This window comes from Mercenaria mercenaria, chromosome 8 (genome assembly GCF_021730395.1).
Source record: "Mercenaria mercenaria strain notata chromosome 8, MADL_Memer_1, whole genome shotgun sequence".
NCBI lineage: Eukaryota > Metazoa > Mollusca > Bivalvia > Venerida > Veneridae > Mercenaria > Mercenaria mercenaria.
Window position 1 is genome coordinate 67,106,545 of NC_069368.1, and position 62,694 is coordinate 67,169,238.

Here is a 62,694-nt window from a genome sequence, read left to right on the forward strand (position 1 = left end):
GGCAGTTGACAAAACCAGTCTTCATGGATTCTGTACCAGTACAAACATGTTCTCCGCTTAGTAACTGGCAATTTCCCCTCATGAATCGAAGGTGGGGGACGAATGATATCAGACACTGTCTTTTATCATATCGTCACGGAGAACGTACGCTTCGCTCAGGGCTCGAACTCAGGAACCCGCGATCCGCAGATCTGCGCTCTCACTACTGAGCCAAGCGGGCGGGCTCGAGATCCTTCTTTAACGTTCTTCAGCTTTTACATTCTTCAGCTATTAAAATTTTCAAACAATTTTTCTTTCATAAAAAAATGAAAAATTGGTATATTTTTGAATGACTTTGATTGCCTACATGACGGCACATTTTTGCAAGATTAAACAAGATCTGGAAACAGAATTGTTATAAAATTCATTCATGACATATTTTTTATTATAAAACAATTAAGAATTGAGAAAAATGAAGTACATTAATTAAACTTTACAGGGGAATATTCAGTGCAAACATGCCTTTTTAAGTATATAGAATATTCCTACGAAACCATATTCGCTTTGTATGAAAGAACGCACTTTGACGTCACTTTTTGTTCGTCGGATAGGGAACAAAATCAGTGATTAAAAAGAATACTAGATGGTAAAAGTTCTCAGTTTTTGACATTTTATTTAACATAATTTTATCTTGAATATATAAAATTTTGGCAAAAATATTTCGAGCCGTTTTCCCGTTAATTAAACGAGTGTGCGATTTTTTCAATAAAACTAAAATTTTGAGAATGTCGTTTTTCTTCATTGTATCCATCGTTTTGAAAACAAAAGTGACAAATTCTATCCAGCGCCGTAGACCTTTGTATAACACACATAAAGATGTAAATTTCATTGCCGTAAATTGAAAAATAAACAAATGAGAGAAAATAAACCGATTTTTTATCGCTTTTTAACGTGGCGCCAAAACAGACGTTCATGGTAATGTTTGCGACGTCATAGCTAAAAAGTTTCACTAATAACCAAGAAAACAGTTACACATTCATGCCGGGGATAACATCTACTTTAATATGATATCAAAATTATATGCGGATTGTAAAAAAATTACAAAGTGCTATTCCACCTTAAGTATTTCATAAGAGTCTTTTATAGTTAAATATAATTGATTTTTTGGATCTTGTCTATATTCAATTTTAATTTCAAATTTCTTATAATATTGCTTTGTAGATCTCTCAATTTCCATCTATATATTATATTTAGAAAAAGAATTCGTTAAGCAAAAAAGGATTAAAAAAATAATAAAATAAATAATGTTTAAGAAGAAATAAAATATTTAAATTTATATCTTTTTCCATTAGTTTTTTATATTCTTCTTTTTTCTCTGTTTTTCCCTTCACAGTACATTTTTATTAACCCTGAATTAATATCAAGTTCTTTAAATGTTGCGTAAATGCTTTTATATATTATTTCTTCATTATTGTCACAATCGGTTGCAATAACTCTTTTAGGGTTGTTTCGATGACTATTTGGTCTGGGACAATCACATAACCTTTCGACATTTTCTTCTTCAGTTAATAGACAACCACAGTCCCATTCAAATAAATTCCTTTCTAATAGATAAGGATCTATAACATTTTGTAATTTATCAATGACATGATTTTTATATTCATCGCTAACTATTTGATTAAGTTTTGATTTTATAACGTTTCTTCTTTCGAGTACATTTTTATATGAATTATTGTCTGGATTCATTATTTCTCCTAAAGTGCTAGATTATTTTGACATAATCATTCTATCTACCTTTCTATTAACCATCTATATATAATATACTTATAGAAAAAAATCTATTAAAACGCACGTAAAGAAATTATATTGATTTGAGAAATTTGTTAATATTATCTATATCTTTTGAATAAGATTTCAAAGTTATTTTTTCTAGATTGTTATCAACTGTTAAAATTTTAATTCCTTTTTGAGACATTCTATTTAACCATTCTTCATGTAATTTGTGTAGTTTTTCTAAATAATCTAAACCAACTCTGTTTTCTTCAGTTCTGTTTCTTTTTTGAAGTCTTTGGAAACATAATTTAGGATCGGTTTTAACATAAATAAAAGCATCAATTGGGGTTTTCCCATGTATTTTAATAACATGATCAATTAAGAAAAAATTGTATACTGCCCACTCGGGGTCATTTATAACATTGTTGTCATGATATTGTTTTGTAAAAACATTGCTGTTAGTTAAATAACATCGTTCAAGAAAAGAAACACCATCAAAGTTTTTTAGCAGAATTTAACATTTTTATGTGACTGTTTAAAGTTGCAAATTGAAAAGAAAATTAATATTTTAGAAGTTCTTGAGCAGCAAGTTCAAAAAGGTTATATGAATTTCCGCTTGGGTCCATAACATTTTGCCATTCATGAATTGGTTCTGGAATTATATTAAAATTAGGATTATATTCATTAATAATATCTGAAAACGTACTTTTTTCTGATGCAATATTACCTTCAACTGATATAATTTTTCTCATTTATATAAAATACTTATAGAAAAAAATCTTTTATCTCTTCTTCTTTATTTACTTTTCCAGGATCATTAGGGTCATGAACAGTTAAAACTGCAATCCGTGCTTTTGTTATAAGTTGTTTTATTTTGTGGTGATGCAATTTTAAAATAAATTTCTTGTCTTTAACTTTTAGTCTATTAATAAGCATAGTAATTATTGGTGGAACAGCACCAGCCACTGCTACAAATATACGAATAGCTGGAACAAGTGCTAGTGCAGCCGAACAACCAAAGATACCTGCTGTAATTTGCAATCCTGTGTTTACTCTTCCACAAAATTTATAGCTTTTTCTGTAAGCAGCTAGTTTAGTTAAGTGAATAATTAATTGGTCTATTGTTTCTATTCCATAATTAGAAATTAGATTTTTATTACTCATTTATATAATATATTTTCAATTTGAATTTCTTCCAATTCATTAAACGGAACCCAACTATTAAATTTTTCATTGTAACCTTTCCATTTTACTAAAGCTTGTTTTTTTCTTATAGTCTCGTCTAATAGCTTTTTCTATTCTAAAAACTTCTTGTGTAGTAGGTTAAGTTCTTGCTCATAAAATGAACCCTGAATTATTTCATCATTTAAATCTTTTATAGTGTATGTTCTGGGATTTTGATTATTAATTTTATAAATTATAAATATTTCCTCTGTCCAGTTTGGTGTATATCCTTTTTCAAAATGTCTTTTCAGTTTGCTTATGCGAACACGATCACCAATTTTAAATTTTGGTTTACTCTTTGGTATCTTTAAATTACCGTATAAATTAAAGTAAACAGTACCTTTATTTAAGTTTTCACTGGCTTCGGTTTGTGTCATTTTTATACTAGAATGTTTTGTTTTGTTATATTTATCAACCATTTCCTGCAAATTATCTAAATAAGTATAAGTATTATTTGCTGTAAAATATTTCCACATTATTCTTTTTAAACTTCTATTAAATCTTTCGATTACGACAGCTTTTCCTTCATTAAATGTATGATACATATTAATCTTTTTATTCAAAAATGATTCAAACTTTTTATTATAAAATTCTTTTTCTTTCTTCATCTACCCATAAATTTGTTGGTGTTCTACCTTCTGAAACTATTTTATTAAATGCTTCAGTAACAGATTCTCCAGTTTTATTCTTTAATGGAATAACCCAAGCATATTTACTGAATATATCAATAACGGTTAACAAGTACTTTACACCTTTATTATATTTTGAAAAGGCTTGCATATCAACTAAATCAGCAGACCAAGTATCATCAATATCATTAACAATCACCCGTCGTTTCCTAAATTTTCTTGTGTAAGTCTTCTGCTAATTCATCACTCCACGTTATTTCGGGGGTCTTTTTGAGTAAGCTCTTAGCTTCCAAGGACTTACGTCCAAGTAAATACTCTACCCCCTTTTCCCGTTTTTTTACTTTCTTTTTTGTTCGAGACCAAGTTTATATTTCGTTTTAATTGCAGGTTTTACAACTAAATGTTTTGCAATCTTTTCTCCAAATGTTTTTGATTTAGTGTTATTTAAGTTGGAAAGCATTTGTTTGTCGCATATACCCTTTTTTACACCGCTGTCGTAACAAAAGTCGTGGGTCTTACATACAGCGTCCAGTTCGTTGACAGGAGGTTTATTATCTAAAGGATTTCCTGGTCCACAATAGTTATATCCTGGAAGTGTTAACCCTTTTTTTAGGTAATAAAGGTAACACTGCTTTATGGATATCTAAATTGCCTGCTTTGATAGTACTTTTAACAAACTTTGATTTCATTCTTCCGCAAGATGAACAGGTGGCCATTATCATTCTTTTCCCGTTTTTTGGTTGTAACATAATGGGGGTTTATATTATCAGTAAATCTTCTTTCTTTCAAACAATATATTTTATTCTGTAAACTCATCTATATCATATGTATTTAAAACTTTTAATTGGGTTTAAAACCTGTGTTTTTTTAATTGTCCGGTATTTGTCTGGACTGGTCAAGGGTTATAGGTTAAATAAGGTCAGATTGACCCTTCAACCTTACGTTCATCAAAGATAGAAACTCAGTTTCTCTTAAAGATTTTCAGGGTACAAATGCATTGAGTTAGTATTTTAAGATTGGTTGGCTTTGGATTTTTTAAATTTGAATTGGTCGGCTTTGGATTTTTTAGAAGAGGCCAAGGGTGTCAAGTGAGGTCAGATTGGCTCAAAAACGCTATATATATTACTACTAAAGTTTTCTTTACTGACACTGATTCATTATGTTATGAAATAAATACTGAAGATGCATATGAGGATTTTTATAAGGACACAGATTCATTTGATAATAGTGATTACAACCCAAAATCAGAGTTTTATTTTGATTACAACAAACAAGTAATTGTAAAGTTCAAAGATGAAGCTGCCGGCATTCCCATTGTTGAATTTGTCGGATTAAGAAGCAAAAGGTATTCATATTTATTAGAAAATGAAGTTAATGTTAAAACATGTAAAGGAATTAAAAAACATGTTGTTAAGAAAACAATAGTTCATAAAAATTACAAAGATACTTTCATTAATTCAACCCAAAGTAATCACACCTTTAAAGTTATTCGTTCTGATAAGCATAATCGTTCCAGTTATGTTATTAATAAAACGTCTTTATCATGTTATGACGATAAAAGATATATTCTTGATAATCGTACTGAGTATCTTACGGTTACACAGAACCATATGTTGTTAGCTAGAACCATAAATTGTTAATTGGATATTCATAACGTTTAAAGAATTAATATAAATTACATCATTCATTTTAAATTCATTAGCATAATTAATAGAAATAGATTCATTTTTTTTTCTGTCATTTTTTTTTTGCATTGTAACTTTGAAGAATTTTATTTTCTTTGTTTTTTAATTCCAATTTAGCTTCTCCTTTATCTGATTTAATTGCATCTATAAGAATAATTAAAATGCAATTTTGTTTGATTGTTACATTATTACCATTTTGAACTAAACCAGGAGTCGCATTTACAACTTTCCATTGAAATAATCCACTATCGGTACCTTCTGTTGCAGATGTTAAAAACAATGGAGGTTTTCTTATTATTTGTTTTTCTATTTTACTTACTTTTCCATTTATATTATTGAATATTCCCATTTATAGTATATGATATAAAAAACACAGTATTTAATTAAAGTTTAAAAACTTTAGTTTCAATTAACTAATTAGAATATGACATAACTTTTTGGTTCTATAGTAAATCTATTAATTTTAAAATCTAAATGAAAATAAAACGTCGCTTTTTTTAATTAATTTCAAATTTTTCCTTGAAAAACATTGTTGAATTTTTAACCTCAGGTGATAAATGCTCTCTTCCATTTGTGTGACCATCCCACCATTCAAAAATAAAACGATCCTCTATATCAGAGTGATCAGAGCCAATTATAATATTTATTTCAATTATATAATCCCCATATTCACGAATTGCATGTAAAAAATTAGTTTTATTAATGAAACTTTTATAATCTGTAATCTTATTAACTCGTATTCCAAATAATGCAAACAAATCTTCCGTTTTCACTTTTTGTTGTAACTGTTTATCTTCAATATCATATATTATACTATAAATCGTTACATGTAGTTGTCTGCTATTGTAATGTTCAAAAAGAAACACTTCACGTCTTACTTTTTCTATTTCTTTTTCTATTGCTTTATAATTTTCATTAAGTTTAAGAATTACTTCAGCTAAATCATCAACTCGTTTTGTTTTAGCTACATCAGAAGCAGATAAATTGTCAACAACATTCTTTGTTCTAGCTAATTGTGTTTCTTGTTTATAAAAAACAACATGTTTTACTTCTGTAATTTTTTCAGCATTAGTGGTTATTGCTTGAGTATTAGTAGAAATTGCTTGAGTATTAGCAGTAATTGATTCTCCTTGTTTAACTGATTTTTCAACTACAAAGTTCAGTTCATTTTTATTTTCTTCAACTTTAGCATTAAATTCGTTCATATCTTTTTGTAACAGATTTGTAAGTGTACTTAAGTCTGCGTAATGTAAATTGTGACGTACATCGATAGTACTTATCCAGCCTGGAATTTGTTTTTTAAAGTCATCTAATGCTGTGTCATGGTCATCACCTCTATATGAAGCTGTTTTTTTTTCAAGTTCAGATTTATATTCTGCAAGTTTATTTGAAAATGTGTCGAGTAAATGTTGATGCTTTTTTTGTAAAGTCAGTGTTAAGTTTATTTCCTTCTGTTCTGATTTCTAACTGATACATATTTTGTAACTTTTTCTCGACTTCAATAACCGTGTCTTAGTTCTTCATGTTTAATCATACTATCTTTTAATTTCATATGTTGCTTGTGTAAGATTTCTATATTGGTTCTAAATACTTTTTATGTTGTCATCTGTCAAATCAGATTTCTCTTCAAGTTCTTTAACAGAATCAGCTTTCATTTCTTCTTCAATTTTATCTCGTAATTGAATTATTAATGTTTCATTGTTTTTAAAATATTTTTTTTAATTCTTCAATATTCTTTACTTCTGCTTCTAGTGTCTTTTTAATACTTTTATTATCTTCAAGATTATAGTCTTCTATTACACTTTGAATTTTTTTAAACACAAACCGTTTTGAAACTGCATCAGCGGGTTTATCTTGATTTCCTAGATTGATTATTTCATTACCTCCCATATATAATGGTCTGTTCATTGTGTTATCAAGTTCCTTATTTTTATGAAGATATGAGTCCATGTCCTTTCTAAGCTTTTAAAAGTGTTTTCTATTAACATAATCACTTAAATCAGTATCAAATTTAACTTTACTTATACTTTCAGGTTCACTTATTTGTTCTATATTATTAAAAACTCCCATTATATTATACCAGTAAAGTTTTGTCTTTAAAACTTCCCTGGTTTGTCAACATATAAAAAATCATATTTTTGTTTTGTTGCATTAGCAAAAGAGTTGTAATCTATATTTTGTTCATTACAAATCATATCATTTTCTCTTTTACCTGGACTTTCAAACAAAATATAATATGAACAGTTAATTCGAATATCTTTTGGTGTTTTATAGTCAGATTGACTTAAATAAATAACAGAACAGTTTTTGTGACGTCCTTGAATAAAGTAGTTTGTTATTTCATTCTGAACTTTTTTCCTTCACATATAAAATCATCAAATATTACTACTTTTTGTTTATCTGATTCAAGGTCATTAACATCAATTATTTCATTATTAGAATATTCAAGTAATTCATTTGGATCTACTTTAATTCGTTTTGCAATTTTATCTAAAAAAATAATTAAATCCTGATATTTAGATTGTTCTAGGTTTTTAGGCTACAGGTATAATTTATCATAATATATAAGAGGTTTTCGAAGGATTTGCATTAGTGTATTTGATTTTCCTGATCCGGAAGATCCACATATTAACATTCTAAAACATGAATCTGGCATAAAAGGATAAAATTGCTTAAAGTTATTATTTATCACTTTTTGTATCATAATTTGGAATTTCCATTATATATAATATTACATTATCTTACATTATTTTACATTATCTTACAATATCTTACATTATCTTACATTATTATATTAATACAATCAAGACTTAATGAAATAAGAATAAGAAAAAACTTAGTCGGGCAAAAGGTAAGAGCTCTTAGAGATGAAATAATGAGAGAAAAATATCAGAAATGCTAAAGGTCGAGAAATGTATAGTGAAATTTATAAACCATTTACGGAAGGAATAGAAAGTCAAAAAGAACAATTATCAAGTCAATTAAAAGCATTACCTGGAATAAAACAACAATTAGAGTCACTAGGTTGTGAAATAAAAGATATACAAACATATCAAGGTTTACCACAGCTATTTCAAGAACCGCTACCATCATTACCAGACTCCTCTGAACGTGTTAAAAATCTTGAAAAGATATTGAAAGATTATGAAAATAAAATAAGAGAAGAACAAGCTTTAAAACCGGCTCCCTATACACCAATAGATCGGGGAGATGAAACTGTTCAACGGATTCCTGAATATGAACTTAAGAAATTAAAAGAACAAAAAAAAAAAGAAGAAATATTTAAAAAAAATGAAAAATTAGAAGAAGCATATCGTAGAGAACAAGATGAAGAAAAAAAAAAAACAATTTTTCAATGCATGAAATAGATGAATTAGAATATGAGCAAAAAACTTTGGAGGATAAAGAAGTTGAAGAATTTCCTGACGAACTGGGTGCAATGTCGTTCGGAGCGACCCCTTAGGGTTCTTTTGTATGTATTTAAATCTTTTTCGCAGTTACGATGTAATTTACGGTTTATTTGTACATTTAAAATTTTTTTGAGTCAATTTTAATACCGAAAAAACGTTTTTAATTTTACGGTATAATTTTTAAAAAACAGTAATGATGTAATGTTTTTCATAATCCGAAAAACCCGATGGATCCCCCTTTTTTAAACATTCTTTTTTGTTGTTTTTTTTATTTCTGTAAAATTTAGCTTCCTATATTTTGGTTTGGAGAAAAATTTTAATACTGAAAAACCCTCTCATAGACCAAATTTTTTTGGGCAGGAAGCCTTGTTTTCTTGGTAAAGGGTTGTATTTATTTACAAAAAAATCTACCCCCCCGCATCCATTTTTGTTTAAAACTTATAAAAAGTTTTAGGGGAAAATTTAATTTTTTTATGTTCAGGTAAAAAAATTTTTCCCCAAATCAAAAATTGCCAAAAAATTTGGGAAGCATAAAAAAAATTAAAATATTTTGGGTGTTTTTTGAATGATGTTGACAGTTTTAAATCACTTTTCATTTTTTTTACTTTTATCCATAAAAAATTTGATTGGGCCGAACTACTTTTTAAAATAAAAAAATTTGGGGGGGAGGGCCCTTTAGAAATACACGGATTATTTCCTTTTGATTTCTGCCGAATAAAACCCGGGTTTAAATTTACACAGTTTGACATGCCTAGAGGGTACATTTTTTGTCTTTTGAACCTGTTTGGGCCCTAAATAGAAAAATTTATAAGCAGGGGAGGTGGCATGATATATCAGGTAAAATATAATAAGCTATTGGGGTTTAAGTTTTTCCCTCGCAGTCATTGACTTGGGCCATTATTTTTCCGGCTTTCGTTAGTTTGGGCCAATTTTTGTACCGGTATTACTAAAATAAAGGGGGGGTTGGGGGTTGGGGGGGGGGGGGGGGGGAAAACTTGGGGGGGGTGGGGGGGGGGGGGGGGGGGGGGGGGTTTTTTTGGGTTGGGGTTTTTTGGTTTTTGGGGTTGGTTTTTAAAAAATTTGGTTTTAAAAAAGGGGTAAGGTTGTTTGGATTTTAGGGGTTTTATTTTTTGTTTGGGGGGTAAATATTTTTAAATTTAAAAATTTTTTGGGTAGATTATTTTGGGAAGTGGTGACAAGAAATTTTTTTCTTTTTTTAAGACTTTAAAAAATTTTTTGGGGGGGGGGAACCTTTACTACAAGGGTTTTAACTTGATTACAAGCGTTTTTTCACCAAAAAATTTAATAAAATTTAAGTTACAGAAAAGATTTGATCTTGATTAAATGTTGCAATTAGGATATGTACATTTTTAGAATTTAAATAGCCCGAGATCAGTTTTTTTGCTAATGTGTTTATATGTGTTACTTGAAATATTCAATATCGTTGAAAAAAGTACTTTATATGTGTAATCTTTATAATATATTTGGGGGATATTTTTAAAATAATACGGTTTAAGGGCGTAAGTCCGAATCCATAATCAAGGCGGTAAAGAGTTTTTACCCCCACAGCTACCTGCAGCAATAAAGATGTAATTCTTCGCTGTATTACGGAATTTGGGTTAAGGCCCCAAAAAAATAGGCGACACAAACAATCAACGCGACACACGAAACGACCCACGAAAATTTCAACGGACGGGCAACAAAGTCAACGACAACACGACGTTTTAAATTGAATTTTTCATTGGGGCCTAGGGTTTTTTTAAAAAAAGGGGTTTAGTAGAATTGGGGCGCCGACACACGACAAAGCTTGCCAAATTTTTGTAAAATCTCTAAAACCAAAAAAGCGGGTTTTACTTTTTAAAGAATTAATAAATTAAAATGGGAAAAACGGAACAAAATCCCCAAAATTTTTATAATACCCCTTTTTTAATTGTCCAAAAAAAAAAGTAAAAAAAATTTAAAATATGAAAAATTTTATTTTAAAATATTTTTGAAAACTTACAATTTTTTACCTCGAAAAATAGATTTAATTTTTTTTTAATACATGAAAAATTTAATAAACCCCATATCTGGTACAAAAAAAAAGAAATATTTACGGGAAAAGGGAAAAGTTTTAAAAGAAATAAAAAATTCAGAATAATAAGATGGGTTTTCAAATATTTAGGGAAAAAGTATTACTTTCCCCCTATACGCGCTTTCCCTTTTTTAAAATTTCGAACCTTTAAAATTAAAACTTTTTTTTTTAAAAAAATTTTCAAAAACTTAAAAGGGACTAACGGTTTTTGATTTTCGGCCGTAAAAGGGATAAAAAAAAGCCCAAAATTTTGAAGGGTTTTTTCCCTAACATAAAGTTTGTCAGTTAAATTTAAATTTTTTTAAACCTTCATAAAAAAATAAGCCTTTTTTCAAGATATCTAGAAGGTTTTTTGTTTTCGAACAATCTGGAGGGGCCCGTCGCTTTTTAAAAAAAAGAAGGTTTTTTTAGAAATTAGACTTATATTTTAAAAGGAAATAATTTTAAACCCCTTTTTGCTGGGCCCCCCTTTGGGTTTTTCCTTTGCATCAAATGTAAAATCATGATCAGCCTGCACATCCGTCAGACTGAACACGATCTGCACTGTCCTGCCATTCAGCCAGTAACGTTTTGGTATGTACCCTTTTCATAATTAATAGCACTGTCCAAATTGAAAGACAGACAAGTTCATTATTGTAATTTAGCATGGTAAGGATAAATTTCTTATATCGTGCCAAATTTGCGTGACTTGAATAAGTACTGCTGAAAAATACTACTACCATAGTATACTTTAACTTTAGATATATTGTTGCAGGAAAAAAAATCAACATTAAATGACAATAACTTCATCAATATCTCAATTTTAGAATAGCAGACTTAACTGAGTAATAACTTAAGTTTTTCCGTGAAATTTGGGCCAGGATCTTTACTCAGTAAATATTTACCTATTAACGATGTGAATTCTAAATTTGTGCTGATTCTTCCTACTGTCAAGGGTAAAAATCGTAAAAACAAAATTCTGAAAGAAAGGGAAAAGACAATATAAAGACAGAAGAAAGTGAAATACATATATTACAACGCAAAACCATAAATCCATAAAAAATACCTATCATTTATAGTAAGTAGGGTAACATATCTTTTATGACCCGGCTTGAAACAACACTGACCGGATATTGTTTACCCCTAGGCAATATTGTAATACACAATAAAAGTCAAAGGGTATTTTTAAGATATTTATTACAATTAAATCATTTAATGCTTAATGTGATAGTGGCAATCTTGGGACTAAAACAAATAATAGATATCGCAATTGTTTTAAACGAATGATTAAAGAATGTACCAAAAACATGCATTAATTTAAGAATACAGAATAATAATTATATACAAAGGAGGTTCGGAAAGAAGCAGAATTATCAATCATCAAGGCTATCTTTTAGATTAAAGTTTGGTCATATTATGAATAATAGAAAATGATATTTGTTTCAAAATTATTAAAAAAAAAATATCCATACGAAGAAAAAAAGATGACCGCGTCGGAGCTCGGACCCGAACTGCTGCGGCAATAAAAAAAGTCTCCAGATCGTTCGGCAAAAATTAATATAGGTATCTGGAAATTATCATCGGTATATTTAAGAATGCTTTGAAACTAAATTACTAACAGATTATATTTTACGAAAACACACGAGAATTAGTTGCTTTAAGTATTTTTTGCGATGAAAATTAAAAGCATTTGTACATTTAATGCGAACTGAAACACTAAATCCTCCATAGGGTTATTTTGAACGACAGCGGTTTCGGCGTTTCTGAGTTCAACAATTAATTTGTCTAATTACAGTCTCAGTTGTTTATTTTTTCTTTCCCTTTTTGTTAATGTGAAGTTGCCTAATATTCATCGGCTTTGAGCAATTTGTACCGACAAAGTAAGGCTAGCCTACGACAATATTTTCCGTAACAGCTTCCGAGTACTTACGGATAACGGCGGAAAAAGCCGGATTTTTTTATAAAATGTTCACTGTACACACTAAAGTGCAAAAAGGACCAAACAAACAATTATTAAATTTAAAACAAATTTCACATAACGAAAATTGAATAATTTTTCTACATTTTTAGGGGTATCGATTTTTGATTATTTGCGGAAAATATCTCATTTTATCTGTTATATTTGAAAAAGTCAGTTTTTTTTACCCGTTCCTACAGAGTCTATATGAACTGAGGTGGGTCTATTTAAAGCCAAAAAGGACAAACCAAATATTACTTTTTTTTTAAATATTCATAATATCTGGAAGAAAATAAAGTTTAATTTGTGGGGTATCGAATTTTTGATTTCCAAATAGAACTTTTTCTATTTAAGTTTAAGTAATTTTTTCCTTCTTTGTTTATATAGGCAAATTTATCGATTTTCCGATAGATCGATGTTACTAAAAGTTGGTAATGGAACAACGACACTCAACATGATATAGCGCAAATGTAGCGGAATTGTCGCATGTCGAAGTAATTTTATGGAGGGCGGCACACGACAATCAACGCGCCACATGACACGACGCATGACATTCAACGTGACGGTCGGCAATGTACAAGAACACACGACATTTTAACATTTGAGTGTGTGTTGTCCTGAAAACGCGACACACGACATTAACCGCGACACACGACAATGTACAACGACACACAACATTAACCACGACACACGACATTCAATGCGACACACGACAACGGGATTCAAGATTGAAGATTCAAAGTTTAACGGGCAATGACACTCGACAGGAATTGTCACATGTCCAGGTAATTTAGGTTAAATGTTGTTAATATATTCCTTTTTTCAAAAATCGGTCATTTCACGTATTTTAAGGTATCTTAATAAAAGTTACATGCATTTGTGGAACTACTATTGAACTATTTCAAAAAGGTATAGTGCAATGCTCCAACGCAACCCTAAGGGTCGTTCGGGCTCGAACATGGGTGTCATGATTAAAAAAAGACAAATGCATGAAAATACATGTACACCTTATTTTTCCCTACAAAAAAGGATTTTACATCAACTTGGGCTCTAAACAACACACTTTGGTGAATATCAATTTTTTTCTATGGAAATAAATAGCTTGGGTAAGTTTTGTCCGTCTGTACGATCTGCAGACTTGCTATGGGATTGTATAATGCTAATCTGTTTTCAAAAAAAAAATATTAATTTCATTTTATTGTAAAAAGCTTTAAAAAGTAAGGTATCAAACTGACAATTATTTTGATAAGTAGTTGAAAATATTGTCTAATCGAATATGAAAACAATTTTCTTCTCCGACGGACACGCTGTCGGGAACATTTGGAACTTTGCCATTTTTGGCTTAAATATTAGCCGTAAAATGAGGAAAAGAGCTTATAAAATATTTATTTAGGGGTAAATTACTGCAAATAAAAACTTTTTTTGGTAGAAAGTGCCCAAAATTTCTGAAAATTCATGACAAAAAGCAACATCTGTCCATCGGTCTGTATGTAATTTAGGATAAAAGTTGTATTTCCGTACTTTTCGCACGGAAAAGTCCGTTTTTTCACTAACTTCAAAAATTTGTAGAATGTTCCAAACACAAGTTAATAAAATAATTTTTCTAAATTTAAAAACCTTAACATGATCTAAACAGATAAGAAATTTTCATATCTCTTTTTTACCGCCAACGGTTTTGTTGGAAGACAGTCTCAAAATGTATCATTTGTTGTAAAAATATCCATACTTCTTCATATTTTTAAATAGAGAGATGGGCCTTGTCAGTGAATCATAATCTTTATACTTTGATGTCCATTTTAATGAATGAAAACTTTTGTGAAAAAGGCAAGCCAGTACCTCGAGAAAACAGGCCACGTCAGGTTCGAATCTGGGGGGCTGGGGTCAAGGCCATAGTTAAAATTTCCCGGTAATTTTCTCAAAATATGAACTTTTTCAGAGCAGTCAAGGCACTCCTCTTTTCTCTAGGTACTGGCTTGCCCTTTGCAACAAGTTATCATTTATTTAAATCGGACTCCTCTGACAAGGCATGAAGAAGTATGTTTATATATATTAAGTTAATAACATATTACAATATTACATGAGGAAGTGTGCATATTGTAACGAAAAGGGGCACATTTTGAGATGGTCCCCCGACGAAACCGTCAGCGGTCATAGTATTCAAATCACATATCTGTTTAGACAATGTTTATATATAATTGATAAAAGTTATTTCATTACGGTACTTCCGAAAATTGAAATTAGAAATTCATGTGAAAAAAAACAGAACTCTCAAAATAGCTTTCAAAATGCAAGGACAAAAAAAATATATGATAAAAGTTGAAATGATATATCTGTAGGTAAACTTGCGAGCATAAAAGCTACGCTGAACACTACCTCCACAGTGATTTGAAAGAAAATGAATAAACATTTCTGGATAATAATTTTGGTATCGTTTGCAACCTAAATTGCTATGTAATATTTATTTTAAAATCATAGAAATGCCAAATAGTGCATAGGAGCGCTACTGTTTAAAGAAAAGGTCTTTAAAACATTCTAAGCGAAAAAAAAGTGCAAAGTTTTTCTAAAATATTTATTTCAAGGAATTAAACATATGTATGTCTCCTTATTCATAGTTAGAGTACAGAATTTATTTCAGGTCGATTGTGAAGGAAGTTTTACAACTGATATTAAACCTTCTCGACACCTCATTCCTGATGGAATCCATCGCAACGAGGGTATGAGAAAAGAGGCCAGTTTCCCTTTTAATGCAGAGCCCCAAAGCAAGTGAGGTACGGGTACCATTTTTTACGTCTTTGGTATATCCCTCGATAGCCTAGTGGTAGAACGTCCGCTTCGAATACGGAGGTTTTTGGGATCGACCCGGTCGCGTTATACCAATTTTTAGGATGATGCAAGACTTCCAGTTGTGAAACATAAGTGATCGATCTAGGCTATTATAACTCCCTAGTTTAAAGGAAAACGTGTCTCATGCGTTGTACATCTCCAGCACATGATATCTGAAATCGAGGGCACGACATCTTATCACGAGAGCATGACATTTTACCTCGAGCGCAAGGCATTTTACTTCGATGAAATGGCATCTTTTGTCTCATTTCGAGATGTGAATATCTTTTATTATACCTATTTTTTTGTCTAGAATGATAAAATCCCATTACCCGAGAAAGAGTTTATTTTGACTATCGAAAACTTTTTTAAACCTTTATAACACGTAAACAAAGCGAAAGTGACCGTTAGTCATGTGACCGCGCTGGTATTTAGAATCTCATATAGGGCAATTAACTGCTTCAGGGCTATATACCAATAAAAGAAATTATTCTTTTTTTACATATAAAATTCAGTACTTCAGAACAATTTTGTTACAGTTCTAGATTTTCACCCTGTCGGAGACCTATTTTCCACAAGATATCCATAAAATTTGCTTCGAGAAAACAAAAATAAAAAGGGATGTTGAATACCTGTAGTATGCGTGAAATGCAAGTCAACTGAAGTCAGGTACCTCATTTCGCCGCATTTTAGTAAGCAGTCCTCAGAATAAACACTCTACTTTCCTTTTCCAAGTAAAAACTCGATATCAGGGCAAATACTAGCATTGAAAAGTGAAACTATTTTATGTAAAATCATTTCACAAGGGGAATGCCAATTTGGCCCCTGATTTACGCGCAAATGCGCGAAAAACGGAAAAACGAGGATCTTTTTATCAGGGATTTTTCTTTCGACAAACATCATGGAAGCACATTATTGTCCGAATAACTGCTATAAACCTCATCTTTTAGCCATAGATTGCCTCCCTGTACACATAATTATATTAGTAACGTCACTCTTAAGTGTGTACACAGGCAATAATCGCGCTAAAGATAAAACTGTTAAATTAAATTAATTAAAAACATTTTAATACAAAAGTTTGTTCGGTATATTTAAACAAATACTATATGGAAGCTTATGTGACACTGGTATTGTCAAACTCGAAACAGAATGTCATTATATTTTGAGCGCAAGACATCTTGTTTCAATCGCACAACATCCCATTATGAGAGCATGACATTTTATCTCCAGCACTCGACATGTTAAATCGAACGCACGAAATCACGTCTCGATCGCTTCACTCTTATATCTACTGAAAAATGTATGATATATGCTTCATAGAAAGACCTTGCCACCGAGGGATCACACTCTAATATGTTGTTAGACAACCAATGGCAAACTGAGTGTAAACTGCACCGATTTTGAAAACGCCTGTGCCTTTTCACAAATGAGACTTAAGTCTGTCCATGAAGTATTCCTGTGTACCAGTGAAGCTGTGGAAAACAAAGGGATGTCCTGCCAAATGATCATGGGTTCAAATTTTCTTGTTGAAATTTTAGTAAATGTCAAAAGGCGACTATCCAGCTGAAGATCATGTGTTGTCCTCATTGCACTATTTCAAAACCGAGCGGTGTACCTTGATATTTGCATATCTTTATTTTTCTTGGCATTGCCTCCTAATACACATATCTTTCTACCTTTCCAAACTGATCCCTTAGTCATCTACCCTCACCCCACAAATCAATTTCTGTTTCCCTTAAAAATACTTCTTTACCATTTTTTATATTCATGAAATCATTATTAATAAAAACAATATTATCATTATTCATTCATTCCCTTCCCCACCTTACCCATTCCTACCACACGCCTCAAATACACGACATTACCATCCCGTATCATTTAAGTGGAAATTTTTAACATCCCCCTGTCAAAAAAACTGTCCCTATTTCAAAAAAATTTCACTTTTTCTTGCGTGACCCTCTTCAAAACAGCCAACTATAAAGGCAAGATGACCCAAGGTCCTCGTCTTGCAAAAATGTCCCAAGAAGTAGAATATAGATAATTATACATGTTAAGACTGCTGCCTTCAGAAAGTATACATGTAATAGAATGTATAACTTCCGTTGGGCTTAAAGCTAATACCGCATTATTTTACTATTATTATATTATTGAAGATCCAAGCCTATTACATAATTGATTATAAATATATGTCTTTTAGTTTTCAATAGGCATTGTCGACATTAAAAGTTCATGTTACGATATATATCTGTGTACAAATTCTTGCGAAATTTAATGTCAAAAGTGCAACTTATAGTGGCAGATGATTTAGTGGCAACACGTTTGCTAACGGTGGATGCAAAATTTAATTTCATTCTTGCGACGTTTAACGGTACCTGTGACATTTAACGCTAGTGCGACAGTAAATGGTGCTTAAGTAAGTTAGCGTATGTTTTGGGCCGTATGTTAAATCTAGGATACGTCAGCTCCTCAGTGAAAACTCATATATATGTGGGACCGCTGCTTTGTGGAAAATACATATTTCTATCTTATTAATTGACGTAAATACACATGTTTTGATACTTGTAGAAATAAATATGGTCATTATATTACCTTCACATTCGTTATATAGCACATTCTAACACGACCCGATTTATTTCCATACTAAAATAAAGAAGACTGAAACTGTATATTATTGTTCGCTACATACACCGATAGTACGTCAAAATCATTACGCCAAGCGCAACGTCATAACGATGCTATGTTAAAGAAATTCACATGGAGCATGCATATATTTAGAAAATATCGTGAAAAATGTAGACAGAAATCTTTAATAACTTGTTAAACTCGAAAGTATATTGTCTCATATTTCTCGCCCTGTGTGGCTGCGTTTCTTTAGTAAAGCGCCGTTGAAAGTGTTTATCATGATAATAATGATAAAAAATAAAAAAAATAATATAAAGATGATGATGATAATAATAATAATAACTTGGTCATGCCTAAAAACCAACTTTTAAACACTAATGGGTTCCCAGCCGAACGTGTAGGACATAGCTCGATTTGTCAAATCAAGTTTTCCCTTGCCATTCGAAACAACAATTTATGAGCTCTATCTCTCCGCAAAATAGTCTCTGTCTTTAAGTATTGTCATTTAATAATAATTTCATATAAATACAACTAAAATTGCACCGATGCACTTAAAATTCGCTTACCTGACACGTTAAACTTCCCCAAAAAATGCTAGCTATCTGCCTTTGATACGTATCCCTGAATTAAATGTACGACAGTGACGTAATAATAATGCAGAGTCACTGACGGCGACAAGAACGACATTATAATCCAGTGGGTGACTTTCTACGGGTAGATTATCATTTTCATTTTTCACTGTTTTTGACGAATTAACTCCGGTCCTCCGTTGCGATTGAAGTCAAATTGTATACCAAGCGTTATGAATACAGGAGACCATAATGACGATGACGTCGTTTTAAAAAGAAAGTCATTTGGGTTATGTTTTCTGCTGACCTTTCCCGCGATTTTGGGACATTTTATAAATTACCCAACAAAAATAGAGTTTTACACATGAAATAAAAAGAAAATTTGTTTGTGTCAGTGAAATATCAAGTAATTTAGCATATGTTGCATAAAACTATCTGATACATACTTTTTTTCGTTATTATAAATTGATTTATTATATACCTATATAAATTCTTTAAAAAATCTGCTTGTATTTCACAATTAAATATGAACAGTCAGACAAAAATTCCGTATTGTACCTTTTGAATTCCGTATTGTACCTTCCGTATTGTATGCTGCCGGACTATTTTCATTAATATGCATTACCCGACATATTTCTATAAAAAGCGCACATAAAAACTTCACTATGTTCCATTTAATATTGATAAACATTGCAGATTTCGTTCAAGAACAAAACAAGAATCAAATGGTAAAGGTATATAATAAAAGGGTCATTATAACAGTACCTAGATCTGGGACTTTGTATTCGGCTCTCGTAGATTTTGCAAGATCGGATCACACTCGGCGCTTGCGCGCCTCGTGAGATCCGATCTGGCAAAATCCACTCGAGCCTCATACTGCATTCAAGATCAAGCTACTGTTATAATAACCCTATTGTATTCACAATCATTTCCAGAAAGCTTACGTACCTCAATGTTCGCAATTAAATCTAGATAAAGATTGAAAGAAAACTTTAAAGCGCTAAACCTTTTTATTCGGATTTCTTTTCTTTTCTTGCGCGGCTTAGATTATCCAGCCTGAAAAAATCTCGAGTCATTTTATAAAATCAAAGATTTAAAATACTGTGAAAAATAACTAATATCGTATTTCATATTACACGAACGAAAATTACTTTTTATACATGTAATTCGAGAAATAAAATGTATTGTTCTAAACAGAAAACATATATGTCATATGATCACCGTTATATAATATTAAAATTACATTTCATCAATTTTTCTTCATTAAAACAAGGAAGTAAAAAACTACTCCTTGCCACTGAAAATCAATTAGCATTTATCCCAACAATGGTGAGATAATCTTTGTAGCAAGATTCTGTGCTTGTCGATTTAAATGGGCCAACATAGGAAATCTAAAATTTTATCTGTTTCTCTTGTATTGTATTTCATAATTACTAAAATTAAACGAACTTCCTTTAAAAAATAACTTTAATTGCCATGGCAAAATAAAAACAAAAGAAACTGAGTTATCGATATGAAACAACATATTTCTACCAATACATTCGTTTGGAGATAGGTAAAATCACTTTTTAGGAAAATTTAAAAAAAATGTAGCAGTGAGCACAACGCCCAACTTTATAGTGCTGCCTCACTAGCATATCATCCGTATAAAAAAACGTGTCTGATACCCCACCCAGTAACATTATACTGACACCGTGCTGAAAGTCCTAGGACTACCGTCTTGGGTGCCAAGTGAGGAAGCTTCTAGTACCATTGTTTTCGTCTTTGGTATGACGCGACCGGGTATCGAACCTATAACCGGTTCCGGTGGTGTGTGACTTTCTACGGGTTTTGCAAAATGCTCATTTTTTTAACATAGCATATGTTGCACAACCTTATGTGCAAGGGAAAATCTGATACACACTTTTCCTATTCGCATTAAAAAACGCTGTATTCACAATCATGTATTGAATGCTTAAGTACCTCAATGCAGAACAGGAATATAAAATCATTAAAGCGCTTAAAAATTTTTGTTCGGATATTTTTTCTAATTTTGCGCGGGTTACAAGTCCTACGACTACCGTCTTGAGGGGCCGAGTGAGGAAATTTTTTAGTACCATTTTTACGTCTTTGGTATGCGCGAAACCCGGGCTCGAACTTATAACCGGTTCCGCTGGTGTGTGATTTCTACGGGTTTTGTAACATAGCATATGTTGCAAAAACCTATGTGCAAGGGAAAATCTGATACACATTTTTCATATTCGTCATTAAAATCGCTGTATGATGTCTTAAATGCTTAAGTACCTGAATGCAGATCAAGAATATAAAAAAAAACTTTAAAGCGCTAAACAGTTTTGTTCGGATATTTTTTTTTCTATTTTTGCGCGGCTTAGATTATCCAAGCCTGCTAAAATTCTCGAGTCATATATAACATCAAAGATCAAGATACTATGATAATAACTAATATCGTTTTTCATAAACGAAAGAAACTTACTTATTTGATGAATAGATATGTTCTGTAATTTAAGTAATATTTGTATTGTTCTAAATAGAAAAATATATGGCACACGATGACTGTTATGTAATACTACAAATACATTTCACACATTTTCATTCATTAAAACAAGGATGTAAAAACTACTGCTTGCTACTGAAAATCAATCAGCATTTATCACAGTAATGGTGAAACAATCTATGTAGGAAGATTCTGTGCTTGCTGATATAAATGTGCCAACACAAGAAATCTAAAATCTTCTCTTTTACTGCCAGTATTGTATTTCATAATCACTAAAATTATCAAACTTCCTTTAAAATATTTGAAAAAATAAATTAACTGCCATGGCAAAATCTTGCCATGGCAAACTTACCATGGTAAAATCATGCCATGGCAAAGTTGCCATGGCAGAATCTTGCCATGGCAAAGTTGCCATGGCAAAATTGCCTTGGCAGAACCTTGCCACGGCAAAGTTGCCATGGCCAGTTTTTGCCATGGCAAAACAAAAAAGAACTGAGTTATCGATATGAAACAACATATTTCTACCAATAAATTCGTTTGGAAATAGTTAAAATCACTTTGTAAGAAAAATGAAAAAAATTGCCATGGCAAAATCACGAATTTTCTTGCCATTGCAAAATTATTTTGCCATGGCAACAGATTTTGCCATGGCAAAAGACCGATTTGCCATGGCAAAACCGCTTTTGCCATGGCAAATGTAATTTTCTCGTACTGATTTACAAAAAACTAGTAATGATATCATATCAAAACATACTAACTTTAAAATAGATGGGTTAATGTAACAATTTAAGGCAATTTTCATTTTTGTAAAGCGCGTATAAATATGGGCTGAATTTGCCAAATACCGGCGTGGCAAAAAGAAACCGGCGACTATTTTTACATCTATTTCCATAATTACAGGTTATCATTGGCAAGAAGACAACAAGGGTGGCTACAGGCCCAATACAGGAAGGGAGCTTGGTCCTGATAGATAGCCTCAGATTCACTGAGCAGCGGCCTCAAGTAGGGAAAGTGGTTCATTTGGAGGAGAATGATGTCACTGTTCCGTGGTTCTGGGGCAGCAAAACATCACAGTTGACCCCAGCTACCAGGAAAGTAAAAGGGGAGAGAAATACACGAAAACCATTCCTTTTGACATTTAAAAAGGACGTAATCTGGCTGACAGGATTTACACTGGCACCTTCTGGCCAAAGGTAGTTAAAGACAAACTTGAAAAATATTTTGATTGAATTGTGGATAAAAATGTTTTCAGATTACACACCGTTCAACTGGACCTAGTTACATATTCTTGCACATATTAGTGAAACCACTGGTTACTTAAGAAATAATATACCTCATCCAGTGATTTGTCGTTGAATGAATCATCGTTTGGAGTTCAGATGCGAAGGAATTTTATCACGAGGGCGCAACCCGAGTGATATAACGATACGCATCTGAAAGACAAACAATGATTTATTCATGAGCAAATCACTAATGGAGATATATTATTTCGGTTCTAACACGTTACCAAGGATTTTTAAGTACATCATTGATGACATTCATTAAATATTTTAGTTTTCAATCCAGGGATGGGATTTAACTTTATTTCCCACTAGCAAATATTTGCTAGTGCCATTTTTTTCCACTAGCAAAATGTTGGGTTCCACTAGCAATTAATTAAAAGCTGTTTACGTGCTAAATTTATTAAGTTGTTTTGTTGTTGTTTGGTTTCATATAAAAGTTCACAGTCCGGACAGGCCGGGGACTTTCTGGTTTTGAAAGTATGGTACGGACCAAAGTACTCAATGATTCTTTGGACTTTCGGCTGGAAGTTGAAGTTTAAAGTTTTTCTCAGGTCACTGCCCCTAGTGTTGCTAGCATTTTCGGTCTTCGCATGCCTTTTTGCACCAAGAAACATGCAATTTTACTCTCCATTTCTGCAGAACTTTGCAAATTACAGACCAAAATAAAAGCAAATATTGCCTATACGCTTACTTAGATATCCGATAATTAAGTTTTGTATAAAGCGACAAGCGTCTACAAGCAGTCACATGATTATCGGTAAATTAACTGCCCCAAAGGAGTTTATAAAGAGAAAATTCCCCAATTTTCGAACTTGATCGCGAAAATATTCGAGCGCCATGATTTTCTACTTGCATTTTATTATTCTTACTCGAATTTCGCGAGTTAGCGACTGCTAAATTCGATCCCTGCTATCGGTTTCTTTTCCAGCGCGCCGCTGTGCCGATTGACGCCCTGAAGTAATAATTGTGACGTCAGAACAGTGATTTGTTGTGTAATAATTAACTGTTTTCTCCCATGTTTGTTTAATAGGAAAATGAATCGGATCGTGTTAGAAACTATGATAAACTATCTTTGGGAACTTATTATTTCTTAAATATTGATCAGATTTAACAAATATATGTTTCGTGTAGCATTTAGGGCAGCAACAGATAGGTCGTCATGCTTCTTTGATAATAAAAACCAGAACAAGATATGGTAATACCTATAGCTGACAAACAATATCCTTGACATTATCTATCAATATTTGCCAGAAAATTCACCTGTTTGATAAAAAGAACATTTTTCATTGTTTCCTTAATAGTTCAACACTAAAAACAAAGGGTATGCATAACTTATCTGACAATTGAAATAATTCGAAAACCCCAAATTGCTAAATATTTTTCAAAACCTACCCATATCAATATCAAAAGGTTATAGGCTGAACTTCTTTTAACAGTTAACACATTTCCTCAAAAACATTTCCTTAATGGACAACCCTGATTTATATCTGAGAAAATAAATATGTGTTTCAGTTCTTTCACGTAACGCCTACTGCTACTTTACGCAGTCACCATCTCTTACAGTTGAAATCGGGCAGATTGATGTCATCACGGTTTACTTCGATTGACTTCCGATGTAGACATTTTGATAGTATAGTTGTAATGTTGCTTGATGGAAGATATATGGATATATACCAATTTTTAAACCATGTTAAAACTTACATTAAGATTTTCTAAATTACATAATTTGAAATCAGACTGACACAGTCTTGCTTTGACTCGAGGTAAACCGTTTATTTTTTCATTTTTAAAACAGCAGACACAATGTATAAACTCACGTGTATTTAATTGTGAGGATTATGTTGCATGCAAAAATATACGGGCCATTTCCATAATAGCTCGATAATACATGTATGTCGAGAACACATGACGTCGGGATATACATTTACATGAAGCTATGTTTTACGGATCATTTTTGATGTTTTAAAAATGCCTATAGTGTTTGTTTACTTCTACATAATTAGAAAAGACATTCTTTGGTGTTAACTCCACACCTAAAGCTGGTATTTAAAATCAACACCGCTTTAAAACTCTACGGTACCATCAAAATTATTTTACACAATTTCTTTAATGAAGAACATCAAACCTCTTTTTGAAGAGTATTCAATTCCTATCATAAACAAACTTTGACGGAAATTCTTCATGGTTAGGGGTATGTTTAAGCTCTAACAGGACCATAACTTTAACTTTCATTCTGTTTAAGACATTTTCCCTTAACACATTATTCAAAAATGATTTAGGTACATCTTCAAATTCTGTCCTAAAAATTGATGAAGTGAGCAAATTTGAAAACATTCCCAACATTAACCCTTAACATGCTAATTCTTTTTATTAAACTTGTACATCTTTCAATTTGGAAAATAAAATCAGAGCTTGCCAAAAAGTTACTGACTGAATGTCCAACAGTGTAGATCATGATCATACTGTAAGGAAGGATGTCGCAATGTCAGAATAAATTGTGTCTGGCATGATAAGAGTTAATTTCTGATTGTTGCCTTCACTTAAAATTAAGTCCCATAAAATCTGTTTACTTGAACCAACCATAGAAAAATTTATACTGATTCATTTTGTATATTATTTTTGTTAACCATGATGTTTTTTTTGGTACTCGGTGTACGGAATTTTCTGCAAACGTATTCAAAGGAAACCTAAAATCCAAAGCTGTAAAAGTGCAATAACAAATCAAGTTTCCATCAAATGTGAGCGGGAACACTGGTTGGTTAGGAAAAGGCTGACCGCAGCTTAAACGGCCCTAAGGTGATATTAATTATTGATATCCTAGTGAAACTTTTCCAGTAAATTTTTGTTTAAAAAATAATTGTTCATCGCAACACTTGTCATGAAAAGCACATTGTCAAGTACTTTGGTTTTTTTCTATTTAAATGTAAATATGCTAAATATTACATTATTTTGCTTCAGTAATATGTGTTCAAATAGTAGAGATCACCGTGACGTCACACATTTAGATCTGTTTCTTTGGTGGTGGACAAAACAAATTTTTAATGTTTTTACTTCTTTGTGCATGGGACCTGAACTATTAATTTTTAATAACTTTTTTGTTTAATTATGGATTTTCAAATTTTAAAAACTATCGAGTACTTACTAATTTCTTATTTTCGAATTAAAAAAAATGAAAAAAAATTGTTTTAAATGACAAAGCATTTCCGGTTAAATGTTCATAATTAATGCATTTAATTTTATTTGAAAGTATTAATTAAAAGCAATTAATAAACTTTCTAATAACATTTCCATTGGAGTAAAAAAAATGATATAATTAATTTTGTGATTTTATAAAGTTCAGGTTGTTAAAAAATATCACTGTTTACAAAAAAAAAAATGGACATTTGGCTTCTGCCCATTCCATCAATGTCTTACCAGTTCTTACAAAAGAAAATACATCTGATGTGTATACAAACAGGATCTCTCCTATTCTTTAAGTCCAAATAAAATTAAAAAATAATCAAGGCCTTTGAGCGCTTTATCTTCCGGTTTACCACTGTTCAGAGATCAGATGCATAGGGATCGAAGCACAAGTGGTTAAAGACTGATGCATCTAAACGATGAACTGTTGTGAATTAGATGATAAATCACAGCAAGACATTGATTGTTTTTCCTTGTCCAAGGCTTTTACTGATAATTTATTTATTGTCATTATAATGATTAGGTTATCATGTTAGGAACACTATTTTGAATATCTACTCCATTAAGGTAGTGGACCCATAATAGAGTACCTCCTTTTTGATGAGTATTCAATTCCTTACCACTTTCAAGTCTTATTATGGATTTATAGTACAAAAGTGGAAAATTTTCATTTTATAAGCGATTTCTTGCTATTCTAAGTGAATTTACCTCTCAATCATGAGGGGCAGAGTTATACATCTTTAAAAGTACTGAGTTACATGTGGTAAAAGTTCTCCATTATGCCTTCTTTCTTTAAATTAGATATTGTGGAAGAAATGAAGGTAGGCTTCACTTCTGCCCCAAGGTTATTTTTGAATAAAGTGAGCAAAATTCAAAACAGACCCACATGATTCAACCTTAATTTTTCAATGTTGGAGTTAGAATTCTGTCACATTAAATCTGTTCACTTGAGGCAGCCTAGAAAAATGCTATTTACATATTTATTTTGTGTTTTATAATTATCAATGATGTAATGAATTCTCTGCAAACGTTTTAAATAATGGCCATCACACTGAAATTTGTCTCTACTTGAGCTTAAATAAATACCATAAATTATACAAAATTCACAAAAAACAGCACGCTAAAAGTTGTTCAAAATTTGCAACACAGTGCGAACCATGGTCAACTATTAAGAATATACCAAGCAAGTGCCATTTTTTAAACATTACCATTAGGGGTCCAATACCTTAATTTATAAGCGGACTGAATGCTGTCAAAAATTCTTGTTCTGTTACTTAATTTAATGCATTTGAATTATAGTTTTGTCTGGTAATGTTTTATTACACATATCACAGAAAATTATAGCTTGCAAATCTTGACAGTATTTTATATTTTACAATATATTACATACATCGGTAACATTATCATTTATCTAGTATTTATAACACTTTTTGAAGCTCGTAAAAATACTCTGGAATTATAACAGTTTCGAAATTAAATGGAACAATTCATGTAATTTTTTTAAGTGTATTAATGTGCTATATTTCTTACTAATACAAGTTGTAAATGACAAAAAGCAAAATATTTTTGATAATAAACTTGAAATTATATATATTCATAGACATTTATAATTAATAGTCAAAAATGATTTTCATAAATTTGGTAAGAATATGCTGAAAATAAGGTAATACAGGGTAGTATTCCATTTATCCTGCAGGCAACAAAATCTGTGTATAATATGCACTTTCTTATAAAATGTTTTTCTATACAAATATAATCCAGATATTGACTAACTTGTAAATTTCTACGCCCTTGACTGCTTGATACAGTTACTCATGACTCTTTACAATAAAACATTATTTCGTACTACATACTTCGCCTTCAGTAGTTCTTGCGTCTTATAAATCATCGGTGCTAACAGGGCATTTGTGTACGAAACAAGCATTCATATAATGGTTTTGACTCTGATAAAATTCAGCTGAAAACCACACTTGAGATGAATTCAAATGCCCCCAGTCATTCACTGTTTCCGTACAAGACAATGCAAGAAAAATTAAAATTCCTTCCACCATGAAAAGTTTAGATCCAGTAATTACAATAAACCACTGCTTAACTCTGGATATTTGTGATTTTTTTTTTAACTAAAACGAGTGAACACCAAAATACACTAAGTCAAGGTCGATTCCCCCAAACTGTAAAAACCGTCACCGTACCATTCCGTATTGAGATTTCCTTGGATAAAGACAACCACTTTTTTCTCTCTCTTTTACCATGGCTATCGAAAAATAATATAATGTTTCAGCTTCGAACTCTTGGCCCAGTTTACACTGGTATACATTATTTCTATTCTAATATGCCCTTAACTTCTGCATCACTCACAGTGCCGAAGTTCTTATTATTTTCATATTTTCTCAGTGTGCGACATTAACTTTTTAACACCGTAGACAATGGGGCTACGGAGTTCCAGTTTTTTGTAGCCCAACAGAATTTTTCGTAGCCCAACCAATTCTCGCACAACAATGAACAGGAAATTAATTCTAATAATGTTTTGATTTAATTTCTTTCAATATACTGCTGTAGGTTGGTGAATATATTTCGAATATTGGACATATTGCAAGAGCTTTTCAGAATTGATTTAGAAATCTGAAACAGTGTTCACAAAATTGTGCAGAAAGTCAAAGACACAGAGTCAAAACAGCATTGCAGACAAGAAATAGCTTGGCAAAAATATAAAATGGATTTAATTTTTTTATACAGTTGACTGACCAGGGGTCTCGCTAGGCCCATTTTTTTTTTCTTTTATTATTTTTTTTTTTGAAAAGTCATTTCTTCCTCAAACTGATTTAGGGAGATGAGGGGAGACTTTAGGGAGAAGTGTTAAGACTCCATCGATTTTATATATTGCTACCTCGGCACTGTGTAGTGATTCGATGACCATTCATTTTCTTAGTTACATCATTTTTCATACAGTGATCATTGTTTCATTACAAAATTCTGAAAAAAGAATTGTATTCAGTTCAAGACAGTGCTGAATCTAACCTGCTGAATTTTTAAATTATCGTGTAATATATCAAAGCACGAAGAAAAGGGGTTAATTATCAATACCTAGTCACCACATGTGTGAACAGTTTCTCATTCGAATAAAACTAGAAATACATACACAAATCAACTCAACCATCAAAGTCAGTATTACGAAGTCAATACTTTACATGTCGTTCTTTTACGATGGATACCAAATAATTGTGTATATAATTCCAATTTATCGCGAAGCTATTCGTCAATTTTTCTTTTGAAAATGACTCCCATGTGTTGACAATTAAACGCTATTTATGCTATGCTTAAATTATCTTATCAACCATGTGTATACATTTCCGGTGATTGTTAAATTTAATAAACCATATTATAGATTAAATCCATACAGTAATTACAAGAATTTAATTGTGTAGAAAATACAAAAAAAAATACACACACAAAGATATCAATAATATCTATCTGGTGTTTATGAATGTATGGACATATCCGTCCAGAGGACACCTGCGAAATGGGTGGTAATGAGGCTTGCCAATTTACCGCCCATGCGCAGGTGGCTGAGGGTCGGATATCATTATCAGATTCGTAAACACATGACTGATATTTTTTCTTGTATAACGTTTACATGTTAGCATTTCATTCTGGCATATTAATTTTCTTACATACCGTATTTTACCAAAGGTAGAAAAACTTTCTTTTTAGCACTCATTCTTACGGTAGAGAATGAACACAAAGCGCGGGAAATAAATGTCAAAAAGCAGAAGTGACATCAGGATGTTTTGAGAAAAGCACAATAACAAAGTTTCACTTTAGTTTTTTCGCTTGTAGCGTAAACTTATGTTCTTGTGGTAAGCTAACACGTTTTGATTTGAGAAATATACTATAAGGAACAAAGCGAATCTATCAAAGCACCTGCTTTTTTAAATTTTACATAAACAATATATTATCAATGCAGGTCATTAACAGCACGAGTCATCCGTCGGGTGCCATATGGATTTTGAGGGCATGAGTAAAAAAAGCGGAAATGCCAGTCCAATGTGCAAGAATATTTCTTACATCATTTTAAATACAGACAGGTATTAAATAATTAATACTACAGGTTAAAATCTGCAACATTTCATAAATAAAGATGTCATTAATTGATCAGTCTAACTTACTTGATGCGATCCTGGAAAATACCAAGATATCTCTTTTTTTCTTACATTTTATGCATATGCCGTTATGTGCAATATCCCCACTCGCGTCAAACAATTGAAAGACCAAAATAGTGGAAGCAACTTACGACGAAATTTTCATTGCTGCCGACACTTTACATGCAATACATTTAAATGCCGATTATTTCACGAAATAGCCATCAATCAAAATAAAACTTACATATATCGAAAGGGATTCAAATCCTCATTAATTTATGTAAAAATTATTAAATAAATACTGCATGCCTATATTTTCGCGGCAATTAAAAATTTTCAGTGATGAATCCCGAAATCAGTCTATTTCGTTGAATAGGGAATAAAATTTTCTGTTTCAAACCTTGCAAATATTTCGTGGGCAAGTCGAACTAAGTCGGAACTTCTAAGCAAAATAATGTGCAAAGGCTTCACAATTTAACTTCAACACCGCGAGAGTAGTGATATAAAGTATCCAAAATTACGAATTTTCTGGTGATTAAAACCTCTGTATGTACTGTACACGATCAGGGTTTACCCGTGTTTACATGCCATATAAAACAAATAACTTTACATGACTGTGATTAGCTTCATTATTTAGGTCCTTCAAAGTTTTGATGTTTAGATTGCAAATATAAAACAATCTGAACCTCAGAATTTTAATGACTAATTACGTTATCAGAAAATTCCCCCTAAATTGTGTTTTAAAGTCATAATTGTCCTCAGAAATTAAGTCAATGTAACACTGGATCAAAACATAAACTATTACTGAGAGGTGGAATTAACTTTGGTCGAAATGTCTAAGGAAATACTTTATGGTCGAAATGCCTTGTGGTCGAAATGTCTAACATTTAAAGGCACATCCTTGCACACACATAATTATGTTCGCATAGGTATGTAGACAATAATTTTGGCCGAATTGTTGACTTTATTGATACCGCTCTGTCAAATTTGCACATAAATTCTTTTAGTAAAAACTAAAATGGTGGCCACTTTGCGATGACTAATTGACTCTGATTGACATGTTTTATCGAGCAAACGTACTAACACAAAACAGTTATAGATCTCGCGGGCCTTAAAAATAGCAAACAAAAACTGTAAATAAATCGTGCACAGACATACTCACCGATATGATTCATAAAGGAGCTTGTAGCTTTGTCCTTAGACGTTGGACTTTAGAACAGCCTGCGAGCGGCTTGCACGTGGAAACACTATTACGTCAGCGGAAACAGGTGGTTGTTATGGGATACTGAAGGTTGCAGAATTCAAAAAAAAAGTTAAAAAGATAATACTAATCTAATGCAATCAATTGAATTATTGGGTTAAGAATATGGGTAGGTCTATTTCAATTGACGGAAAGTCCGCTGATGCTTAACAATTAAATACATACGGAATAACGTGAAGGGGGAACATGTATAAGACTACATTAGTTGTCTACACCTTGCTATAACTGTCGTATCCTATCCCTTATAAAAGGTTGAGTCAAGCATATCTACCACAACTGAGTGTGCCAATTTGCTAAATAGTGGGTCATGCAGGCATGGCTCACTAGCTTAGAGGTGAGTCATGCAGGCATGGCTCAGTTTTCGATAGCTTTGTCAAGCACAACTGCTAAAAGATGAGTCATGCATGCATGGCTCAGATGTTAAAATGTGAGTCACGAAAGCACTTCTCAATAGTCATGTCTCATCCCTTTCAGGAACGTATGAAAATGAAATAAAAACAGTGAGTATTTTTCCTTTTATTAAATATTAAACCAGAAAAGTAGGTCATAATGTTTAAAAAAATATATAAATACAAACGGTTGTTTTCCTTTTTAAAAAGCATATTCCGAGTTCACATAATTCACTGTTCTAAAATTAGTTGCATTCATATTTTAGTGACCTAGGTCAAAAACTCGTAAGTTCCGGTTAAAAACATCGTATTTAGATAAAATAAAATCCTTTTGATATAGTTGTACAATCAAGCATTCCTTCAGTCATATGATAATAAGTATCCAATGAAGGACTGGCCTAAAGTCACAAGTTAAAACATACTGTTTAGTAATGAGAACAGTCTGAGAGAATGGATATAATACGTCTCGTCTCGAATTACTTATTCAGAAAATTAGAAAAAATATTCTTTACACATTTGAAACTTCAGAACTTAAATAATATAGATAAAGACTTGTCATTGAATTGTATTTCTACGATGGCTGCGCAATCATTTAAAAAAACTTTCATGTATATCTTTACTCCCCAACTGGGGCTTGCACCGGTTAAAATATTCCATTTGTGCAGGACATGATATTAACAGAGAAAACAAGATTTAGCTTACCAAAAGGTTCCTTCTAACGGATATTAGATGTTCTTTTTAAAGGATCTTATCTATTTAAAAACATTTAAGTTATTTCACACAAACATTTATTTAACTTATAATAATAATCAAACACCTTCTATCTAAATATTATAGCTCTGTCAGCGGATAATAAACAATAAAGACCACCATTCTATCAAAATTTCGGGAATCCTCTGTCGAAACCTTCCCTTGTGGCACAGATCGGAATTCGGCCATATGTTAGCCACTTTGTAAATTGAAAGTTTTTTTACATAGCAGTACATGGACAGAAAAGTGCTGTCAAACTCCCTTAACTGCATCGCATGATTGATACTTCCAGCTCCAAAACGAAATATGACCGCCTGGGTCCGTAAAAGTTAAGCTACAAGAAAATGAAACCAAGCAGAATAATAGCAGACGATATTTTGGGCGGGAGTCTATTTTAAGATGATGCAATATTCATTTAAATAATCTCGATTCTTCGTTATGACAAGTTAGATTTAGGAGTTATATGATTTAAACTATGTTATATTGTTTCTTGAAGGTCTGTTATAAAGTAGTTGTATTTCACTAAACTTTAGTCTTAAGATTGACTTAAAGATACGTACACACACACTGGCAAAGAGGCTATTTATAATGAATATGCATGAGTCCAAGATGGCGGCGCCCTACTGGCATTCGGACGCCTTTGATGATACCCTTGTATCCATTACCTGCTCAGTCAAGTGTGACATGTTCACCATAAGTGTTCCTTCTCTTGAGAAGGAACAATAACAGTAACATTAGTATAACAAAATAAGTGTGCATACTGTTATGTATATGTCATTTCCCTTTTAGTCTTTACTTTATTGATGAGTCATTGTTTATTTGCCTAGTTTTGAGACATCATGTAAATATGTAATTTTTATTCTATGGTGTTCCAGAATGTTCTACAACAATACTGATTAACAGGTTGTAACAATTATTTTTAACGTCAGGGTTATTCTTGATTTTTCTAGAATGTTCTTTTTATTCTTAGTGTTACATGGAAGTTCTGAAACCTTCCATGATACAATAAATAGGAAGCTGTCTTAGGACAGGACAGAATTTACAGTTATAGATCTTATTGAAATATTTCATGTATTTCTTAATAACAAGATATTACCAATTTGGATATTTAACAGTTGAAGGAATTACATTAACATTGTGGACTTAACAAGTTGTCTTTGATGAGAGGATTTATAATATTTGGACATATTTAAATACAGTTTTGATTTGTTAATAATCTGGAATTATTACTCTTTGGAATTATATTTGACCAGGGCAGGGTTTGGACTATTTTTACACATTTTATTGGATTTTACGGCTATTTGACATTTTTTTGACTTACTGTAACAAGCAATTGTTACCCTTTGACATAACAATACTAAATATTAAGTATTGTGTTCTACTTTCAAAACAAAGAAGGAAACATTAAACAATTTAAGTCTTGTATATGATATGCATTTTCTTTAACTTCTAAACCTTGTCAGTATCAAAACCTTAACCTTCATTCTGTAATATGTGAACAGTAGCAGGATGCATCACTAATGCAGTGATGAAAATCTCCTTTACACTATCAGAGACAGTACTTCAATAGGTGAGGTTTGTGTTCGACTAAATAACCGAAAGTCGTCCCTTTTCACAATTTTGGCTAAGGCAGTCAGTAGGGGTTTAGTTGATTTTCAAATTGTAATTTGCCCAAACTCGAATATATAAAATTTAAAATATTCCAGTCTCAATAAAATGGTTGGTCTAATGTATATTTTATGGTTAAGATAGCCCAATCCAGTTAGGGGGATAATAATCCTCACGTGAAAACGACTTATCTAGCAGAGATCCGGGGCGTGGATACCCATTGAAATAAACAGCCGTTCTATTCGAAAGCCAAGCACCCCACCAACCAAACGTACCTGAAGTTACAACCACGTGATCACATAAAGTCATAAGAGCCAAATCATACCCAGGGTCTTCAAAACTGCTAAATTTGACGTCACGTTTTATATTTTTCCTGCACCACTTAATATCATCACTTAATACAAAGAAAACAGCTTTCTTAAAATTGGTTTCACAAAAGTTTATAGCTTTGTAAATGAAACTGATAGGAGCCACTGCATAACCTGTATTTTTATTTGAATTGGTAGTCATATCTGTCCTTCTTACATGTATACATATATTTTTTAAACCAACCTTATTGTGAATCTTTAAAAAGTGTCTAGCAGTTTGCAAGTATGTTGTTCTTATTTTCAAAACTGCTCTTATTATGCTCGCACTGTTTTTAAAATATTTCCATGACTGGAAAAATCCGTGAATTGTCATATTAAAAGCTTTATCATTTTTACTGCTGTCAGAACATTCGTAATATATCCCGAAAGGCTGTGATGAACATACGCTCACATTGTTCAAAATCATTCTAAATACATTTGGCAAATCAAAATACTTCAGTAAGGGGAACGAGGGCTCAATAATTGGAATATAGTCATACTCAAAAGAGATTCCTAACAATGCAGCAATTTGAAACAGTTGATTGCCTGTTCTTCCACCTGATGAGGTTAATTCCATGAAATGATGACATGAACTTTCTCTAAAGGTCGAAATATTCCTGCCATTTTCGATACTTTTCCCCCTGATAAAATCACTAAACGCACTTTTATCCCAGATAATCGTAAAGCAGCTCTGAGAGTTTAACAGTTCGTGTCTTCTATCAGTGTCGTCTGAATATTCCGCCGCATCATTTTTCCATGTCTGAGTTAACATGATGTACAGAACAATCAGAATTGAAATAAGTATGGCAAAGAACTTCCATCTAATTGCTCCCGTTAATGACATTATTATGTTGTTTTTTTAACGTGCAATTGTAAAAGATCCTTTGAATTAGAGTTCTTTTTAAATATATTTTTATCTGCTTTTGATCCCGAGTTCAAAATAAATCTCTTTTTTTCTCTCTCACAGCATTATTCTGAAAATAAAAACCCAGCAAATATTACTAATCCGAAACATTTGTGAATACGGCAATAAAATAATACAATATTATCTTAATACACCATCAATATAATCGCTCTGTAATCCTTTTGATGAACATTTAATTATTTATAGGTTTAACCTCTAGAATGATACACTATTGCTGTAATTACTGTTTTTATATTAAAATTTCAAATGCTTTGTTCTACAAGATAAAGGCACGCTTTTTCTATTTCTATTTTTAATTTTCTGAATGGAAACCGACCGAGCAACAGACGGGTAGACGTTACTCAAATCAAACTGTACACTATTACAACCTGTATCTCAACGATGAAAACCGGGATGCTATAGCTAATTATCTCTAACTGTCAAATTTAGGTCCGTCTGACTCGAAAGGTACTACATTCCAAAATTTATTCCGCCCGGACCATGAAGCAGTCGTTTATTTATTACTTTTAGCTTTAGCGACAATTTAAAGAGGACAATTGCCCCTGAAAGTTTCATATAGTTTTTCATACGTTTGCTGAATGTCTTAGAACTTGATTTTACGAACGTTTACAATATACATGTAACGTTTATAACAATATGAGAACACATGTAAGACTATGTGTAATCGTTTTGTTAACTTTAAATTGTCATGATAAAAGTCTTTGGTTGCATGTTACTGTCACACAGGAACGACATAGTATAATGGTAGGTGACACTGTCCTCCAAATACAGCTCATTTAGACATCTAATTTATTTTCAAAGAGATACGAGTAATTTCAAAATAAATAGTGTATAGAATAAATGTTTATTAACTATATTTTCTAACTTGTTATGCCTAAAAAAAAAAAAAAAAAAACAAAAAAAAAAAAAAACAATTGCTGAACTATCAGAATTATTTTAGTTTTATTTTGAATAGGAGTAAGAAAAAAGACCATTTAGGTCATTTTGTTAAAAAAAATGACTGAAATGAAATGTTTTTGAAAGCTATAATTTTAACATAAAAAGCAACCGAAAATCGTCATTTCTGACTCAAACCATAAATATATTTTAAATTTAAAGACGGAGTGGTGGTGGGGTAGCGGCTGCAGTGACTAACGACATATTGTATTTATTGTCATAATATCACGGGAGGGCATTAGCATCGCGCATAATCAATATCATGACCTCTCAATTTGTAGTATAAAAAAACAAGAAATTTTCAACATAAATTGTCTCATTCTTGAAGCATTACTGATAAATATTTGATATACCTTAGTCGAAACAGACCTTAACCAAACTTTTGTTATTTTGCATTACTATGCATTTTAATTGTTTTACAAATATTAGTTGATTATATGAATATATCTCTAAAGGAGCACAACCAAAATCAGGTATAAATCCCTTGTTTATCTACTGATACCTCATATTTTGGGAAGGTATAGTGTTCGTTTCGAGTAAAATTTCGATTTGACGGTAAAATCAAAGTTTTCACAGAAACAACCGTTTCGTTCAGCCGTTTATTCTGATATTAATAAACGACCTAAAACTTTATATTCGTATAAAGCTATAAAAATATTGCAACAGAAAAAATAAGTTGCGAGAAGTTCAACGATTGTTTAGTGTCTACAAAATACAAGATTTTCTATTTTAATAGATTTCCAGTCTTTCGGTGTTCGGTCACTTACTAGGCATACAAAATAGTTTTGTACATTTAATTAGAAGCTGATCAATTAATCTCTATATTGTTTCTATGTTAAAAGGCATTTTTGTTTGGATGTGAGATAACACAGCCGAGTTCCCAGATTTTCGCAGGTGAAAAGATGAGTTACGAGATTTTTGCAAAATCATCCAAATTATAAATTTACTCAGTCAATAACATTTGGCTTATATTTCAGATGCTTTCCTTTTTTATTCATTGTGTATCTGGTGTCAAGTACTTTAAATTAAATTTAGTTATTAGGTCATTTAAGATATACGAACAACCAAGTTTGAAATGTTAGCTAGTGTGAAAGATAATATTACCATTCCAAATTAGTTCTTGCATCGATTTTATTCTTTAATGCTTGCAAACATGCATAAAGCAACCGTTATTTAGCGAAGATCGGAAAACTCATATCAGAAAGAATACTGTTTGTAATAAAGTAATCTAATATTGTTTGTAAGAGCATGTTTTATATTCACATTATTATGCAATCTTATATTATAGACAACTGGTCAGATATACTCATGGGCATCTTGTCTACTAATATATGTTTTTATGATGCTTTTCACAAAACCCTCAAAGTGGCAAACACGATGGATGATCATGAAAGGCTTTTACCTCTAATCATATTTAAAGTAAAAATGTTTACTATTGTGTTATCTTTACTCTAACTCGTGGTTATATTCAACATCCCTCGTTCAACTTTGCTCTAAACACTGTGTAAATTGTATCAATTTTGTATGTTATAGCATACATACCTCTATATTAGCAGGAGCTCTTTCTTCGCATGAATTAGGGGAAAACCTGATAATTTTCCCAAAATACTGTAGGTACAAAATACATATTATTTTTTCTGTGTAACACACTATGAGCCATTTCATTTTTGGCTAATTGTTCAATTTTGTATGTCATGCTTACATGGACATTATTTTAAGAATTTTATAAGATGTGAAACAGCAAAGCAAATAACAATGAGTGTACAGAAAGTGAAAATAAATTAATTATTCAAAAAAATGAATATACATGTAAAACAATTAAAATCAAAGCCAATTATTTCTTACCGCAAGTCATAAACTGAATATTTTGCATTTACCTCCTTATGAAATAATAAAAAATCTACCGATTCGTTAAAAACATTATCTCTGCCTGTCATATTTAATTGCATATATCAGATTTCTTCACTCCAATTATGTTTTCAATAAGTACATATTTAGCGAACTGATATAACAATTTTCTCCGCAAAGCCCTCTCCCTTCACAATTTACCGCATGATTGCGACATTTTTTTTTTGTAATATTGAGTTTACCAAATTCTGGTATCAGCACGATTAGATGTGCTCTAAATTCCGTTGCACAAAGGCATCGTACACAGTTTTAATGTTCAGGTATCCTTACTAAAACATATTATTAAAATCCAACTAGATCTATGTATAGTCCAAACAAATAAATTTCAATGTAATAACATTTATTTATATCTACTTCAACCAATTCAAATAAATACTTATACTTAACAAAGAAACATGACAACTCCTGACCATTATAAATTAATCGGTCACATACTTTCCACTCGAATGTTCGAACTATACTATCTACATTCAACTCCATGGGCTGACCCAGTATTTGAGGGTATGGAAACACGGGGTTTATATCAGGGTGTGAAGCTTATGAGGGTCTGGGGACATGCCCCGTCGGAAAAAAATCTGCCATGTTTACCTTAAAAGGTGCAATTTGTCGTAAATTGGACATATTTAAGCATGAATGTTGGTGACAATGTCATTTTTTTTAAACTTATAAAAGAAGTAAGTTAACCATGTAACTTTTTATCTGACTACTATTTGCTCCAAACACTCCAATAATTACAAATACTGATCGAAGCGGGCCAACGTTTGACTTAATGACTGTTGTCTCAATTTTAGGATATCACGAATGCTCGTAGTAATGGCGTAGTGTACTTGTTGGTTTTCAAGTAGAAATACTAACAAAATACAAATGCGACGTTATACCCACATGTAGTCAATAGCTGAATTTCATGCAATAATTCGTTACTACAACGCACTTAATCCGTGTCAAATAAGAGGAGACCTTCATTCTGAAGTGATTTGTGTAGCTCGCGCTTATGCTAGTTAGGATGTGGTGTGTCAATAGGAGGCAAAATAGAGAGACATATATTTTATAAAGCTAATTAAAATTTCTGTTTTAATCATGCAATAAAGCAGTTACAATATACTTGAGCGTTACCGGTGGGTATCATCGTGCTTGGGAGAATCTCAGAGAATGTGCTCTAGCAACAAAGTCACCTCTCTGAGGTTCGTTTGCTATCCAAGTTACATTCCGTTAGATTTCTCCAAGCATGATGATACCAGCCGGTAACAAACTTTTATGTATTATCTAACTTATACGTATTTTCTATCAAACATTTTATTGCTTTATTACTATTATAATGTTTGTATACAATCTTTCTAAACATAAATAAAATCAGATAAAGATTTTGTCAGATGTTATGAATTGTATTTGATAATGTGAATAGTGTTAATTTGTTCAAGTTATATTTTAGAAAGATCAACATTTTGCTATTGCTTATATATTTGAAGTCAATAAATGTAACTGATAGTGACATTGTCCCAGGACTGACCAGTAATTTATACCAAAAAGAACAAGTACAGGCTTGTTGTATATTCTGAATACGTTTTTGTAGATAATTGCCACAGTTGTATTAAAGGATAATAAACACTGAAATATTGTGTCTCTTTCATTTACTTGCATGCTAAAATTGATATAGAAACTAGTTATACTCAATTTTTGGCGTGCATGTTTTTTGAATAGCAAAATAGATTTTTTGTAAACTTGTAAGCACCTACATCTTTTTCAGATGCCACACCTCTGATCGCCACATATCAGAGGTATGTCAGTTTGTGTCTGTATGTTAGTGTTTCCTTTACATTTTCTATAGAGATGCACATTTTCTTCATGAGTCGCAAAATCCCTAATATCTGTGAGAACTTTATATAGCTTCATATGAACATGATCTACTGGGCAGACAAGTTTATGGAATGCAATTTAAAAGCATGTCTTTCGTGTAATGTTCTTAAAGTTTTACTGGACCAAAATCTCGTATATTATAACATTAACAAATAGTACATATATTATCTGATGTGAACATAAAACTAACATGTTTATATGTATTAACAGAACTATGCATTAGATTAAATAAAATAGTACAATATGTATGCACGTGCAGCTGAACACAGTATAAATGTGTAATACCACTAAAAGTCTGGATGTTTTTAAACAATCCACTGTAACTAATTATAAATGTAGATGTACAGACACAATTCATTTATATATTTAGTAAAGTTAAACATATTTGAAGAGGATTTGTTTTACATTTGAAGTAAATGTACCCCAAAGAAAAATATAGTGAAAGATAATCATTGGAAATCTTAACTGGTAGCATCCTTTGTGTTTCAAAACTTTTCAACAGACACTTTAACTTTAGAGCCTAAAATGAAATAGAATTCTAAAATAGTACATTGATCATTTATTTGTGGTCATCATTTTAAATGATCAAATAGATTAGTCATGACATAATATTAAATTTAGTTGTAATAAAGCATTTAAAACAACAATGTAATACCAATACTGCGCTTTTCAGTAATACTCTAATAAGAACTTCTGTGTAATGATATCTCACAGCTGTTAAGATCCGTCATTTCACATACTCACTAGTATCTGCAATTCATTAACAAAAAAACTAATAACTGGATCGTGCAAAATTCTGACTGTATTCTAGACGGGATAGTATGCTTGCATGTTATCAAGCTCTGTTTTTGCACTGAGTGTTTAACTTATTATCAACAAAAAGCATAGGTTTATGACCTTAATAAAAAAATAATTAAAAAAAAATATTTAAAAAAATGTTATTTTGGGTAATTATTAACGGGTAAAAATGTCCTGTTCAATCGATGACTAATGACTGTGTGCAACTGGGTCTTTTCTCCTTAAAGGAAATCATGGATAATTGTATGATTAATGTATATTATGTGACAAACCGGAGACAGAAACTGTACGAACAATTTAACACTCATTACAATATTTACAAGTTTATTTACAGACAAATGAATATTTACAATGAATAGAAAACATGTAATTACTAAATAGATTGAGCTCAATTGCTATAATGGTTTGTAGATAAAATAATGTTTGAGTCAAAGATCTCTTTGCAGTTTCATAGTGATGTAACACAGATGTTAAACCACAGTAATATCACTTCCGGATTGTGATAAATGTCGTCTGGTGGAAGAAGATGAAATATATAATATATGGTAAGCACCATAGCAAATACAAATAAAAGTACAAACTCCTACGTTGGGTACACCATACCTCCGCAGGCTCCCATAAATAATACGTCCTAGTTATACATGTTATTAAGTTATACGTCATACTAGACTAACTAAAGTTAAAGTATGATAAAGATATGAGAAGAATATGATGAAAAAATATAGAAAAGAGGATGATAAACTGCAGCTGTTATTTTCAACCGCATATTAACATAATGCAATACAAATTAAACATAATACAATAGCTGGTATGAACGATAAATCTGTATTATCGACTACCATGTAACAAAACGGACACTTTATAGTTATGCAAAAAAACTGGCACACAATATTTTTAAATTGCAATTAAATACAAAATGTACGGTACTATACTTGTCTAACCATACCTTTATAGTATGACATACAAAACAATACAATATAATGCAGTACCGGCGTTCCATAATTTACAACGAAAAAAAAAATACAAATACGGTTTATGAGGAAATACTTGCTAAATATCACGTTATAAAACCTGAGATAAGAACATATTTCATTGCCATGGCAACATAAGTTAAAATGTAGAATGAACTTTATTATCATATAACGTTCGTAAATGTTTCAAAGGCAAAAAAACTATTAACGGAGGAAGAGACAGAAGCTGCTCATTTTTTCAAGAGGGCCGATTTTAAAGGTGTTGTCATTGCCATGACAACAAAAAATAAGAGGCATACCTATATCTGTCTTCAATGACGGCATGTCAATGGTGACTTTGCATGTAAGTTACATTATTCAGTATGGTTTGAATTTGAACTTTGACCTTGTAACTGAAAACTGAAACTGTTTCACTTGATTAAACGCCTATTTTTACGTAAAACATTCAATGGCGTTTTACAAATACATAAAAATACGACAAAAATTAAGATATTTAATGACATATAACATAAATGAGCATAAATACCATTGTGAATATTAAACTATTTAGTAAGCATTAAAAAAAGATCAGACATCAGATAAGATTAATAAAATATTAGAATATTAAGATACAGTAAGACAGCTGTTTGTTATTAAGTGAGAATAAGTGGGTTATTGCGACATGTCCAGAAGACCTTGTGCCAAAACACTTTAGTGGTCATCTATTGAACATAGACATTCATGCTATAAAGCTGTATGACATGTCAGAATGTTCTAAAGTTTATGTACCCTAGACAACTGCTAGTCACTGTGACCTTTATCTTTGACTTCCTGACCCAAAATTATAAATGTACTGCTAATAGACATTTATGATTTAAATTCTCATGACTACAGGCCAAAGTATTCTTTACTTTCTTATCATAAATTATGTCAGTCTTAGGCCACTGTGACCTTGACAGTTATCCTACTGAAACCTTGCAAACGGGATCATATACTAATCAACATCTAATTTTGCAATTTTAGGCTAAAGAATTCCGCTATTATAGATCTATTTCAGTCTTCTCACTACTATTTGTATCATCATAAATTGTTTTCCTTGCCCCCTCCTTTCAGTTATTGAAGGCTAAACATAAAAGTTCATATAATTGTGATACTTTGGCCATCTGATATTAAGCCAGGACTTCAAAAGAAAGCAAATATGGAGCTAGTCCCAAGCATATTCATCTGCCTACTCTAAAATGTATATATTAGGATATTTGCTCATAACAAATCACCATCTTAAAAATTATATTAATATCACTGTTGCATTTTAACTCCTCAATGTCATTATTGATTAACGTATGTAAGAACACACTCTATCAAATGCTAGATTATCATCCATTCCCATTCTTTATTTATGCCTTGCGTGACATTTTGGTTTTCTAAAATAAGATCATCTTGGTAGAGTGTGACATAGGGACCATTTGTGTGTATATATATATAAAAAAATTTCATTAAAACCCTTGTGCAGGTATAAAATATTCTGTGATCTTGTTCTGTCAACAAGCAATAATTAAGTTGAGAATTTATGTTACTTTTAAATCTTCATGGAATAGCAGAATATACATGTATAGTTTTTTCCTAACTTGTACATCAGGACATTATAAATTAATTGTTAGCTTAACATTTCTTCCCTAGGGGAGAGGGAATTTTATCCAATGTTGCTTCAGTTCAGATAAGCTATTTTAGCTTGATGGGAAGTTGCCGAATTTATGAGTTAAAGAAAGAAAACGACATGTAAGAGTTTTTTGTTAAAAATAAATATTAGAAAAAAATAATACGGAAAGAAAGTATTCCATTTTTTTTTAATTTATATAGTTCAATTTCAAAGGAATAACAGCAGTAGACTTCTGAGTTTTTTTTCTCAATAATTTTAATTCTTCACTGCAAGCGTTTTCAATTGTACATATCTTCAGACAGTTACATTTTGAAATTATACAATTACGTAACGTCATAATAAAAAATACGGGAAACGTCTAAACAGACGTTGCGGCAAACTTCAAGAAAATAAGGTATAATGCATCTCAAGAATATCCTGTGTATACGCACAAAACTTAGCAGAAACAGATACTGTACCATTCAAAAAGGGGAGATAGTAAGTGTTGTTAAAACATAGATATGCTCGATATATATGTTAAGGAATAACATTTAGATAATTGAGTTACATGTAATGATAGTTTTAAAATCAATTATGGATACTGTAAAAAAAAAAACAATTACTCAAATAACCCACTAGTTCTTTATGACAAAAGTGATATTTAAGCAAATATAAAAATATCATCAAAAATTAAAGGGAGGTGATAAAATTTAAAGATACAACTGTATTTCAGGAGAAATATGAGATAAAAAATGAAAGAACAAAGCAATGGTGGCTTTTAAAGTGCACGTAGTTGATATCATTAATTTTCTAAACAATTTTGACCATTATTGTTCTCAGTGTTACAGTGGCGCCTGCGTGTTTGTTCCCCGTGCACACGATTAAACTCTTGCGTGGCTCCATTCATACACGCATATACGTATGCGCGGCGTGTAGATTGGAGATGGTAAAGCGCATGCGCAGCTCGCGTCGTCTGCATGATGCCTGTGTATGATCACAAGTGGAATTTTCTAACTTTTGTTGCTTCCATTTCAAAGTTTAAGTGGAATCAAAACATATTTACTAATTGGTCTTCATTAATTACCGATTAAAGCTTTGTCTTTAAGAACAAATATAAAAGTTTTTTTTTCTTTTTATGTCATACCGTTTCGTTCTAAACAAGTGTTGAAATGCATTTTTAATTCCATTTCAATGAACTTCTCTGTTAATTCAAACACCCGCTGTTTTACATAAGTCATTAAATGAAAAGGTGAAATTAGTTTAAAAAGTATTTTTATACAAGTATGCATAACATGATACAACAGTTCTAAAGATAAAATGAGGATTAGGAAACAAAGTTAGTGTAACTTATTGTGTCCTTCTCCTATAGTTACTATACATATTAAACTACTTGTTATGACAGACTGAACATACAAGCGCACAACAAAAATGAAATCAAAAGAAACATACTGTATGAACAGATAATAAAAAGAAGTATCAGGTGAAACTATCCATATATTTCCAAATGCCTCGGTGATGGTCTTATACATTTTAATGGATTTTGCTCCGTTTTTTTAATCCACTTATAAGGATGATTGTATACCAAGTTATCACAATTATCCTTGTATGAAATATTTTAAATAACTTTTGAGGATGAATAATTATAAATATAGATTTACGCTGAGAGTAACCTCTGAATACAGGCTAGATTCAGTGTGATGAGTTGACATATTATTCACATTAGGACAAGAAATACAGCTTTTATACTGGAGTTAGCGTATATTAGAATAGATACGTTTTTCTTCCTAGTATGTACTATAATCTCTCATCTGTCTAAAAATCAATCAAAAAAAAAAGAAAGGGAGAAATGCGTAACTTTATATAATATGTAATTTATTACTCAACTATAATATTCAACAAAAATCAGAAAATTTATCATAAGGAATGTCTCTAAAAATATCGTAATAAAAAGAAGAAACATAAGTTCTTTTCGCAAAATTGTACATACATTATCATACTTACTAAGTTTATGCATATTTAAACATGCGCAAAATGCTACTCCCGCCAAACAATTAATGGAAACCGGATGACACAATATCCCATCTTGTCAGTCAGCGGATCAAAGTGCAACACCGCCATAGGCGGAACATTACGTGTTGTTTGTGATCAACCTAATCAGAATGAGAGTCTCACAGTTAGTACATTTTTGTCTCGGATAGCTTAGGTCAATATCTCTATATTGCAAATATTAGGAAACTTGTAGAAAACTTTTCCGACACGGCCAGCTGTTTAAAAATATCTTCATGCAGTTAAAATCGAACTCTCCAATAAAATACACGCATTTAGTCTACGTATCAATTAAAATAACTCTTTTTTCGTAATTAAATGCGTAGTGTTCATGCGAGTGCACTCTGTCAAGGAATGTGTAATATATTTTGGGAAAGGAATGAATTATGTGAAAGAATGGAAAATTCTGCGATAAGTCATGTCAAAACGGACCAAATCTATTTTGACTGTGTGTTCATATTATGGGGACCCTTTTCGTTCTCGTGTAGCGATAAAGTTTATAAAATATCACCTTATTTAAGTCGTCGGCTCACAGTTTATGCTATTAACTGGTCTAAAGTACAACAGTATATTTTCATGTACTGAACTCGTAACTTCAAGAAACATTTAAAGGAAATTTATTTCTGACCTGATGCTATTAGAAACTTGATCGTTCGCTTGCCGGTAAAAAAGTGGAAAAATATTGCCCGAGGTCCGAAAAAGTCATTCATTAAACTTCGACAAGAATGTTTGTTGTAGTGTGTTTAACATATATTTATCAAGTTTTCAAGTTTTACTATCAAATCGGAAATTACGTTCAAACATTAGTAAAACGCGGGGGATGAATGATTTTCTCGTCAAACGAAAAGCTATACTGGCTTATAAAAATATAAACGTATTACACACCTGGCTAAAATATTTCCTAAAATTTTCAAACAGTTGTAGACCTATTTCTGCGATACAGATACATGTATATTTCATTTGATATAAAAAATGGGAGGGGAACCGTAATAATTCAGCCAAAGAAAATTCTACCTTTGCTTTTCCATCTAAATTGCTGTTCAAAATTCTGTGTATTTGACAGCTGAAAAAGAAATTTCTCCAGTAACGGAGGTTTAATTATATATCGTTCATAGTCCCTTGAGATTTGATTAGATTTTACAGACTTCAAAGATGATATTGTGACAAAAGAGAAGACTCAATCAGATGACATGTACGTCGGGTTGCAACCACTTGAGATATATCTATCTCTTTCCGAGAGGGCGTACCCTAGAAATAGCATACAAGTTATAACGCACACGCATCATTTTTTGACGTCAGCGACACGAACCACTCGGCCATAGAGCCCACCACCCCCGCCCCTGCACACACATCATGATCCGCCAATGCGTAGTTGCACTATGTTAAATTATCACTGTATGACATCTGGTGATTTTAACTTGAATACTATTTTCATGTTCATTAAACAAATCAAGGGCATAAACTGCATTTACCGAGTCAAGGGGGATAATATGTGATGTAAAATGTGGCGATTCTAGTTTAAATACCCAGACTGACAGCCGGACGGGCAACACACAAAAAGTATGCTTCCGCTTTTGGAAGAGGACAAAAAGGAAACAGTTTCAGATAAAGGACGGGCGTTTTGGCCACACGTTTTGGCCCGGACGTTTTGGCCTAGGATCTTTTGGCCTAGGATGTTTTAGCCAAGCAAGTTTTTGAGGTAGGATGTTTTGGCCAAAAAAGATTTATTTCCATAATATGCAAAATATGATCTGGATATTAATATGTTATCATATGTTAAAGTATAACTGATCATTTTTTAAAGAAAAATAAAATTTATTTTCATAAATCTTTTGTCGTGTTGTAAATGGCAAATATTTTTACATGCAGACACTCATATATATAAAAATATAAATAAAAAAGATCATAAAAAATAAAAATAAAATACCATGAGTTGGTTTTATTATCAGGTTAATTTCAACTTCTTACCATTTTTGAAAATGACGGATTGGACCAGGAAGAATTAAGTATAAAATGGAGATAATTTTAAATGCATTCAACGTAGTTACTGTTCTTGTGTACTGCTCTGCATCGCATGTAAGTTAAACTGTCCGAGATGTTCATAGTACTTTTGGACAAGAAAATATTAGCTACATAAATGGAAATAATCTGAATACTCTTCAACACAGACATCAGGTTCTTGTAAGATGCACTTGGTCTCAACGATATCTATTTGCATCTTAAGTTTCAATGAAATGTCGGCTGTAAATTACGGATTTTTTGTAACATCGATCTGTCGGAAAATCGATAAATTTGCCTATATAAACAATATTTTATTCTGTATTCTTAAATTAATACATGTTTGTGGTACAGTTTTTAATCATTCGTTTAAAAATTGCGTTATGTATTATTCTTTTTAGTCCAAAGATTGCACACATTAAGCATAATATAATTTAATTGTAACAAATGTTTTAAAATTATTGTGTATTACAATATTGCCTAGGGTTAAACAATATCCGGTCAGTGTTGTTTCAAGTCGGGTCATAAAAAATATGTTACCCCACTTACTGTGATAGGTAATTTTATGGTTTTTGCGTTGATATGTATATATTTCACTTTCTTCTGTCTTTTCTGTAGTATTTTCCCTTTCCCTCGGGAATTTTGTCCAGCAGTACTTATTCAAGTGACGCAAATATAATATTTCTATTTAAGCACGATGTAAAAAAAAATAATCCTTACCATGCTAAATTTCTATTTTGAACTTGTCTATCTTTCAATTTAGACAGTACTATAAATTATGAAAAGGGGTGCATACCAAAAAGTTACTGGCTGAATGGCAAACAGTGCAGATCATGATCAGTCTGCACGGATGTGCAGGCTGATCATCATCTACACTGATCGTAAATTTATGTGTTAGATATAAAAAAAAAATGTTACACTTTTAAATTATTTTAGATGACCTATTCATATTCTTAAATATTTATTTTATTTACAGACAGTTTCTTGTGCGTAAATATTTATTTTTTTGTACATAGATATATGTTTAGCATCATGTTTCATGTATTGAAAAGAACGTAAATTTATGTGTTAGATGTATAAAATATAACGATTTCTAAATATTTTATAAAACATATTCGTATTCTTAAATATCACTTTTATTTGAGAATTGATAAAGTATTATAAAAATGTTCGACTTGTTCCGCTTAACACTTTAATATTATCAAAACTTCATTCAAGTATATCGTTTGGCAAACCGCCCGCCAGAAAATGCATCAGATAATGATCAAAGCTGTTAATTACCGACCCCCATCCCCATGTTACTACAACAACAACAAATAATACGGAAATCGACGAATGCGTCTGGTAGCGCTGATATTGGATTATTGATTTCATGACAGATAGAGCTGTCCCGCTTTATCGGTTTAGAGATGTTTCTAAAAGATGGTAATGCATTAGTAGCAAAATGTGACTAAAGGTCGAATAGACAGACAAAGCAATAAAATATTTAAAATCTCAACATGAAGTAAATCAACTTTATTGATACTATAAAATATATTATATCGAAAGAAAATACAGTAAGAAGCAAAATAAACAGGGGCAGCTAATTTTACATCTTTTAATCTTTTTGTGTTTAAAACCGATATATCACTTATCCAAAAAAAACCCCAAAAAATATATTAACGTAATAATTTTTAAAACAAAATATCATTTTCGTAATAGGCAATTCTACGCTGGTGCGTTTTTCAATTACAAAATAAATAAGAGGGTATGATGGCCTGTATCGTTCACCCGAGTACCTTTGGCTCAAAATGATATGATAAAGTTTTGAATAGAAGGGTCCTAGGCTCAAATGTTGCATTTTTGTACTAACATGATATTCCTTACCCTGAAAGACATGAATTTAACATTTAATACCAATCTATTAGATGTGCTGATATATATTCGTTCACATAAAAAAAGGGAGGTAATTTGTCTTTACATTCAGTCAAAAGTTATCTACCTGATTGTCCGAGTCCCTGATGGCACAAATGACATTTAAAATTTCAGTATCTTCATTGGTTACTGAGATACAACCATTTAATTTGAAACAAAGCGAGGTAATTTGAAATCAAATCAGTCCATACTATCTACCCTGATTGCCTCTGTCCAACTAAAAACAATAATGAAATTACAAATGAAATCTATCAACATTTACCGAGATGAATCCATTTTTATTAAAATCAGGGGAGGTAATAATGCATTGGTATATGCATGTAGAAGATACAGAGTACAAGCCTATACAACAATATATTAGTAAAGTATTCATATCGATAAATGTTCTATCAAGAGTTACCTAATACGACTATTTCTTATCATGGAAGACATAAATAACGTTTCAAACAAAACTCATTAGAAGCTGCTAAGGTGTATTCAGTTAGATAAAAAATAAAGGGAGGTAATTTGTCATAAATTCAGTCAATCTTTACTGATTGTCCAAGTCCATCTGTTGACATAAATGCACTTCCAGATCAGTGTCTTCATTAGTTACGGAGATATACCCATTTTAATATCAAATAAAGAGAGGTAATTTGAAATCAGTCCATAGTTATCTACCCTGATTGTCACATTCCAACTAATGACAATAATGAAATTTTAAATAAGTCCTATAAGTACTTACTGATATAAATCCATTTTGATTACAGTCAGGGGAGGTAATCAGATTTAAAATAACTAATGGAAACCAAGATTTATTGTTGTTGAAGATATTTTGGACGTTCGTATCAAGTCAAACCAAAAAAGAAATCTCTATATGGTTGCAAAGGCCAAAACAGCAAATTTTGGACATTTGAGGGGCCATAATTCTAGAACCCATGACGGATCTGCCGTTCAAAAAAGGAACCATGATCTTGTAGTGATACAAGTTGTGCGCAAGTTTAGTTAAATTTCAAATGATAAATGAAGCTGCTATTGTGCAGACAAGATCAAAATAGCTAATTTTGGCTCTTTCAGGGGCCATAACTCTCAAACCCGAGATGGGATCTGGCAAGTTCAAGAAAGAAACCAAGATCTTATAGTGACACAAGTTTTGTGCAGGTTTGATTACATTCTAATCATAAATGAAGCTGCTACTGTGCAGAGAGCTAATTATGGCCCTTTCTGGGGCCATCACTCTGGAACCCATAATGCAGTCTGGCCAGTTCAAGAAAGGAACTAAGACCTTATGGTGATAAAAGCTGTGTGCAAGTTTGATTAAAAAATCATAAATGAAGCTGCTATTGTGCAGACAAGGTCAAAATAGCTGATTTTGACCCTTTCAAGGGGCATAACTCTGGAACCCATAATAGGATCTAGCCAGTTCAAAAAAGGAACCGAGATCTTACAGTGATACAAGTTATGTGCAAGTTTGGTTTAAATAAAATCATTAATGAAACCTCTATCGTGCAGACAAGAAATTGTTGACGCACGCACGGACTGACGACGGACGAAGGATGATCGCAAAAGCTCACCTTGTCAGTATGTGACTGTGAGCTAAAAAACAAGCAATAATTTGTATTGTGCAGTAATATCTGTCAGTTAGTGGATAAGAAAACAGCTGCAACAATCAAACCATTTGTAGATCCAGAATTATTTACTTGTTTCAGGTCCGCCCGCTAAGATTAAGGAAAGCGCCGATCTACGTATGCAGGGTCGTGCGGTTCGATTCCCGGGCGAGGGTATGTTCTCCGTGACGATTTGATAAAAGACACTGCACTGAAATCATTGTCCTCCACCTCTGATTCATGTGGGCAGTTAGCAGTTTTCTTGCGGAGAACAAGTTTGTACAGGTACAAATAAATGAACACTAGTTAGGTTAACTGTCCGTCATTACATAACAGAGACACTGTTGAAGTATGAAAACTGTCAATCTACTGCAATTTTCGAACAAATTAAGGCCGAATCGGTCTTACAATAAATCAAGCATACGATCTTTTCTTTTTAATAGCTGGATGTCATTCGTTTTCAAAATCAGGATTCAATTAAATTCTGCATTGTAAACATATTTGTTTCCAAAGTGCAAAATTGCAATTCAGTAGGTATACAGACATCAACAAATAGGAAAATTGCTCGAAAATATGCCAGAAAATAACGGATTCTAATAGTTCGCAGTTTTGGCTCTGTAGAATACATTCCTTTTTTTTGTGATGCTTCTTTTTTGGGTCAAATCATTTAACAGATCTATCCCTTTATATGTTGGTGGCATTTTCGTCGTAAACAAGCAGAACTTATCACGGAATATAAGTCATTCTTTCGATTTGTATACTGAACTGACAACATTCCTCAAGAAAAAATAATTAAGTCACAGACCTTTCAAATGGCTCGCGGTGTGTGCATTGCTCAGTGCGCGCTGCAGCAGCTCAAAGTCCCCTATTTCATATGAGTATTTAGTGAGGTCAATACCTCAACAAACTGTCTCTGTGGTTACCTCGCGCGAAGAGATATGTATTGTATTCGTCTGTTCTTGTCTGCCTTCCAATATATCCAATTGTCGTCTGCAGCAGTGGCTTCGCACATTAATTGTAAATGATTAATGTAAACAAGCTTAGCTAAATAATTACTTTAACATTTTTAAACATCGCTATACAATTAGACACAATCACAGCACTGTTAGCGGAATCGTGTGCCATGATAGCTCGTCGTAGGGGTTCGCCTATGGATCGAGAGCTCCGGAGTTTGAGCACCACCGAAGGAAAAGACAGAGAAAAAGAAAGGGCACAGTTAGGCAGAGTAGCTGTTCCAGCGAAAAGACTTTATTCCTGAAAGATATATCTTCAGATGACGGTAAAAAATTGAAACTGGCCCGACATAGTGACTTGCTTCTCGAGAGTGTATTCACACAACTGCTGGTTCGACGCAAGTTTTTTTTTCCTTAGCGGGGAACATCATAATAAGTTTCTTCTCTCCACAAGCGAGACTGACTTTATCGCAGATTTTCGTATAAAACCATCGTAATATCGTTCGCCAAAGCGGGCTGAAAACAGTCCAAAAAGTCTACCACAAAAATAATTTCAAAAAGAGTTTCCTGTTGGTGGTTTTGCAGTGCCCGATAAATATGAATGTAAACATCATTTTTTCCCCTAATGCAGAAGTAAATTTCCTTTTTCACTCTGCCAAATGTTAGCTTCTTTTTGTTACCTTGAACAGCATCTTTTGAATGCATACGTAAATATTTTATCATCGTTCCTACGAAGAGACACAACTGTTTTACTCGCCCTTCGAGAAAACTTCGCAGTTTGATTTATCCCCCAGTTTATGAAGTTAATCCTGAAAAATTTAAGTCTCAATACCCATTGTCACAGAGTGTAAACATTTTGATGTCCATTCGTATGACTTTTTTTTACGTTTACATGACCGTAAAAGAACAATAATGTCGTAACATTGTATTTGTATGACCTGCCCCTGGAAATGAGTAATAGAAATAAATAAAGTTTGATCAAACTTTCACGAGAAAATAGAATCAGATATAGGACGAATTATTTAAATATTTTTTTACAAAACAACAGGGTCATGATGACCCCGAATCGCTCACCTAAGTAATATGAGCCACATGTTTAAAATGGCAAACTGATGCTAAAGAATTAAAGGGTAGGTCAGCAGGTCACATTCATGGTCACTGAAAGTCAGTATTAAGATCAGTGTGCAAAACTGTGCATGTCATTCAAATTTCAAGGCTGCATCTTAAAAAACAATAAAGTAGGACAGTTAGTCAAGGTCACAGTCATGTGACCCCTTATAGCTCGAGATCATCAGGTAATTATAATTAAACAGTGTAGGAAATATGATCTGATAATTTTGGAAGTATTTATTCCTATATAACTCATATAACAAGTGACCCCAGTGTGGGGCCTCTTTTCACCCCAGGGGCATAATTTGAACTATTTTGGTAGAGGACCACAAGGCGATGTTACATACCAAATATTAAAGGCCTAGGTCCTTTGATTTTAGACAAGAAATTGTTTTTAAAGTTTTTTCCTAGATAAATCTATGTAAAACTTGTGACCCCCGGGGCGGGGCCTCTTTTCACCCCAGGGGCATAATTTGAACAATTTCATACAGGACCATTAGATGATGTCATATGCCAAATAGTAACAGTTTCCTGAAATGAACTTGAGCATTCTACACCCCAATCGCTGTTTTGAACCCATAACGGTTAGAGGCAAGTGACCTTGACCATTCGTCACGGATGCTACGAGAACCATTTATGACTAGATATCCAGATGAATACAATGCATAATTTAACGCGCATGAAAATCTTTTATTGACAGAGATAAGAAAGTTTTTTTTAAGTAAATTCACTTTTCAGTCGGTATACCACCTTACGGATACTCCGAGGTCATAGGGGCCTCCGCGGCCGAGTGGTTTAGGTCGCTGACTTCAAATCACTTGCCCCTCATCGATGTGGGTTCGAGCCTCACTCGGGGCGTTGAATTCTTCATGTGAGGAAGCCATCCAGCTTGCTTACGGAAGGTCGGTGGTTCTACCCACGTGCCCGCTGGTGATGAAATAATGCACGGAGGGGCACCTGGGGTCTTCCTCCACCATCAAAGCTGGAACGTCGCCATATGACCTATAATTGTGTCGGTGCGACGTTAAACCGAACAAAATAAATAAATAAATACTCCGAGGTCATAAGTGTATCCTTTTTATCTCGCAGCGAAGAGATATAAACTCGTAGTACATCGTTCCCACTGGTTAGTTTCTCGAGGCAAGCTCTGGAAGCTGCGATATGTCAAGTGTGATTTGTAGTATCTCGTTTGCATAAGTCCGCATCTCATGACCACAAGATAAAGAAACCGTACAATTGTCCCCTGAGTGAAAGGTGAACGGATTTTTATTTCTTGGGAACGAGATGATATCTCGTGAAAACATTATTCTATCTCACGGTCACAAAATATTAATTTTAACTCATTGGAAGGGATAGTACATGTACCTCGGAGCCGAGAGTAAGCACCTCGTAACCAGGAGATAATATATTATCCTCATGAGCTACTTAAAACGACACTAAACAATAGCTTTCGGAGGACAGCAACGCTCGACTATTCAACATTTGACATCTGAACGAATATAAAAGTCGAAACGGGGCATAATTTTGTAAATTTGCAAAACCGGGTAATTGAACCTGTACAATGCATATCCTCTCATAACAATGGACAAGTGTGTGAAGTTTCAATCCATTCCTAATAGTACGTACTGAGATACCAGCTAACATTCAAACGTTTAATCAAAAACTGCTATGTCAAAATGGGGCATAACTTTGTAAAAAAGTTAAGTAAAGATATGGAACCTGTGCAATGTAAGTCAGTTTATCACAGGGAATAAGTGTTTGAAGTTTCAATCTAATTCCACAAGTGAGCTTACATACAAGAACTATACCGAATCAGAACACCGACGCCGACGCAAGAGTAAGTACAATAGCTAATACCTATTATTTGAATAGCGGAGCTAATAACGCACACTTGTCATTTCGGAGTTCGAGCTACATCTTCGTAAACCTACACAAATCTTAAGATATTTTGGATTTCTTTCCGAAACATGTACCGACTGTCTGACATATTACATATAAATAAAAAGTTGCAAATTGTAATGTACAATTGGCATGAAAACGTATCTTTATCTTACCAGTAAAAACTTAAAAGTTGCCAGAAAAAAGTTCAACGCGGTCGTACCAGTAGAACCACCCCTGGCTATGCCTCAGCACAATGATGTACTTTTTGGCGGCAAGTGATTCTGCCTTTGCGACCAGTGCAGGCCAAGATGTGCGGGCTGATCATGGTCTGCATTGTTTGCTATTCGGTCAGTAAATGTTGAGTGAACACCCCTTCTAATAATAAATGTCACTGCCCAAACTTTATGACAGACCAGTCCATTTTAGAAATTTAGCAAGGTAAATGTCAAAACCATATATAGAATACAGAAAAACCAGCATATTTAAAGAAAATGAAAGTACAATTTGTTATATGCCATTTTTTGAGATATCCATTGGGTGACTGACGTAATGAAATTACCGATAGTTATTGTTCTAATTGTCTGTAATCCTGAAACCTAAATGGCCTCGGTCACATTTGCTTAGTTGTTTCAATGAGTTGACTATTTCCAAAACTGAAATTCCGAACCGCATCATTCACGTATATTTGCTTTAGTGTTGTAAAATCTATGTCCGGGATAGCATAAAATAAATTTCAAAATAATTCAAAGACGTTTCTAACTGCATTAAAATATCATATATTGTGGTTAAATGTCCGAATAACAAATCCTCAGTTCTAAATGATTTCAACTCTTAATATATGGCTGTTAGTTACTCTATTTTTTTTAAGTTAATGACTTATTTTAGTTGTGCACAACTATTAACACAGCAAACAGCATTAACTATTATAAGGAGTCCTGCTAATATACACTTATTCATAACTTGCAGGTATACTGTCAAAAGTTTTGCCCGAGGTCTGCACTGAAAGATCACAGTTTAGACTATTGACTGGAAAATCATTCAGTAAGTTTTTTAACAAGACTTCAGAAAACAAGAGGCTCAAGTGGGCCTTAGTCGCTCAACTGAGGCCAAAATTTGACCTAAAAAGATCTTGCTTGTGACAAAGTATTACATTTAAAATTGAATTTTAAACAAGAGCTGTCCGTAAGACAGCGCGCTCCACTATTCGGCGATTTGACAGTAAAATGAATACATATCTCAATAAGAGACCTCTACTTTAAAAGGAAGATACACTAAGGGGCATACTTCTGTCAAGAACACAAAGAAGAGTTATTTGGATTGTTACCAGACATGCAGATGACGATGGTAAAGATATATTTTGAGGTTTAAGTCATTATCTTATAAAATACCAAAGTTATGTCCAGAAAACAAACTTTGTCAAAAAATTAAAGTATGAAAGGGGCATAACTTGGTCAAAAATACAAACCAGAGTTATGGGGATTGTTACCACTCATGCAGATGATGATGATAAAGATACATCATAAGTTTCAAGTCTTTATCTTATGTTGCAGTAAAGTTATATCCACAGAGCGAAGATTGCCAAAAATCTTTAAGTATGAAAGGGGCATAATTCTGTAAAAAATACAATCAGAGCTATGAGGAATGTAACCACACATGCAGATGATAATAATAAAGAAATATTTTTAATTTCTATAAACGAACCTTTTGAAAAATAAAAGACAAGTGGGCCATAATGGCCCTATATCGCTCACCTGTTATCATTGCACTTCAGGACAAGAAGGTCAAAAAATCGTAATCATGATCAATCAAAAGAATCATGAATAAATATAGTTGAAATTATCTTAAAGGTACAGATATGTCAAAATACACCTAAAAATTGGAGGTACCATCCATGTTGTACCACAGAAAAGTGGTATCGGTTTTTCCCTGCGGTCAATAATAAAGAGGTTTCTAAATAAGCTATTTATAGTAACATAAAATAAAGTAACCCCTGGGGCTGGGTCAATTTGAACCTGGGGGGTCAAGATTTGAAAATTGTTTGTAGAGGTCCACTAGGCAATGCTGCATGTCAAATATCTAAGCTCTTCTGGTTTATTTTTAGAAAATTTTGAAGATTTTTCTATGTACAATCAAGTAACCACATGGGGCGGGGTCAATTTGACCCCAGGGGTGATAATCGGAATAAATTATGTAGAAGTCTACTAGACAATGCTACATGTCAAACATCTAAGATCTAGGCCTTCTGGTTCATTTTTAGATTTATTTTAAGATTTTGCTATGTAAAATCAAGTGACCCCCTGTGGCGGGGTCAATTTTAACGCTGGGAGACATGATTTGAACAAATTTTGTAGAGGTCCACTAGGCAATGCTAAAAGTGAAATATCTAAGCTCTATGCCTTCAGGTTTATTTTTAGAAAAAAAAATAAGATTTTCCTATGTAAAATCAAGTGACCCCTGGGGCGGGAATTGACCCAGGGGGTCATGATTTGAACAATGTTGTAGAGGTCTACTAGGCAATGCTACATGTGAAATATCTAAGCTCTAGGCCTTCTGGTTTATTTTTAGACAAATTTTGAAGACTTTCCTATGTAAAATCAAGTGACCCCTAGGGCGGGGTCAATTTTTACCCCCGGGTAATGATTTGAACAACTTAGTAGACGTCCACTAGCCAATGCTGCATTTCAAATATCTAAGCTCTAGGGCTTCTGGTTTTTGAGAAGAAGATTTTTTAACATTTTCCTATGTAAAATCAAGTGGCCCCTGGGGCAGGGTCATGATTTGAACAAATGTTGTAGAGGTCTTTTAGGCAATGCTACATGTGAAATATCTAAGCTGTAGGCCTTCTGGTTTATTTTTAGAACATTTTTTGAAGATTTTCCTATGTAAAATCATGTGACCTCTGGGGCGGGGTCAATTTTGACCCCGGGGTCATGATTTGAACAATTTTAGTAGAGGTCCACTAGGCAATGCTACATGTCAAATATCTAAGCTCTAATGCTTCCGGTTTTTCAGAAGAAGATTTTTAAAGATGTTCTTATGTAAAATCAAGTGACCCCTGGGGTGGGGTCATAATTTGAACAAACTTGGTAGAGGTCCACTAGGAAATGCTTCACACCAAATATCTAAGCTCTAGGGCTTCTGATTTTTGAGAAGAAGATTTTTAAACATTTTCCTTTCGGTTGCCATGGCAACCAGAGTTCTACATGGAATTCAATTCTTTGAACAATTTTGAAAGGGGGCCACCAAAGGATCATTCCTGTGAAGTTTGGTGTAATTCTGCCCAGTGGTTTTCAAGAAGAAGATTTTTTTTACAAATTGTTGACGCACGACGGACGACGGACATCAAGCGGTCACAATAGCTCACCTTGTCACTTCGTGACAGGCGAGCTAAAAATAACATACAACTAATTCTATGTATAACAACTTTGTGACCTTGACCTTGCATATAATGGGCCCAGCCCCTGCACAATCTTTGTTTTGTATGCTGGACAATGTTAATGTGAAATAACAGTAAGATATAAGTAACAGTAACAAAGATATGACAGAAAATACAAAAAGTTGCCGAAAACCTTTTACCTTAAAAATAATCTTAGTATAACACCTTGGTGACCTTGACCTTGGGTATCAGGGCACAGCTCCAGCTCATACTTTGTTTGTATGCTGTGCGCTATGCTATATGTTACGTGAAGTTACATTAAGATATTTAAGTAACAGTAACAAAGATATGACAGAAAAACAAAGGCTGTCAAAACATTAACCTTACAAATAACCTAAGTATAACACCTTGGTGACCTTGACCTTATGTATAATGGATCCAGCCTCTGTACATACTTTGCTTGTATGCTGGGCAATGATTATGTGAACTTACAGTAAGATATAAGCAATAGTTACAAAGAGATGACAGAAAAACAAAGGTTGCCGAAAAACTTTAACCTTAAAAATAACCCAAGTATAACACCTTGGTGACCTTGACCTTATGTATAATGGATCCAGCCTCTGTACATACTTTGCTTGTATGCTGGGCAATGATTATGTGAACTTACAGTAAGATATAAGCAATAGTTACAAAGAGATGACAGAAAAACAAAGGTTGCCGAAAAACTTTAACCTTAAAAATAACCCAAGTATAACACCTTGGTGACCTTGACCTTATGTATAATGGATCCAGCCTCTGTACATACTTTGCTTGTATGCTGGGCAATGATTATGTGAACTTACAGTAAGATATAAGCAATAGTTACAAAGAGATGACAGAAAAACAAAGGTTGCCGAAAAACTTTAACCTTAAAAATAACCCAAGTATAACACCTTGGTGACATTGTCCTTATGTATAACCGGCCCAGTCCCTGCATATACTTTGCTTGTATGCTGGACAATGGTTATGTGAAGTTACAGTAAGATATAAGCTATATGACAGAAAAACAAAGGTTGTCGAAAAACTTTAACCTTAAAAATAACCTAAATATAACACCTTGGTGACCTTGTCCTTATGTATAATGGTCCCTGCCCCTGCACATACTTTACTTTGCTTGTATTCTGGACAATGTTTATGTGAAGTTACAGTAAGATATAAGCATGATAAGCAATAGTAACATAGATATGATTATACCCTTTTCTAGTATGATGTCAGATGTGAGACACAGCACAAGATCCATTTGAATATATCTTTATTTTGCTGCCAGACCTTACAGTGCTCAGATGTGGAATGGCACACACATCTGTAACAAAAAATACTGCATCAAATATACATTTAACCTACTAAGGTGATAACAATCTTTTTAGTCAATACCAAAATGTTAATATTCAGTCAAAACAAATCTACTGTATTCATGACAACAAATGGTAGTTACAGAACTTACACTGAGATATAGATCTTATATATCAGCCTGTAATCAAGTAAGGCTTTAAAACAGAATTTTTCATTCCTTTTCATTGAGGGACTTACATCTTTAAGTTATTCAATTAGACTTTTTTTTCAGATAAAATTACATATTCAAGTATACCTTAAACCTGTCCGAGAGCTAATGTTACAGATGAAATATTTACAAAAACAACCCGTAATGACAATTCTATGACAACTAATCATAACTATTACTAGCAATTATTTTAAACACTGGTAATACACGTCACAGGGTGAGGAATATGTGCAGTCAGACCAGGATTCAAACCCAGGGCCTCGGAATACCCTTCAGATGCTCTACGGACAGAGCTACCCGGCCGCCTACACACTTTCTCTCCGTTTTAATATTCCTATTTTAAGTCCTATACCGTGACATATTTCCCCACCATTTTGAAATTCGTCCTTGATTTTTTTTCAGTAGGTACTTAAGTATATATAAGCAATTACAGGCGTAGGAGACTAACCAGGGGTAATACCATCACCTCCAAAGCTGGGCGCCAAATGACAAAGTGAGAGAAAAATGTGCAGCCAGACCGGGACTCAAACCCGGGGCCTCGTAATACCCTTCTGATGCTCTACTGGCTGGGCTACCCGGCTGCCTACAAACTTTCCCCCTGTTTTAATATTCAAGTCATATACCATGACATACAATACTGGAATTCTAGACTCTGGGTCCTTGGAAATATTGAGATATTTGTTCATAACCTTAGGACGGCCAGCACATATTTATGCAATCTTGCCAGGCATATATATGTTGTTTTTTGTTGTTGTTTTTTTTTGTTGTTGGATTTAACGTCGCACCGACACAATTATAGGTCATATGGCGACTTCCCAGCTTTAATGGCGGAGGAAGACCCCAGGTGCCCCTCCGTGCATTATTTCATCACGAGCGGGCACCTGGATAGAACCACAGACCTTCCGTAAGCCAGCTGGATGGCTTCCTCACATGAAGAATTCAACGCCCCGAGTGAGGCTCGAACCAACATCGATGGGGGGAAAATGATTTGAAGTCAGCGATCTTAACCACTCGGCCACGGAGGCCCCTTATATATGTTTTTGACAACACAGAAAATGATGATACTCGACCTTCAGCTATTTCCGGAAGAAAAGAAAATGTAAGTAGAAATGCTAAACTTCAAAACGAAAGCCACATTTGATTTGTAGATAGCCAGGGGTCACGCTCTGGGTTCACCCCGTCTGGACGGTCATGGACATCTGTTATTGTTTTTTTGTTTTGTTATTGGGGAGTCAATTTTCAGCACTTTCTAATGAATTGAAATTGAAATTACCTGGGCTTAAGTCAGCATGTCAGCTTTTCATCTATGAAAAGATATTTGAGCTCGAATAAACACAAATCCCAAAGGGGTCCGTAACGGACCAAGGGTACACTGATAAATTTGGAACTTCATCAAATCGCTCAAAAGGTTGCTTTTGATGTTGTCTGAGAGTGTCAGTATATGCCTTGGATGTAAGATATAACCATATTTGAGAGCTGCAGACCTAGTCTAAGACATTTCAGAAATATTTTCAAAATAAATTTTGTGTAATAAATGGTGATTCTATGGAAGCGTGAAAAGGCCACCAGACGCTAATATGTTTTATTACGTTAAGGCTGCGGAAAGGATATGTCATGGGCAATATCCCCATGATGCTTTTGTAAAATGAAATGCATTAGCATATCTGTATTAAACCACATAAGCGTGTTTAACAGTTTCAAATGCTATAAATATGTCAAAATACAACTTATTCCACTAATAATGTCAAAATTCTTCTCCTTTCTTTTCCGAGGTGAAGGTCACAATTGACTGGTTTACAACATGGTCATTCAGTTTCATCAGCAGCTTCTTAGTAATGAATAGCATCTCTTTGTCAGCATCAATCATGGCGCTTGTTAAAATAAATGATGGAAAAGCACCGGTCAACTTCAAAATGCTTCCGGTGAATTGAAAGAAAGGCAGAGAAACAAATTGTCGACTTATTTTTGGGGTATATTATAACCCTAAAGTACGTCACTTGTATAGTTCTTTGAAAATATGTCCCCAAAGGCAAAATTCGCATCGTTCGAAGTTGAAATTACCTTCACAAATTTATGTGCTGGTGTAATCAAAAACAAGAGCTGTCAGTGGACAGTGCGCTCGACTATTCTCAGTGCTTGACAGTATAATATAAACAATGAGTAAAACTTTAACATTAAAATAAGCATATTCTAAGTCGAAAAGGGGCCATAATTCAGTCAAAATGCTTAATAGAGTTGCCTCCTCCTTTTTACAGTCTGGGGTCATGATGGTAAACAAGTATGCAAAATATGAAAGCAATATCTCAATGGACTTTGAAAATATTTGGTGTGGTACACACACTTTAACATTTATTCTAAGTGTACAAGGGGCCATAATTCAGTCAAAATACTTGATAGAGTTGCCTCCTCCTTTTTACAGACCGGGGTCATGATGGTAAGTATGCAAAATATGAAAGCAATATCTCTATGAACTTTGAAAATATTTGGGTCGGTACGCAAACTTTAACATTTGTGTGATGCTCACGCTCATGCTAACGCTCACGCCGAGGCGAGTAGGATAGCTCCCCTATTCTTCGAATAGTCAAGCTAATAAACCCCAGATGTGCGTTTAAAGGTGCGGATTTGACTGTGATTCTTTTCTAAACAATTTTACTTACTGATATATTGATTAAAATATGTGTAGATCCAGTATATAAATTTACAGGAGATATATTGATTTATTTATGATCTGTTAATTACTGTGTGTGCTCAACTTGGTGAATTAAGTTCTGTAAAACAGTTTCCCTCGAGTAATATCTACGCCCCTGTTAGCACTGACCAGTATTACTATTAGATGAAAAATGGAATTATATAGATCTACTTTGAAAAAGTAAAATGAGGTACAGTACCTACCGTAGAACTAGTAAAACCAACACGAATATTTCATATTTTCCAGAACTGATGACAAAACCTTCGTTGACAGCAAATGGTGTAAACATATTAAAGGGAAGTCACCACTGTTAGTCAATTTGATTGTAATTACGTTGCGCGCTTGTATTAAAAATCTTTCAAATGCGCGAAATTATGAGAAATATACTGAAGTAATATACTTATGTTTTTTACATTTGT

The 62,694-nt window shown here is 32.7% G+C and overlaps 1 protein-coding gene across 5 annotated transcripts; it reads right to left on the reverse strand.

Annotated features, from left to right (window-relative positions):
- Positions 1–31,582: 31,582 nt before the first annotated feature.
- On the reverse strand, positions 31,583–45,457 carry LOC123566230 (galactoside alpha-(1,2)-fucosyltransferase 1-like). Of its 5 annotated transcripts, XM_053550108.1 has the most exons (3): positions 37,882–38,405; positions 37,579–37,644; positions 31,583–35,149 (listed from the first exon to the last, which is right to left on the reverse strand). In XM_053550108.1, the coding sequence occupies exon 3, from the start codon at positions 35,017–35,019 to the stop codon at positions 33,964–33,966; it is 1,056 nt and encodes a 351-aa protein (XP_053406083.1). In that variant the 5' UTR covers positions 35,020–35,149; positions 37,579–37,644; positions 37,882–38,405; the 3' UTR covers positions 31,583–33,963. The 5 variants fall into 5 exon arrangements, with proteins under 5 accessions (XP_053406083.1, XP_053406085.1, XP_053406084.1 ...); XM_053550110.1 differs by lacking the exons at positions 37,579–37,644; positions 37,882–38,405 and adding an exon at positions 45,184–45,457; XM_053550109.1 differs by lacking the exon at positions 37,579–37,644.
- Between the last annotated feature and the right edge of the window lie 17,237 nt (positions 45,458–62,694).

Coding starts and splice junctions, on each gene's coding strand:
- LOC123566230 (XM_053550110.1), bottom strand. CDS start 35,019: ATGTCATTAACGGGAGCAATTAGATGGAAGTTCTTTGCCATACTTATT.